The sequence below is a fragment of the Diadema antillarum genome, unplaced genomic scaffold (assembly GCF_040938485.1).
Source record: "Diadema antillarum isolate AM-2024a unplaced genomic scaffold, OU_Dant_1.0 scf00000113, whole genome shotgun sequence".
In the NCBI taxonomy this organism is placed as follows: domain Eukaryota; kingdom Metazoa; phylum Echinodermata; class Echinoidea; order Diadematoida; family Diadematidae; genus Diadema; species Diadema antillarum.
Genome location: NW_027271002.1, coordinates 681,495 through 753,583, shown reverse-complemented (window position 1 = coordinate 753,583; position 72,089 = coordinate 681,495). Strand labels below are relative to the sequence as shown.

General features: G+C 37.8%; 1 long non-coding RNA gene across 2 annotated transcripts; it reads right to left on the bottom strand.

The window, feature by feature from the left end:
* Positions 1-46,736: 46,736 nt before the first annotated feature.
* LOC139719699 (uncharacterized) lies at positions 46,737-52,715 on the bottom strand. Of its 2 annotated transcripts, XR_011710118.1 has the most exons (5): positions 52,613-52,715; positions 49,574-49,844; positions 48,971-49,115; positions 48,163-48,257; positions 46,737-47,498 (listed from the first exon to the last, which is right to left on the bottom strand). It is a non-coding gene; the product is annotated as an uncharacterized lncRNA (long non-coding RNA). The 2 variants fall into 2 exon arrangements; XR_011710117.1 differs by lacking the exon at positions 52,613-52,715 and having other exon boundaries at positions 49,574-50,503.
* Positions 52,716-72,089: the final 19,374 nt, after the last annotated feature.

Sequence of the window (72,089 nt, the reverse complement as noted above, 5' to 3'; positions counted from 1 at the left end):
TATGCTCTTACTATATACTTAAATGTTATTACTCTCATCGATTAACACGGCTTTTCTACACTAATTTATCACTAACTATTGCAGTCGTGTTTTTTGTGTTATTGTTTTTGTTCACATATATCCATGGAGAGGGAGCGGCATGCAGTTTGCCCTCTCATGACAGGTGTGTCTGTATGTGTGTGGTGTGTGTGCGTGTGTGTGTGAGTGTGTGTGCGTGTGCGTGTGTGTGTGAGTGTATCTATCTATATATATATGTATATGTATATATATATATATATATATATATATATATGTGTGTGTGTGTGTGTGTGTGTGTGTGTGTGTGTGTGTGTATTAAACGTGAACCAGCTTTTAGTAAATGTATATTTGCTTTCCTGAATAAATTTCGATGTATGCAAATGAGAACATGTAAAGAGGCCAATATTCAAAGTTTTTTTCTGCGCATGAGCACTCAAAAGTCAACTGAGAAAAACATACCATGTAGTCATGGACAGCGCCTAAAGTATTTCTCAATACTTTGCAATAAGAGAACATTGTAAACATTCGGGGGACATTGTCAACATAGAAGCAAGTTGTACGCGCAAGTGGGCGATACCTATAGCTTTATACGTTTTTGTTTGTTTCAGTGGTTTAAATTGGGAATTATTTGAACAATAAACTGCCATCTGCGAAGTGGTCTACATTGCATTCTTCCACAGTTTCTTATTCTATTATCCTTAAGGTATTATAGGCAAGAGCTCATGTTATAATCAAAAGTGAAATGGTTTATGTGAAATGAAAAGTGAAATGAAATTATATCAAACGACAGTTGATGTGCCCTATAGCAATAACATAAAGAATAACGCGAGGACAACTGTCATTTTTGATTGAAATATGAAATAAGAGGTTTTTTCACGCGCTGACTCTGAACAAAATATTAAAGTTACATGTACAATGAATCATTAGTTGTGCGTGTGATGATGATCTCAACACTGTCTTTATTTCAGTCAGAGTACACTTTGTCATGTTTAATGATAGCACAAGGTGATGTATGGAAGAGCTGAAATAAACGGAAGCGGAAGGTTTGTGTCCATAATATTTCACATGGTATAAAGTCTGTATATCCTGGGCGATGTTGGTGCAATGCCGATGTTCAGGTCCCTGCAATTTCGGAAGGCTGGTTCGGACAAAGGTTATTGAACGTGGCGTCTTAAGAGTTTGTAGATTTAGTCACAAAACAGAACAAAGGATTGTGTGCTTTTTTTTTATTAAACTTGATGGGATAAAATGATTTTCATATCTCGTGGGGACAACAGTCAGATAGTAGAGGTGTCTGGTTTTGCTTATCATGGGGCACGGTCGGTGTTGATGGCGCTCAGCGAGAGAGCGAAGCGTCCCCGGTGGATCAGCCAAGGTGGAGTTAAACGGGGGTAAATTCGAGACCAGTGGTGAATCCAGGGGGATAGGGGAAGCGCACCGGGCGCGCGCCTCTTTATTTTATTTACTTAAAAAAAAATGGGGGAGGGGTACGTACGCCCCTTTAATGTTGTAAAGGCACCCCTTCTTTACGAAATTCCTGGATCCGCCCCTGAAGACTTTACTTGCGACGCGACGGAATGGTGGAAAACATGCTTGCTTCCGTTTCCTGTTGAAGGGGAAGTCATTATTGCTATGAAATATAAGAATGATATAAGTTTCATGCCGAATCAAGAATTATAGATGGAATTCCATGATGAAACAAAAGGTAAGGAAAAAAAGTGTGCCGTCGTCACCACAAGGAAGGTGTTTTTTTTTCCGTGCCAGACAAATCTCTTATCGAGAACTTCATTGGTAGTTCACCACATGCAGAACGGCTCCAGGTATTAATTGTTTTGTTAGTAGCTCACTGTAGTGTCGGAAATTTGATGGGGAAAACAGAAAAATGAATTGTTTGGTTTATTTTCAACGTACATAAATTGCAACGATCCTCCTGATCGTGTCATTTCGTGAAATATCACAGCTCCATAATCACCAAGCATCTCCTTACTATCGAGAAAGCTATCCTCAGAACAAAGGTACGTGCTTATGATGGGGACGGTTGATACCTAAAATTGATAAGTATTGTTGTAACCTTTGCAACATTCGATAGCATACTTCTTGAGATTGACTATTCAGTAGTTTAGATATAAATTAATACATATTGCACAGATACTTCAAAAATGCATAAACCCATCATTCTGCGAAACGAAATATAGACAGATTATGTGCAGAAACCTTTCCGGTAATATATAGTACTTGGTAAACTCGATTCCATTTCCATAGTTATATTGAGACTGCTGTTACTGTGCCAAAGTCAGAAAATCATTCATCTTAATTCAACACTATTTCTTTCGATTTTTGTTTGGTCGTAATGAACTGTTTTCATGAGCACGTTCTATCCTTAACATAACACGTTATCCGCTTTATCCATTTAGCCCTGTATTAAAAACAAGATGTTTCTTATTAGTAGATATTCACTCAAAGACTGGTTTCTTTTGCCTAAATTAGAATCGAACATGTGACTCTTGACTAAATGACGTACAGCTAGCGTCGCACAGATGCAAAGAGACGCCTGTGAACGTCGCTCAAATAAATTTGTTAAGAAGTAATGTAACAATTAAGGATTCAATCTCCGGCTGTCTTGTGTTTTCTAGTCAAACGATTCAAATGATACGGTGTTGCTAAACATATATGTTTTAACTACATTGATATGTGAGTTTAATGAGTAAGATACATAATATGTTCATATTCGTTCCTTCAGATGAAGCTGTACGCCATGTCATTTCCTGCCCTCCTGTGTCTTTGTGTCCTCCACGCCGTAACGCTGGTTGAGGGTAAGTCGCTGTCAACTTTATTTGCAAACTTTCATGATTTCACATTAGTCATATGTATTTTGTTCTAACCATCTGATAACATCCGTGAGATTTAGTCGTCATATATTTTTGAGCCCTTGCCTGTGGCTTTTGCATAGTATATACTTTCCCTTGTCTTGAGAGCACATTTAATATTTTCTCTTTGAAAATATGATCGAAGTAAAATAATTATAAAAAACAACAACCATGACAACGATCGCCTAGGAATGGAAATTTAAGAATGATGACAGCAAGAGGGTAATTCGGAAAAATGTACCCTTGAAATATGGAATCTGCGCGTTATGGCTAAAAGTAAACACAAAAAACATAATCTACGGTATAATGCATTGCGATGAAAATGAATGTAATAATATTATTAGACTTTGATCTGTCTTATATCCCAGGAAGGAGCAGTAGACTCGCAGACCATTTCCGGCTCCTGATTGAGTGGCGAAGTAACTGGGATGGAAGTATCTCGGATAGCATCTCGTCTGAGGAAACACGCCCTCTACCGCCCTGTCATGTGGTTACTACTGCATCAACTACAACAACACGTCAATCCACTGTCACCACCCCATCTACTATGGCTACCACCATGGAACCAACAAGAGATACCACCACGAATCCTACATCAGTTACGATCTACAACCCTACAACAGAGACCACCATTGAACCTACTACAGCTACCGTCAACAATCCTACCACGTATACCACCACCAATCCAACAACTACAACCACCATCAACCCTACAACAGATACCACCAACGAACCTGCTACAGCTACCATTACCAATCCTGCAACATATACCGCCTTCAGTCCTACAACAGATACCGTCATGGAAGCTACTCTAGCTACCACCATTTATCCAGCAATAGCAACAACACAGGAACCCAGGACAGAAGGCACCACTCAGCAAGCCACTATGACGGAGCCGACTACCCCGGCAGTCTAGCAGTGTAGAAGGGGCCCGAATGTAGTGTCGGTAAAAATAATAACATCGCCATGTACATGATCTAGTGGTCGAATTTCCACACAGTACTAATTTGGGTCTTGAACTTGTCCCGTGTGTTTAATGCGCAGAGCATGGCCAGAATAGCACTAACACTAATCACTGAAATTTAACCTTATATAACAATGTGGTCACGAAATAGGTCTATGCTTCTTCCGTTAAGATGGAAATTTGAATTAACTAACGGTTTTTATAAAATAAACGTTTCTCCTTCAAGTGCTTGTTATTGTTTTCTTTTCTCGTTCTTTCACTTCTGACTGTCTCGTGAGCTGCGAGACGTGAGAGAGATGGCTATGGTTGTTTTTGGCAGTGAATTGATTTATTAATACACTGTGACTTTTAAGTGTGCCGTTGACAATCCTTTTTCTCGTAACTGATACTACCTGACCTACGAAAAAGCATGGAGCTACTCTAACTCCACGAAATAAGCATGCAAAACACCTCCCCCGCACCCCAACCCAAACACACACAAATCGACTTTACATTTGACAATCATCACCCGATCAGCATTGGCATAGAGCGCTGATTCATCACTTACTTTGTGACTATTCTGTCTGACAAGATATCTGATTGGACGTCGCCATGTAGGAAGTGAGAAGAATGCCCAAGGCTATTGTTCACTATAGATCGCCTGTCCCATAAACTGGGGAACATGAATCCAAATTAATCGTGTTAGAAATAATATATCACATATGCACCCAATGGTACAAGGCAATGACTATATGGAAGAATAAAGTGATAATACCACATGTGTGTGTGTGTGTGTGTGTGTGTGTGTGCCATTAATTCATGTACTTCAGGAAAATTCTAATAGTAGGCCTAGTGATGTCGCAACTGAATGACATATTGCCCTTCATCGACGTAAATAAGCATTGATTGATGAGTGTTTTATAGTTGAAGCATGTTAAAAAAGAAATCATGGGCATACATACACACAAAATAAAAAAGATTACCCTTTAGGAGACAACGTATTCAGGCATCGCAAAGCATGACCCTGCTCGAAATATATGACAAGTCCGCATCAAGATATTTATAGCATCTCCACACTCAAAGCTTCACAAACTTTAGTTAGGAGAGGTCATCCCACGAGACCGACACCCATGAGTCATACGGTCCACGAGAACGACATCAATAATAGGTCAGAGTCATACAGCCCATGAGTTCGACAGTACGCACAAAAGGCTCACGAGACCGACACTAAGTAAAGAACGCCCACAAGACCGACACTACACAATAAAGGCTCACAAGACCGACAGTACGCAAAAGAGACTCACGAGACCGACACTAGGCAAAGAAGGCTCATGAGACCGACATTAGGCAAAGAAAGCCCACGAGACCGACATTAGGCAAAGAAGGCTCACGAGACCGACACTAGGCAAAGAAAGCCCACGAGGCCGACACTAGCAAAGAAAGCCTACGAGACCGACACTAGGCGAAGAAAGCCTACGAGACCGACACTAGGCAAAGAAGGCTCACGAGACCGACACAAGGTATATATATATTATATATATATATATATATATATATATATATATATAGTCTGAGCGAGCTCTTCTTGTGAACGTTTGTCAGGACTATATATATATATATATATATATATATATATATATATATATGTATATATATATATATATATATATATGTATATATATATATATATATATATATATATATAGAGTAAGTTAACGAATCAGTAGAAGAAGAACGCCGTAAAAAAATAATAAATCCTAGATCTTGAAGATCTTAAAAACGGAGCATAGCTCTCAAATACTGAAAGGCAAGGTCACACTCTTCATCAGTGCCCATGGTGTGACAAAAGATCTTAATCAAACCCGTTTCTGAAACAGACATGAAAACACGTCTGATCATGGGCAGACGGATTTTGAAACTCACCTTTCAAAGAAGTCACCGCGCTAAACAGATGGAAGTAGCGCACAGTGTCCATAGTGACGCATCCAATGACGCGTAGTCATGACTGCAAGATGACATGGCAAATCTCCGGCTCCAAAACAGTGAATCTGAAAAGGGCCTCATCGCCAACAGTCGGAAGAGTAGCAGAAAATGTACACAGTACAGAAACGTAATAAGAAAATTGGTCTGCTCGGCATCTTGATTATAAAAAGTTAACGAGTCAGTAGAAGAAGAACGCCGTAAAAAAATAATAAATCCTAGATCTTGAAGATCTTGATCTAGATCTTATATATATATATATTTGCCTGAAGCCCACAATAGGGAGACAAATGGGGGTTATAATGTGGATATTAAGGAGACAATTTCTCAAAGGAGACAATTTGATGTCTCCGTAATTATTTTACACCTTGTACCATCTTGCTGTAAGGATGTTGGCGTCTTTTGCACTCTTTTTCGTTTAGAGGGAACCAACCTAAGTCTGCAATACCACTCGGTCTTGTATTATGATTTAAAGGTGGAAGACGGGATAGGTTAGTTGTTCTCATCGTGTATATCTGTAGGGGTTATAAAGCGACATAAAGGAGACTTTTAGTTTTTGGCCTATTGTGGGAAGAGGAAACTGTATATCTTTATTACAAAGGTGGCAGCAACAAATATATCTTTTCTATACATTCTGGTACTGGTATCATCAAATATACATCCGAGTTGTTCATTAAACATGCACTTAACTGAAAAACGGCCCCCGAAATTGCACGTTTTGACCCTTACGCACTGTTCGCTTTCGATCGGCTTTTCGTCCGCTTGCGCGCTACGTACGCCTCCCCCGCGCGCGCCGTTGCATGATAATGTCGCGGCAGTACCAAAACACTTGCACCCAGAACGTGTGAAGAAGAAAAGAAAGAAAGAAAAGGAAACACCTAAAATATTGACAGTTACTAACGTTATTCTGTACATTGTACCAACGGCGTAAATCTGTACTGACGAGTGGGGGGGGGGGGGGGGGGGGGGGAGGGAATCGATGATCGGCGATAGTCACCATCACCACGATTGCAAGCCCGTAACCGGACCGGCGCAGCCTTGGTGGTGGGGGGGGGGGGGGGGGGGGGGGAGGGGAGAGAGAAAGAGAGAGAGAGAGAGAGAGAGAGAGAGAAGCTTGGTGCCCCCTCCCCCCCCCCCCCCCACACACACTTTACAGGGATTGAATGTCCCACTCTTTTGTATGAAATAAAAAGTGGGAGGAAAGTGGCAGCAAAAATATGAATACTTTTGTTGTTGTTGTTGTTGTTGGGTTTTTTTTTTTTGCTTGTCAGATGACTTTCGGCGGAAAATCAGACCTTAAAAGTATGAAGACCTTTTCTGTGTTTGAAATATCTGTGCGAGGAAGAGGAGCGACCAAGCGGGAGGAGGGTGTGGGAGGGGGTATCCCACAAGAGGAACCTTTGCATTTTCAGACCCGAATTCCAGCGATATGGTGCACACTTTTGGTGAAATTGTGCATTTTTCTGTCAAAAAAAAATACAAAAAAGAAAAGAAAATGAATATAACTGAATGACTAAATCGGGGGTATTTCAGCTCTTGCTCCGCCTGTGCGACATAACTGTGAAGGCCTATCACCGGCGTAGCCGGGGGATGCGAGGGAGCGAAGCGAGCGAGGGGGGAGGGTGTAGGGAGGCCTTCCGCTTCCCACGGTGAGAACTTTTTGCATTTTCAATCTGTAAATGGTGCAATTTGATGCAATTTTTGCGTGTTTTATCGATTTGAAACAGTCCCACATCATTAAGGTAGCACTTAATTGTGATTTAGATTATTATTGAAAGTTTTTGCCTATAAAATATTATGATTTATAAACATCTTGTACTGATTATTACACTGAATATCATGAACACGACCGAGCCCGAGCGAGCGAAGGGAGCGGGGGGGGGGGGGGGGGGGGGGGTGAGGGGTCCCCTCCCACGATGAAAACTTTTTGCATTATGATGTTGTGCATGGTGCAATTTGAGGCATTTTTGTTTAAGGTAGCAGTACATTTTGATGTAGATTATCATTGAACAACTTTAACTACAAAATTGTATCATTTGAATAAACTTCTTGTACATTTGTATTAATCATCACCGTGGGAGGGGCTAACTCCCCTCCCATGGTGAGAAGTTTTTGCATTTTGATTTTGAACATGGTGCAATTTGATGCATGTTTTTGCGTGTTTTATCGACTTCAAATAGTCCCAATTGTTTAAGGTGACAATGAATTTTGATGTAGTATTATTGAACAATTAACCTTTAATAGCATCATTTAAATAAACTTCTTGTATTAATTCTTCAATTGAATATCATGAACGCAACCGAGCCCGAGCGAGCGGAAGCGAGCGAAGGTGGGTGGGGTGAGGGGGGGGGGGGGGGGTGGGGAGGGCGTTACACTGAATATCATGAACACGAGCGAGCGGAGGGAGCGAGGGGGCGGGGGCGGTGGTGGGTGGGAGGGAGAGGGGTGTCCTCCTCCCACGGTGAAAACTTTTTGCATTTTGATGTTGTAAGTTGTGCAATTTTATGCATATTTGCGTGTTTTATCGACTTGAAAAAGTCCAAGCACGCGAACGATTCGCGAAGGACAAGAATGGAAACATCCAATATTCGGAAAAGTTTTTCTCCGAGTGTGAAGCTGAAAACCATTCTTGCGCAATTTTATTTTGTGCGAAGTTCTCACGACGTACTATGTGCGAATGTCGTGTGTATCATTGCTATAAAGTACAGCATGTTACGTGCACGAAGAACGCACGAAGGAAATGCGAACAACCCCAATTTTTCAATAATCATGGGAGAATTTAATGTACCCAAGGGTTGGTGGGAGCTGTCTTGAGTTTTTTTTTTTTCTTTCCTGAAATTTTCTTTTCTTTTTCTCTTATTTCTCTATTGTGTGCTGGCCTAGAGTTTTTTCATGGGACCTATCTCCACTAGTAAACCATTTGATTTTTTTGGGGGGGGCAGTTTCTCCAACACATAATCTCTTGTTTCAGATGTAGTTTTGGCATACTTTAGATTCTGCGACTTTTTGTACATCAAACATTTCTTTCTCTTTGGTGGTCTTTAATTTCTTTTTTACTATAAAGTTGTTAATAGTTGTTCAGATATATGCTACAATTCTGATTTGTAGAAAAAGTAGGTCATCCAAACAAGCGCTAAACGTGCGTGAGAATGCCTCAGAAAGTACGCGAACAGTTTGCGGTTTGAAGTAAAAACTACATTCGCGAACGATTAACGACGCTTCCGAACCTTCACGCTCGTTTGGCGATCTACGGAAGCTTATAAGCGCCAACCAGATGACGAGATAAGAAGACGAGAAGACAAGTTAAATACCGAGAAGCCGAGTTATTGGAACTCGGCAAGTCGACTTGTTTGGATCAAGAGGACAAGAAGCCGAGTTGTTGAGTCGATTTGCTTGGGACGAATAGACGAGATGATGAGCTGTCGAAACTCGGCAAGTCGACTTGCTTTGGACAAAAATACAAGATGACGGGTTGTTGGAACTCGGCAAGTCGACTTGTTTGGGTCAAGAAGACAAGCAGCCGAGTTGTTGGAACTCGGCAAGTTGACTTGTTTGGGACAAGATTTCAAGATGACAAGTTGTTTGGGATAAGAGGCCGAGTTGAAAAAGATAACGAGTTGTTGAAACTCGGAAATTAACTTTTGGGGGATAAGAAGACAAGATGATGAGCTGTTGGAACTCTCCAAGTCGACATGTTTAGGACAAGAAAACAAGATGACAAGTTGTTTGGACAAGGGGACAAGGAGCCGTGTTGTTGAAACTCGGCAAGTCAATATACATATTTCTCTGCGACATTTGCAACCTCATTGCGTCGTGGATTTGCATACTGAGTTTCTCTTCCACACGACAGCAATATCTGGGAAAATTGACATTCTTCCTGATTTTTAAGCTATTTGCCATATTCCACAAATTGTTATCATGGAAAGAATAGTACTGGAATACGTATTTGACGGACGGAAGGCAGCAACTTGCTCTTTAAAACATCTGAAACTATCTGAAATTATATTAAACTATAGGAATAAATTGCGACAGTAAATAAGCCTCTTCATTTGATATTTTGAAATTTTGTGGAAAAACTGAAAATAAATTATGCAATTAATTGGGATTAAAACCAAATCAAAGACATGGACTATTGAGCCATTCACTCTGGAATTTAAAATAGAATCATTAAATAAGCGTTGACAATTGACACACGTATTATCATAAGCATTTCTCAACAAAATGTGATATCAACACATAGCATTGATTTACCAAGGGCGGAATGGGGAGAGGGCATAGATTTTATCTACGGCCACTAGCACTAACTTTTTTGACAAGCTGCAAGAACTAGAAAAAAAAAATGATACAAGAGTCAAGCTTATAGATCGATTTACGGAGGTGGGGGGGGGGGGGAGAAGGCAGCTCAGTTCATAAACCTGTCATTTATGTATATTATGGTCGTTCCTTTACTTCTACAGCAATATCATATTTCGCAAACATATTGTTCCCATCTCCCAGAGCACCCCTCTCCACCAAGCAGGGGCGTAGATAGCAGGGGGGGGGGGGGTGGTATGCACAATCATTCCCTGCAGGTTTCAGAGATACTTTAGTAAAATATACGTGTTCCTAATAAATCGCCTGATTTTTCCTCGTGAAGGGTGGGGGCAGTTGGCAATGAAAATATTGGGGGGGGGGGGGAATATTGTCCCCGGCCCCCATAGTCAGGTCGCTTAATGTCAAAATTTGGGCTTACCGTTACAGGGCGGATACAATCACCAAATTTGGAGAGGTGATCCCCTAGGACCTACTCATTGATATTAGAGCAGGAGCCCTCTGGATTTTTTGTTTGTTTGTTTTTTAGGGTGAAAATGCTGAATTTCAATATTTCTCTATTTATGATAGATATATACCGTATTTGCGTAATATATAGGGGAATATGGTGACATATAGGTTCAGATCTGTTGTGAATTGATTTATGTTTTCATGGATTGAAAATATCTAACGTAAACTTGAAACCCTGATCAACATCAAACCATATGAAACATGGAGTTGGTGGAATTAATTACCGATCAAATATGATATACATATATTACATACCAATCAAATATATGTATACAGTTTAAAAAGAAAACAGTTTCTGACATAAGCGGTTTTCCTATACTCAATAGTGGATCCAGGTGGGGGCGCACCGGCCCCTCTTCTTTGTTGAAATAAAAGAAATAAATAGAAAAAAAAAAACATAGCGGGGGAGCACGTACCCCCCCCCCTTTTTTTTTTTGATTTTTGTAAAGGCGCCCCTCCCCCTCATGGAATTCCTGCATCTGTCCCTGCTTCTCCCATAATCTGAGACTTGTTTTACACTGAAATTATTGTGCAGTAAGATTTTGAAGTGTTTTCAGGTACAGTGCACCCTTGTAATAACGAACGTGGTAATAATTTTCGTCATTATAAACGTTTTCGTTTAAAGTTAAAAACCAGGTCCCAAAGCTATCATATATCCTTCAATTAATACTTTACTGTTCGGTTGTAACGAAATTTCGATATTACGGGAAGAAAACTGCTGGTCCCGACGACGTTTGTTATAATGGGGGTGCATTGTACTGCAGTCTTTAAATCTAGTAAATCAAGCTCTAAATTGCATGAAATTGAATGGTCATCGATTAACTAATTACTTAAACCACGAACAACTTCCTGTTGTGCTACGGAAGGTCATGCTGAGATAAGTTATTCATCTAGAAACAGCCAAAGATAGACATCTTAGAAACCACTGGTGAGGATGTTTGACTACATTCAGCTACTGCATTATTCTTCTTGTGCCACCGAAACGTGTCTCAGCAACCGAAAACTTCCCTTCTGAGATTATGGGTGAACTTTATCTTTTACCAAGAATTTCACTGAATCAGATAATCATACCAAATGAGGACAGAAAAATATACACGATGTCTTGTCATAGTTGTGTTGGCCATAATCTATATTTGTGTTTACAGATGTTTGAAGTTTTGTGGGATGAGGGAGGTTTGTTTTGCAGAATGTTTCATCAGACGAAAGAAACTAGCTGACTGGCATAGTCGCTTTGTCCTTTTTCCCCCCAGAGGATTACCTTTATCATGTACATGTGTTTTCTGCTGTAACAGCCCAAGGCATCATAAATGTACATACCTAGAGATCAATTTTCACCAGAAAATGTCTTTGCTGCCAAATACATGACAATATTACTCCAATCCACCTTAAGTGAAATGATTGAATGGAATTCAAAGGTTTATACGATAATTGGATTAAATTCCAATACTTTTGCTTTTCAGAATGTAATCCATCATGGTAATTAAGTGGGATCGTTGCGTGATTTGCCAGCAAGACACCGCTCAACCCTTAAAGTGTCTCTTGAAGAGTTCAAGGGCAAGTGGTGACAAGACAGATCCCTACAAGTCTTTCCTGTCGAATGTCGAACAGTTCCGAGTCATTAATGCTGTTCCAGTTTAACTCTGTTTTGGAACGAAGAAAGTGTTGAAAGCTTTCTTACAACTAAACTCTGCTCAATGGCACAGAGCTTACCATTTGCAATTCAATAAATCTAAAGTGGAGAAGCCAAAGAAAAGAGCGTTCACACCCCAAATAAAGACCAAAAAAGGCTCACCAAGCGCAGAGATGTTTAAAAATGTTTCTTCTGTGAGAAAGGAGCAGAGGGTGGAGGATGTCCTCCATGAAGTGTCAACATCCGACGCTGATAAGAATATCATTGACATGATCACAGAGCTCAATGACACCTTACTAATGGCCAGAATAGTCGTAGGAGATGTCATTACAATGGAAGCAAAATATCATTTGACCTGTCTCCTCAAGCTTAGAAATCAATATCGCAGTCACACTCGCAAGACAGGCCAGTCGCCAGAAACATATACAGTGAAACCCCGTTATAACGAGGTCCGTGGGACCGCCGAATTATAACTGGTTCCTCGTTATCAACGTACGCGCTAAAAACAAAGAAAAACATAAGCATGGAGTCGCATACCAAGGAATCAAACTTATGAGCAGTCTTTGTGTTGTTATTACACAATTAAATGTATCATTATTATTGAGAAAGAATAAAAAGGAATCATTTGTGAGTTGATACCGTAGCCAAAAGAATAAAAAAGAAGGGGTTGAAAACGTGTTCTTTGTTTTTCTTCCGAAAAATCTCTTCGCGTGTGTTGTGCATGCGTTCTTGAAAAGTGCACGGCAGGGTTGAACTCTTAATCCTTTCTACACCTATCTCTTCCTCGTGTTTTGAACCATTCTGAAAGAATAAAAATATCATTTGTAAAACACAGTATAAAATTTTAATAAGCAAAGTCATATTGTATTAAAAACGTTTGTTACTTTTTTTCTGAACATGGGTGCAAGCAGAGTAACATGCATTATTCAAAATCATTTTACGCTGTGTGCGCCCAGCGGGATCGCGATGATTACATTAATTATTTAGGCTGTATTCCAAGTCTGCACTTTGCGTTATTACATTACACAAGTAAATGTATCATTATTATTGAGAAAGAATAAGAAGGAATCATTCGTGAGTTGATACCAAAAGAATAAAAAAGAAGGGGTTGAAAACGCGTTCTTTGTTTTTCTTCCGAAAAATCTCTTCGCGTGTGTTGTGCATGCGTTCTAGAAAAGTGCACGGCAGGGTTGAACTCGTAATCCTTTCTACACTGACACCTATCTCTTCCTCTTGTTTTGAACCATTCTGAAAGAATAGAAATATCGTTTGTGAAACACAGTATAAAATTTTAACAAACAAAATCATATTGTATTAAAAACGTTTGTTACTTTTTTTCTGAACATGGGTGCAAGCAGAGTAACATGCATTATTCACAATTATTTTACGCTGTGTGCGCCCAGCGGGATCGCGATGATTACATTAAATATTTAGGCTGTATTCCATGTCTGCATCAGCAGGGGTTGAAAATGCGTTTTGTATTTTTCTCCCCAAAATCCTTCGCATTTTATACATGCGTTCTGGAAAGGTAGGCGACATGGTTGAATTCGTGATCCTTTTTACGCCTATCTCTTCCTCATTATAACGGACCATTCTGAAAGAATGAAATTATTCATTTGTAAAAATACAGTGTCAAATAATAATGGACATCACGATAATTTCATAAATTATTTCGGCTGTAATCTTTTACGTATAGTGTACACATCAATGTTTCCTAACCAGCAAAACAACTGGAAGTCGGAACTAATATGGAAAGGATTATGATAAGCTGCACATGCATTCCAAAAATATATCTCTCAATGTTCTGTCACCAGTTTGTTTTACTGGATGAAACAATTTTGAATGAGTTTTTTTTTTTTTTTTTTTTTTTGGTCACATGCAACAGGCTCAGGAAAGGGACACAGAGCGGGAGGGTTTAGGAGGGGTACGATCCCCCTCGTAAGCACAAGAGATTTTACATTGCATGCATTCTGGTGCATACTTTGGAAAAGATATTTAGACAAACGCAAGAAAATTTTCCTCATTTCGGGAATTATTTGGCGACAAAATGACATGTTTACCCCCACCCCCGTCGTCCAGAATCTACGTCCCTGCATACGAACTGGGCTTTTTCGTTCTTAGAATACAGATACAAATGAAAAAATTTCGATGGAAAATTTGGAAAGCTGTCAATCCCCAGAATGTACTATAAGGTTTTTAATGGGAAACAAAGCGGGGAAAAGGTGGATTCAAAGAAGATATCCCCTCCCACCGCGATGGATCTGTCGTGTTCTCTCTTGTAACTGAAGTGAGAGACCTGGTGCACTCTTAAGATAAAACTTTTGGGAATCTTGCAATCTAAAAAGAAAAAAAAGAAAAGGACCGAAAGGGGAGGGGGTATCCCCCTCCCACGCGAGATATTTTTTTTTCGCATTTTCAGAATTGAAATTCTGCAATGTGTTGCACACTTTGGATAAGATGTTTGGACAGTTTTCTATCCAAAAACGCAAGAAAAGTTTCCTCATTTCGGGAATCATTGGGGATCAAAATTATATGTTTGGTACCCCCTTGCATTTTTAGAATTCAGATGAAAATATGTCGCAAACACATTTATAAGGTAATCTGGGAAAATTTCAATCCCAGAAGTGTATACTTTTTTTTTGAGGGGGGGGGGGGGACCCTTCAAAAATTGAAAGCATCTAGATATCTCCTCCCACCCACTGAACTTTTGCATTTTCTTTTAATTGAAGTAACAGACCTGGTGCACACTTTAGATGAAACATTTTAAAATCTGTCAATCTGAAGTGTACGGGGAGGGTATGGGAGGGGGTAGGCCTAGGCCTATCCCCCTCTTACTCGAAGGAGATTTTGTATTTTCAGAATTGAAATTCCGCCATCTTTTGGTGAAATATTAAAACAGTTTTTTGTATTTAAAAAAAAAGGTAAGAACATTTCTACATCTCGGGAGTTACGAGGAGGAGCAAAATGATATGTTTGTCCACGATACTTTTATTGGGGAACCCCCCCCCCCCCCCACACCGACCCCTCTGCATATGAGGGAGCTTTTGTAAGTGAAAGATCTGCTGCACACTCTGTGATAAATTATTTGGAAATATACGTCAATCTCAAAAGTGTACAAAGTATATTGTAAGGGATCCAGTATATAGCGGAGCTTTTGCAGGTTTATGAGTGCAATTCAACGATCTGGGGCATAGCTCTGGCGGCATTTGGTCAATTTTCCATGAAGAAAGTTCGAGATTTGTCCTCATCTTGAAAATTCGTGGGGGACAAATGATTTGTCTGCCCAAACACTCCCATAGGGGCGGGGCAAATGCCCCTTTGCCTCCCCCCAGATAGATTCGACGCCCCTAATCATCCCTTAGTATACCCATAGATGTATCCTGACTGAGTCAGCAGAGTCATCATCGTTTCTCAGGAATGATTCAGGAATTAATGGAGAGGGTTCAATTATGGCGGTATAGTTTTTGTTATTGTTTGTTTGTTTTTCGTACATATTTTGCAGATGGTCCCGAGTTGCTCGCGTCATAGCATGTTTACATGTAGGTCTATATCTATTGACGTTGTTAACGTCTGGGCCATTCCTTACAGTGTATGTCGATTATTACTTTCTTCAGCGCTTGAGAAAAATATGTATTTACACAACATCCTACAAGATAGAATACTGTTCAGTTCTGTTACCTGTATTTCGGGGGGGGGGGGGGGGGGAGGGATTCATACCCCCATCCCCTAGTATTTACGCCCATGCCTTGTACTCGTGGTAGGGTCATTGTCATGCTACTTAAATTCTGAAACATTGAATCGTGAGATTTTGCAAATTGTATAAGCTTGCGTACTGATCATGGAAGAATAGTCAAAAAAATACTACAAATACAAATGTGCGAGCTTTTTTTTCTTACGATTGACACCCATGACACTATGTGACCGTGCACCACAAAACGAACAAAAAGTCGTACACACTGATTTTGTGTGAGGACTGAAAATAATTGAAATGGGCCAACTTAACCGATCTTGAGTTTTTCATATTTTCTGAAAGAGCAAGTCTTCTTCTACATTATGCTAAAATTTGGGATCATAAAACGGGTAGAAAAGTGTGTTTTTTAGCAGTTTATCTTGAACATGTTTTGGTAGAATAGTGTTATCAGGTATGTTTTTAGAGTCCCTTTTTCATTTCTTAAGAACCTTGTGCGTACTCTTCACTTTCAACTCTGATAACTTTTTAAAGGATGATGCTACTGCTTTGAAAGTTAGCATCATTTATGAACAAAATATGTTGATAAGGCACGCTCAATTTCAGTTTAATCTGATAATCTCTTCATCATTGTTACTTTTGTGGTTTACATCCTGTTTTTTGTCCCATTCATTGCACAGCCAGCGCGGCTTGGTAAAGATTTAGTTAGTGCTTGAATAGACACTGCACTTCAGAGCCTCTTTTCTCAGTTCACACTTTTCCTGAGTGTGTGTTTTCATTTCAATATTTAGATAAAAATATGTTAGGAGAGTCCATTTGATTTGAGTTATACATCATTTTAAAACTTAAAGTCTGCTATTTTAGATTATGCTCTTAACTAAAATTTCATGTCTGGCGACTTTCTGTGCGTTTTGTGATGCAGGGTCACCTATAGTCTGTGGCAACATCTGACAGATTTTAGGATTTATTAGGATTTAGCCCCCCCCCCCCCCCCCCCCCCCAAAAAAAAAAAAAAGCCCAAGCTATTTTGACCCTTCCCAAGCCCGGGGGGGGGGGGGGGCTAACTTTTTATTTCAATCATTTTATATATCACCGTCATATTTGGCACATGGATAGAGCAACTCACATGCTGCATGACCGTACATTTGAATTTTCTCATGGTCACCCATGGAGGGCGCTATTTACGAGAAACGATAAAGAAATACATAAGAAATATGCTAAAAACATGATTTTCCTGTGTAATATCTTCATCTCGGTATACATGTCTTATTATAGACCAATCATTCTCATATTTGCCACAAATGATAAGTAAGTAGAATCGCATTATTGGTTATGGTGGAAATTTCTCAAGATCATCACATGGAGCGCTATTCATATGACATAAAAAATACATTTTGAGACCTGTGACCTGGGATAGGTAGGCGTACGTGTATACTTATCACATTTCACATTTGCATGATATTGGAATTTTGAGTTTGTAGATAGATAATAATTGATTATGACAATGTAATGATATTACAGGCATAACTAGAGTGAAAGAATCAAAATGATACATTATAGAAGGGCAATCGTTGTAAAAAGCGGGTTTTTTTATTTTCGCTATCAACGTTTGATGCTTTTGTCACATACAAACAATGGACATGATAAGAAAAACATTTTTAGGACCATAATCACTTCACATGTCGCTTCTCCAGCAAATTTCAGTCCAGAAACGCCCATTCCATTCATTGTAATTTTGTTAATTGAAAGTGGAACAGAAAAAAAAAATGAATCTGACTGACATGGTTATCAGTTTATGGTTGCCATGGTAGCCAGCAATATCAAATAGAACTAAATGTATATCGAAATGTTTGCAATAAGATGTTAGGATAAGTCACTTAATCTGGTTGAAATTGGATAGAGGGCAAAGGAAAGGCAAATGAAAATCTGGTACGGGCTCAATGCCCCCCTCCCCTTAATGGGCTTTAAAGGATTAAGCTTACGGGGAAGGGTATGAAACTTTAAGTTACGAGTACTTAATCATTAAAACAACATAAGAATTGAATATTTCCTTGTGAACAAGAGCAATAGCATAGCAACAGAAATGCTATTAAAATAATAAGAAAAAGAAGGAAGAAAAAAATAATGTACGTATTGCTGTCAATATGTATATGAATACGTGTGTACTTAAACTCTGTCTCCCTAATAATTATGTGATACATAAAAATTAATATGAAATTTGATATTGGCACATTATGGAAAAAGGTCTCCCTAAGATACTTATTTTTCAAAGTGTCTCCCTAAGGTGGACTCTTGGGTTAGAAAACCTAAAGGAGACAAAACTTTTAGAATAAATATCTGAAATGAATTTTCTTGGCTCCAATTTATATTTCGGATTAAAAAGAGATCTTCATTTCCAATGTTTTAACGTAATATGCAAAAATAGAAACTATGACAAAATCACTCTTTTCAGAGTTTACCATATTGTCGCTGTAAGGTATGTATTTCACGAACGTCTCCCTAAGGTTTCTTCCAGGAGTATATATATATATATATATATATATATATATATATATATTAATTAAAAAAAAAATCACACCATCATACTCAGAACTTTTGCCATGAGCTAAACTACAAACAATATCATTTGGAAATGATGGGTTTGACAAATGCAGTTAAATAATTTTCTTTCATATGTGTTTTATGTTCATTTGTTCTTTCGACAAAACCATCCTCGTACTAATGAGACAGATTAACCGATATTTACACAAAAAGAGAAATTTAAAGAATCACGTATTTTTATTCATGAATTACCAATCGATTACTACATAAAAACATATCAAACAATGTCTATTTCAATGTCCAAGTATACTTTACTTTACACTTTACTTTTTAATATTACCTGCAGCATCTTCGAATTTTCTCACATAATAACTTTATCTTGACGCGTTTTACTTCACGCCTTACCATACTTCTACATGCTCACTCAGGCAGATTATACGGAAAATAGCGGTTTAGCATTAAATTGAGGCCTTATATGCGCCAGACATGAATTTTTAGTTAAGACCATATTCTGAAAGAGCAGACTTTAAGCTTTAAAATGATGTATAACTCAAATCAAATGGACTCTTCTAACCTATCTAAATATTGGAAAGAAAGCACAAACTCAGGAAAAGTGTGAACTGAGAAAAGAGGCTCTGAAGTACAGTGTCTATTCAAGCGCTTAATCTTTACCAAACCGTGCTGGCTGTGCGAGGAATGGGACAAAAAAACAGGAAGTAAACCACCAGAGTAACAACAATGAAGGGATTATCAGATTAAACTGAAATTAAACATGCCTCATTAACACATTATGTCAATAATTAATGCCAACTTTCAAAGCAGTAGCACTATCCTTTCAAAAGTTATTAGAGTTGGAAGTGAAGAGTGTGGACAAGGTTTTTCAGATATGAAAAAGGGATTCTAAAGACACACCTAATCACACTATTCTACCAAAAATGTTCGAGATAATCTGCTAAAAAAACACACTTTCCTGCCCGTAAACTATGTATCATACTACGTTTTTTTTTTTTTTTTTTTTTTTTTTTTTTAAATGCCTTCGCCACAAAGCGACGCCTGGATGGAAGCGGTTATGTTTTGGGGTTGTCTACCCGTCCATCTTTCCGTTCTTCCACCAGTCTGTCTGTTCGCCTGTCTGTTCATCTGTTCGTATCAAATATACATTACTAATTCAAGACTAGGCCCTATTATAACATTAATGTTGCTCACCTGCACATAACAAAATAAAGGGCAGTGAATCGAACGTTTACCAATATCACGATAATATTTTGTGTATTCTCCCGACAAGATAGACATTTAGGAGTAATTAACAAATAGAAAGAAAAAAAAAGAACACCCATGAATTCTAAAATGTTGATTGACATCTGATATACTAGTAATGGTCAAATTGTAAGAAAATCTAATATCCCAGACAAGAAAAAAGGGGGGGGGGGATTTGGGGCACAACTTTTGAGTTCAGGTCAGTACCACATCAATGGCGTGTACACACACACACACACACACACACACACACACACACACACACACACACACACACACACACACACACACACACACACACGATGCGCGCGCGCCCGCCCGCGCGCATCACATGAAAAACACATGAAAAAAAAAATGCCATTTTAGTCCACAACTCACACAGAAGTTCCCCCAGTCGTAAAGTACCTGCGAGCGGTTTACACCTTGGATTGTTACATGACAGTTGAAATCATAGTGGGAATTTTCCATTACGCTTGTTGGAAATAATTTTGGTAACTCTCGACAGCAAAACCAAACCTACTTCGTTTGCTCCGTTGGTGTGATACTTGCTTGATACACCTATTTTCTTTTCCTTGTACAATTCTATCAGAGTGTGAGAAAACAACTTCACTTTGCGTCAGATAAGTGGATTTTACCAGTAGCTATGACAGGAATTCTTTACAAACTCACAGTGATGCTCATTTTCTGCGGTAAGTTTGCTATTCAAAGCAACTTTTTTTTTCTTCAATGTAATCAAATCTGTTTTCATGATACTCAGAAAAATGATACCGACACTAAAGTAGGGACAGCAGGAATTCCGGAAAGAGGAGGCGCCTCTTTTTTTTTTTTTTTTTTGATTAAAGGGGGACGCATGCGCCCCCATTTTTTTTTTTGTTTTTATTTCTTTTGTTTTAATAAAAAAAAAACCCGGATCCGCCGCTGGACAGGGCCTCTGTGACTTAAATACATTTTGACTTGATACCCTAAACGTCACGTATGTGGCGAGAAGAATATCGTAGTATGTGCTATATATCATGTATATTGTATACTAATTTCCCGCTACATCTTCGGATTACTTGGAATGGATCACGAAAGAAGAGAAAAGAAAAGAAAATTCCAAAGGATTATTTTATCAATGACATAATGCAGGGTGTGACATCGAAGATAAAGTACAGTTTCTGTTGATAAGGGGCTTGGCTTTTCCAACGTTTTTTGTGATTTTTTTGGCAATGAGAAATCTCGTATGAAATTTGAAAATGCATATACAATTTTAAAAGGAATTCAAGGTTTATTTGATGTAAGCTGGTGTTGAAATGGCTGAGATGTGCAATATAAAGCGATCCTAATAAACGGTGGCACCCACGTTTTATTAGGATTGTTTTGTTTGATTTCTTTTTAGTTTATTTATTCATTTATTTATTAAAACATCTTTATTCAGGATTACATGGTCAGCAAATGTACTGATTTTCATCAAGGTCCTGAGATACAAATGTTATATAAAATCATTTACGATATATACAGATACATATCAGTTGTTTCACAGTTGTTTCACTGTTTCACTTTTCACTTTATATATCAGTTGTTTCACTGAATCCGATTTTCATCAAATAAACTTTTAAGTCCTCTTAGAATTGTATGCTTTTTTACATTTCATATAAAGTGGGGTCTAGGTAAGTCTATGTAAAGCTGAATTCTCATGTCAGCCAATACTATACTGTTCCTTTAAAGGTGGTGCGATGTTCCGAGGCTGCTACAGATTGGTGTTGGGTAAAACCATGAATACTTCATGTTCAAAACTTCATCATTTGTAAGAAAAAAAAATAGATTGGATTTCAGTTTAAGGTAGAGATATTAGAGGGCAATCTTTGGACTTCTCAAAAGGCCTAAGGATGCAAGAATACCGTCTTAACGGACATAGATGGACATTCAGATTTTTGTAGCCATCTTCAATATGTCAGAATCATAAAGTATCATATTCAAGTATGGTATCATCAAGATTCCGATTCAGCACCTTCGAAATGTAGCACGCCCGTAGTGGCCAAAAAGCGAGTAACACATACACACACACACACACACACACACACACACACGCAAATCTCTCGGCGGACGTTAAAGTAAGTACAAGCTCTAATAGGCGCAAGAGTTGGTCAGCTGGGGGATGTGGGTTGATGCGGTTGTCCAGGGCGCGTTTTGTTGCTAGGATACCCTCATAGTGAGGGATGTTGGTGTACAAACTACATACGTCGGCTGACACTAGAATGCTACGCAGTGAAAATGGGGCATGCTTGGTGTTTATTTCCTGTATGTTCTTAAGAAGTGTGTCGTGTCTTGACTGAAAGAGGGCAATTTTTGAACAAGCGGTCTTAGGTGTAAATCGACGAGTCTGAATATTTCTACATTTGGACATGCGCATCCGGATATCATCGGTCTCCCAGGGTTGTTCTCTTTGTGGATTTTGGGTAGGAAATAAATGTTAGGGCAGGTTGGGTGAGGTGGGGTCAGTACCCTCTTTACCTTGGGATCAATATCTAGTGGTTCAATGGCTTCCTTTACTTGTTCTAGATAAGTTTGTGTGGGGTCTTTGTCTAGTAGTGTGTAGGTGTTGGAATCTGATAGTTGTCGTTCGCCTTCAGCGATGTAGTCAGCGGTTGACATTAAAACAGTTGATGAGCCTTTGACCGCTGGTTTGATTACAATGTCCCTATTTTTGCATAGGCTTTGTAGTGCTTGTTTTTCTGGTTGGGAGGGATTGTCAGTGCGCTTATTGTATCTTTGCAACACGTTGTCGATGTCACACTAGACGTTTTCCAAAAAAGACCTCTAAATGTGCATTGTGAACAGGTGGGTTCCACTTGCTATTGGAGCGGAAGCGTCGTTGTGTCTTTAACACAATGGAATTGTCAGCATTTTCATTGGTGGCTGCTAATTAGGGCGTGGGTTCAAGAGGCGATTCATCTTGAGGTTGATCATTTTCACTGAAAAATACTTTCAATTTCAAAGTTAAGAATATCTGTGTGTACTTGCAAATGATCAATATTGGGAGGGGTTGGGCGGAAGGTAAGACCTTTTGAAAGGATACTGACCTCTGCAGGGCTTAGTACATGGTCAGAAAGATTGACAATTATTGGCACATTTCCCAATTCTTCTCCTTCTCTACTCGTTTCATTATTGTTGGAGTCAGTTGTATTGCTTAGATTACTGATTCTTCTTCTTTTCGTATATGATCTCTTATTGTATCGCCTATTTCTCTGTTTGTTCCGGGGTTGTGTTGGCTTAGAGGAGCTGGCAGGTAGACTGTCCAGTGGACCACAGTTCTGGTCGTGTTTGATTGACGCCTTGATTTCCTCACATAGTTTTTCATCCCGTTTCAGTTTACGTTCCTGCTGTTTCTTTTCTTCGTGGTTTTGCTTTGCTAATTTCCCATTGATTGTGTTAAGTGTTTCATGGCACACTCTCGGGGTTGTGTTTTGAAAGAGTTCAGCTCTGGCCGTTTCTATGTTCGATTGAGTGCTTGTTATTTTCCGCGTGATTTCTGAGGAGACGATGTCTAGAAGTTTGCGAGATGCAAGCCAAAGTGTAGTCCGCCATTCGCTGGTTGTGTCATCGTCGCAGTTGAGGGCTCACACGGGTAAATAAATCCCCATATAGAGACGTGTGTTAAAATTCAAAATTCGTAAAATAGCTGGGAGAAATGAGATGTTTCATTTTCACTAACCTGGATAAGTGAGCTATACCCTGTCATCCATGAAATTTTCAAGGCAGGTTCTTCGGCTCAAACTCTGTCCAAGGATCCGCAAAGCCAAACTACGAGTTCTTGTCACTCAAAAAATCACATATTTTCCGTACACGTACCCAATGAAATATAGTCCCTCCAAATTCCATGAGAAAAGCTTTCATCTTCAAACCAAAATGCAGTTTGTAGAGGAATTCATATATACTCAATATCTGCAACTATTCAGTTTTATGCAAAACTGCATTAATGACTTTTAATGAATTTTTTTCTTCATTTATTTTGGTATCTTTGGTACGAATTTGTGAAGGGGTCTGGGACATTCCATTTTATTAACAGGTGTGAGCCCTTGAGCGCGTATGATTTCCTCAGGTTAGGGATGATGTCTCTTTCTTTACATTCAAGTAGGTAATCTTGTTGTGCGCATAAATGGTTGAGAAATTTCTCCTTATTGTGTTGTAGTGAGCCATTGTCGTATCCTTTTGTCGTGACCTAGATGTTCTGGTTCCGGACGTTGCACTGCCATCCTCACTGGACTGGATCCACTGGAGTGTGACTCCCGGAAACAGGCCGATGACCGTTTATATTTATGTATTTATATATATATATACACACACACACACACACACACATATATATATATATATATATATATATATATATATATATATAAATCATTGCTAAAGGATGATTAGCAAAGGCATAAAAGAACAGAGTATGGTATTATTGAAGTTGATGTGGTTGGCCATGAAAATGTAATTTCCCTATCAATCGTGCTGATAATCTATTTGTTTTCTTTGTTAGTTTTTTTTTTCCGAGTATTTGTGTCTCCAAAATTATAACGAGCTCTCGCTCTCACAAGGCAATTTCAATTTGGTGTATTGCTAGAATTGTTAACAGTCATAAAGGTAAGTGCCTTGATCACTTGCGCATCAGCGGGTAATTTCAATAAATCGTCTGGTCGATGTATGGCTGGCCGGGGGGGGGGGGGGGGGGGGTGGGACGGCAATGTGCAATGTGCTGTGGCAAGAACATAAAAAACAACCGTATCACTCTTCACTCCCTCGCCACACGCATTAATGATGATGATGATGATGATGATGATGATGATGATGAAACAGCATTTATATAGCGCCATTTATCTGCAGAAACATTCAAAGGTGCCATGCTCCCAAAATATGTCACACATCATTCACAAAGTTGCTGGAAAATATAAGTCTTCAGTTCAGACTTGAAGGTATTGAGGCTGTTGCAATTCCGAAGCTGGACTGGTAGAGAGTTCCACAGACGTGGTGCAACAGAAGAGAAGGCTCTACCCCCTTACATTTTTAGGCGAGTATTGTTGGTCGCCGCTGTCGTACACTGATAAGTGCAGACACGTAGCCGGGAGACAAGTTATGGAGAACCTTATAAGTAAGCAGTAAGATCTTATAATGCACTCTGCTTTGCACAGGCAGCCAATTAAAGGGAGGCAGTCCTGAGGATTTTCACTGTATGATAATTAAGAAGAGTAAAAGATATAACCTTTCACCAATTTATACACGCGGAAAGCAAACACTGTCTCTGTACGCAATTTAAGAAAAATAATTCCTGCAAGCGATCGTGTAAGAGCCTGCACAAAGGTGCAACGTCATTGATTCCCAACTCACTAAGTTGACAGCCGTGCCTCAGAAAACCAATTTAAGTGTTCAAAATGATCATATCTGATTTTGTCATAAAATGTGACAATATGTGGTTTTGTTATTTCAAACAAGATATTTCAAGCTTATTTATATATGTAATTGATATAAAAATAAATAGTAAACATGTATCTATAAATAATTAGGGAGCGTACGTATGACGAGCAGAACACGGCTGGGAAGAGTTGTGCCTCGGTGACGTCTGACTCTCCGCCAAGACTTGCTCATTAGCATATTCACCATGCAGATTCACACTTTTTCAATCAAAATTCACGAGCTTATTTGATGATTTGAAAGTTTGTTTTTGGTGAAAGTAGTTCATTGGAGGTACCAATAACAACATTTTTTTTTTTTGAAAATTCGTGAGGACTGTCTCACTTTAAGCTCACAAAGTATTGGAGAGATATATGTTATTATGATTATTATTCATAATGACAAAGAGAGGGAGAGAGAGAGAGAGAGAGAGAGAGATACAGACCGACAAACATACAGACGGGGATGGGGTGGAAGCATAATGAGATGATAACCATTTCCGTTCCTGTCTGGTCTATTAACTTGGAGAGTTGAAATGAACGACATTATTGCCTCTCATTTAGCAATATCACCGTTAAAAATCATTTTACAGGCCCAATGGAGCCGGTAGAGTGCGGGAAGTACAGCTGTAGCAACCAAAATTATATGTGCACATGCAATATACTATAATTAGCTATCTATATAAATATGTGTAATAAAATGATTTGTGTAATATACTATATAGCTATTTATATTCCACATACTAAGAATCTTGCTATAGGATTGGTCAAGAGCTGATCACGTGATAAAGCGTAGTTTTGTCCATCACATCACCTGAGAAGAACTAGGTCACTTGATAGCACACAGTGCAACGCACTTTCCCTTCAGTCTTCAGTGTCGCGCGATGCGTGCAGCAAATTCATTGTTTTGTCATCTACAGACCGATTCGGGTTCGTTGAGGGCAGCCGACAATTTGTGGCAGAGCGGGTTGATAGATAGAGTTGCGACACTGGGGTACAAAGGTCACGAAAAATAGTTTCCCCTGGTAGTCGATGTCGACGAATTATTTCTACAGGGTTTTCACATAAGCGCGCAGTACCATACGGACCCAGCGGCAGTGTGAGATACCATTGTTGCTTGCGACGGGAGTGTGACTTGTCGAGAAAAATGTCCTGTTTTTACGGCAATCATGTAAACTTAATGAAGTAGAGAAAGGAGTACTTACTGTCGAAGTCAAGGAAACGGATGCAAACAACCGGAAAGGATGAAATATTTTCAGAGTTGTTTTAACGCTCCTGGATGATGTTAATGTGCGAACGTCAAAATGGAAGGACGAAATTATTATGTAGTCCCACTCCTTTACATTTGTTGTTGCAATTCAAAGTCCCAGGCTATCGGTCTTTATTGTTGTTATGACGACCAGGGGGAACTTTCGCGTAGAACCCATGCGCGGAGCGCGTAACTCTACTTTGCGCGATCCACGGAGCAAAATAACAATAAGTGCATTGTTTGCGTCATAATGGGGGTATGCGGTTTTCCAAGGTCTTATCGACATCAACGATCGCGGGGAACTATTTTGAGGGATTGACCAATCAGCGCGAACTTCCGGTGTCGCAACTCTATCTATCAACCCGCTCTGATTTGTGGCACTGGGCGCAGCCATGAGCTCATTTTGAGGTGTCGTAGCCGACCCCCCTCCTCTCCCCCACCCCTGGGCAACATGTTTATCACGCACTTGTAACAAAGGTTCGCGCACTAAGCAAGCATTCGCGCACTCAGTACGAGACGCCTATTGGCTAAAACGATCATGCATCAGTTTTTCATTCCGCGCGCGGAAGGGGGGTGGGTGCGAGAGAGAGAGAGAGAGGGGGGGGGGGGGGGTGGGTCGGCTAAGACACCGCGTCAATGGCGCTGCCCATGCCAAAAATACACATAGCGCGTCACAGAATCGGTCTATAAAGACAGCTGTTTGTTTTGCTGATCTCTGGCAGTCCATACAGTCTTAACGCGAGATGAGAGTACGCGCGAAATAAAAGTGCGTTGCACTGTGGACTATCATTTGACTAGGTCACTTGATAGGGTAAGCACTATTTGGGCACCCGTCCCGCTTCATCATGAATATTCATCATCTAAAGGTAGCCGTAATACCGTGGAAATACATATTTTTTTTAGTTTCTCGGCAGCGTTTTTAAGTTTCTCGGCAAAACTGAACATTTTTCCATCTTCCGGCGAGACGTTTTTACATTCATATAGCACATATCCAGCGTTCTGCCATTTACTAGTACAGTATCTTACTGCCTGATGAATGTTCATGATGAAGCGGGACGGGTGCCCAAATAGTGCTTACCACTTGATAGTACACAGTGCAACGCACTTTCACTTCAATGCCGCGCGGTGCGCGCAGCAAATTCATTGTTTTGTCATCTATGCGCACACATAGCCTAAGCCCTAAGGATACCTAAACACAGCTAAAACGGTTTCAGATGTGGAATAAAATGGGAATTTCTAGGACCCTAGATGTGGAATATAAAGCAAATAATCAACTTTTAGTTTCAGGCAATGAGACAAACTATCACTTCCTCGGCGATCTGAATGTGTACGCTATCTTTCCTCAGCTGCGCTTCGGAAAGATAGCTACATCCAGATCGCCTCGGAAGTGATAGTTTGTCCCATCACCTTCACCAACGTTGATTATTTGCTTAGTATATAAAAACATGTGTTGTAAAATCATTAGTATGTGTTTCCCTCTGGTGGCTGTTGTTTAATACACCCCTAAGATGTAAAAATTTTCAATTCAATTCAATTCAATTCAAAATGATTTTATTTCCAAAACAAAATAATACAAAGTAATATACATAACGCTTACATGAGTACATAATATTTAAAGGAACTTTGAATCACGTAAGTTTCAACAGAACATGAATACATTTATTATGATGATATTAGCTCTGGTTTGGATAAATAAAAGTATGTCATTTACGCTTATCAATTTATGGAAAAAATGCATTCTAGTGTCCTTCGTTAATAATATATGCCAGTATCATACCAGTAAAGGACATATGATGTCCTCGACAGAATCTTGGATTGGAGAAATATGTTTTTTTTTCACATATGTGATACACCAGGATAATACAAGTCAACAGACGCCAAAACGAGTCATTTACATTTGCATTTACATTGCATTGCATAAGGCTTTTACCTTTTCGGTGGCGAGGAGTCAAATAATGTGCACAAATTTTACACACGTAACTAAGAACAGAGAATCAATTTGGCACGCAAAAGGTAGAAGTCGAAATGTCTTTACAATAGAGAGATATCCTAGCTGGTGACAGGGGGTATGTTCTCTTCCTAGGGCAAAATCTTTGGCGACACTTGCGTATCATGATCGAATTTTCGTGCACTAATTTTGTTTTTAAAATCGCAGTTAAATAAACAATCATTCTTACTTTTATCCTCCAGAACATTTCTATCAAAAACAGACAAATAATATAAAAGGCACGTGTTATTAGGTATATAGGATGAAGACGAAAATGGTCAAGGTGAAACTTAGACTCTGTGAAAATATTATAGCTGTAACAAAGTAGGACTAAGTACGAATTTCTCCACACAATCAAAAGCTGAAAATTCTATTCTATTCCGAAAGTTGAAAGTCTATCAGGTGAGTGTCAGACATATCGTGCGTGATCCTCATCAGACGATCTTGCCTCATTACTCGCACCCGCCCGACATGTCTGACACTGACCTGATTATATAGTTGACCAACACTAGTCGAATTCATTGCACTGCGATCCGATGTACTTCGTGGGTGGCCGGCTTTGCTTCCGATGAGTGACCGACGAGAGAATATCTCAGGAATGGGGGTACATGATTGTATTAGGTTATCATTTTGATATTATAATATTGCATACAATTATGACCAGTGTTCTATGTCCAATTTTGCGGCTTTCCCGTCGTAACCCCTCATGAGCCATTAGATGTTACTTGTCACCTTTTGTCTCCAACGCATCTTAATCATGATAATAACTTTCCATTAACTTTGGGGTATTGTTTTTTTCTCTCTTATGATAGACGTGGCCATGGCCCTCCTGCAGCAAGAAAATGAACAGGAAACCTGCCCACCTGCGTTTGGAATGATTTGCGGCACCCGGACAGTGACATTGGGCAACGGAGAAACGGTTGCCATGGTACCCAAACTAATGACGGAGGATGAAATAGCACGAGCGGGAAATCATCCGATGCTGAAAGGGAAGACAAGGTTTACCTGTAGGAATCCAGGTGTGTATACTGACAACTCAATTCCAATTAACGTAATGATCTTGCGTTTGTGATAATTCTTTATTTTTCGGTTTTTTTTTTTAAGTATAATACCAGATGCATATCAGTACTGGGTTAAAAAAGAAATAGTGCTTTAAGGGGAAAAATTCTATATTTTATTCTTTAGTGCTGTTTTGGGGTATGCTGATATAAAATATTCTTATATTGCAAGAAAACTTAGAAGAAAAGGAAAAATGAAATGGTATTTTATATATAAAGGTATATGTTTCAGGGGGCACACTCGTCAAAAGAAGCGAAGCTACCATCTATACACTAAATTTACTTGTAAGTGTATAGTTGCCCCGGTAGGGGCGAAAATTTCGCATTTGTCAGTCATGAAATTGACGATTTTTAAACAAGAAAAATGCCTTTATTGTTCAGTTTGGTCTTTAAATCATTGATTATTATTTATTAAAGGGGCACATTCGGGGAGGGGGAAACCAGTTTCCCCCCCCCCCTGAAAAAAAAATGTGTGTGGGGGGGGGGGGGGGGGGGGGGGAGAGGGTGGCAAGTGCCCCCTCTTCCCTCTGCCAGCACGATCTGTATAACAGTGTTACCATGGAAACATAACAGTATAGGATCCGGCTATCCCGAAGCTGCATAATCACGGTAATGGGTTATTGTCATTGCTTTTCGTCGGCACGGGTCGTTTATTTCTTCTTTCAGTAATGAAATGACATGGTGACAGGACAAAAATAGCATATCCTTATCTTCTTTTTTTATTGCTGCCCTTTCACAGTTTTGAATTCTAATGTACAACGCTTTCACTGATGACCCTGAGACTTCAGAATGATCATTCAAGTCATGAATAACTCATAATAAGGCTGGAAAACGCTGTGTTTCACACCGCCCATGTAATGTTTTATACAGTAGAAACGTTTTCATATGCTAAACAAGCAATGAGTAAAGTTGTTGAGAGAAATTTATGCTAATGTACAAGGCTTTTATTGATGACCCTGAGACTTCAAGTGATCATACAACTTACAAGTCATGAATAATTCAATAAGACTGGAAAACGCTGTGTTTCACACAGCCCATGCAATGTGTTATAGAAACGTTTTCCCACATGCTGTGATGTAAATTCTATGGCCAATCTACGATTATTACATTTTCTTCTTGACGCTTAATGGCCAGTTGCTATACGTTATTTTCAAGGCCTGGGAGGCATCTCCTTTGCAGACACAACCACGACAGAGAATTTGAATTTACTCGGAAAAAAACCCCTACGGAAAGCTACTATTCAATCATCTGCCAACGCAAGTTATCTGTTTGAAGAAACGGAATCAGGAGTGAAGATCTCATTGTGCGGTGGTATTTTTTTTTAGGGTGGGGGGTGGGGTGGGGTGCGCCTTTGAGCATAATATGCAAACCTAGTTCAGGCAATAGATTATTGTCATTTCATCAACGAACCAAATGTTCATTTCGTTTCGAAGTGACTGTATTTCGCTACGAAATTAACATTTCGTCAACGGAATGATTTCATAACGAAATGAACATTCGTCGATCCCCGTAATAGATTGGGTGGGGCATGCAAAAGTGGCACATAATGAGGTAATGACATTACCATCATGAATTTTGCGATTATCAATTAATTAAGAAAAAAATTCTTCTGTGTCCACCGGCAATTATTCCATTCAGATTCGTTGCTTTTTCAAACGCTGTTTCTTACTGATATTTTTTTCTTTTTTTTGTTATGCAAACTCTATTTCCACGATGATAATACAAAAGCAAATCACATTTCTGCTATACTTTCCATTAAGTAATAATAGGCGTTATAATGTTATAAACTAGAAATGGATAGGGTGTGTTTCCCTTGAGGACCTTCTTCCCTGTTCGATTTTGATGAGACATGAGCTCAAGTTATTCACTGCAACTGGTTTTTATAGACCAGTTCGTTATTCCACTTTGCACATTAGCAGAAAAAGGTCATCTGTAATAACATGCATCTTGGTTTGTTAATTCACTGAGATAAGGTATTAAGCATCTACGATGGGATGATTATTCATGTGATCCTTATCTAAATGGTGCTTGCCAGCACATCCACATGGCAGCAAGTCTGGTATTTGGTAATATCAATAGAACAGGGTTGTTATTGCATTCAATACAAAACAATGAAATGGACACCTGTTACAATGTTAACTGATGGACTATTCTTGTCAACTTGTCTTAACGCTAGTTCATTCATAGTTTGAACGCAAATTCCACAAATTACTACGTCGGGCAAGCTTATGCAATATGCAGCTTTGAAAAAGAGTGAAAAAGAAGGTAATTCATAATAATGTGTACATGAGCTAATTACGAACTTGCGTCATTATCCACCCAAACTCGGGTTTGGGTAGAACTAAAGTTGCACTACTTTATGTCATTTCAACGGTACAAACTCCAATAATGTAGCATAACATTCTACTTACAACTCGTATTCAATATTCGTCAAAAAGAAAACTCAAGATGACTTTCCACGTATCATGAGATGAAAACACAACCACAACATAATCAAGCACACATGCGCTTGATATTTTCCTCAAACTATAGTTACAGGACTAGGTTTATATACAATGTAATAGATAATGTTTCTTCTCCCATCTTGTGGTTTTGTTAAAGAAACAAAAAAGGTTTAACCGGGAAAGCATCAATGTAATCACGACGGTTCCATGACATTATTTTGCTCCAGGGACAATTTATTGTTCCCATGAAATATCTGTATGTTAAAGCCAAACATAGATTCCACCCACAAACATAACCATTACCCTTATCTTAATTCTCACATCAAAGTTAACCTAGAACCCTAGCACAACCCTGACCCTTACCCTAAATCCTTTGAGAAAATAAGACCGAAACAATTGTCACAGGAGCAAATGTCATGTCACCAATCACAAAAGGCTTTCTTGGACTTGACTTTACAGTAAAACTTCCAGTAGACCTGAAATTTAAAAAAAAAAAATAAAAATCAGCCGAAATAGATTTACTGGGATCAACTCGTTGAGAGTGACATGCAAATGCACCTATTTTTTTTTTTTTTTTATATAGGTTGAGGCCAGCGTAACTAAATAAAACGTTTGAGGTATCCTAATGAAACTTTGTATGTAGGGATGAGTGGGCGCTGTGGCACAGTGGATAGGACTCCCGACAACCACTCGGACTGGACACTGGGACCCGGGTTCGATTCCCGCCTAGTGCTTATATATGGATAAGATGTTTTTACCCACCAAGTCACCTCTATAGGCCGAGGTGTAAAAATGGGTACCTGGGTAATGATAATGTCAGGATCCTCTGGTAGAGCAGTGACAACACTCGAGAGGCTACCCTGGATAAAGAAGTCGTTATTATTATTATTACAGTATTATTATTATCATTATTATTATTATTATTATTATTATTATTACTATTACTACTACTATTACTATCATATTTTTGTATAATCATTGTGGGCCACTTTTTTTTTTCAACGGGTAACATTATAGACCAATTTTCACGTCATTGTCTTGTACTCGCGCTTTTAAATCTAAAAATAAAAAATTCAAAGTCCCTATAATGATTACAACATAGGCATCAAATTATATCTAGAAATAGTTCAGACAGGACATGTTCGTTTCACAGATTGTGCTTCTTCACCATGTGACAATGGAGGAATCTGTACCATGTTACCATGGAAACATAACAGTATAGGATCCGGCTATCCCGAAGCTGCATAATCACGGTAATGGGTTATTGTCATTGCTTTTCGTCGGCACGGGTCGTTTATTTCTTCTTTCAGTAATGAAATGACATGGTGACAGGACAAAAATAGCATATCCTTATCTTCTTTTTTTTATTGCTGCCCTTTCACAGTTTTGAATTCTAATGTACAACGCTTTCACTGATGACCCTGAGACTTCAGAATGATCATTCAAGTCATGAATAAATCATAATAAGGCTGGAAAACGCTGTGTTTCACACCGCCCATGTAATGTTTTATACACTAGAAACGTTTTCCCATATGCTAAACAAGCAATGAGTAAAGTTGTTGAGAGAAATTTATGCTAATGTACAAGGCTTTTATTGATGACCCTGAGACTTCAAGTGATCATACAACTTACAAGTCATGAATAATTCAATAAGACTGGAAAACGCTGTGTTTCACACAGCCCATGCAATGTGTTATAGAAACGTTTTCCCACATGCTGTGATGTAAATTCTGTGGCCAATCTACGATTATTACATTTTCTTCTTGACGCTTAATGGCCAGTTGCTATACGTTATTTTCAAGGCCTGGGAGGCATCTCCTTTGCAGACACAACCACGACAGAGAATTTGAATTTACTCGGAAAAAAACCCCTACGGAAAGCTACTATTCAATCATCTGCCAACGCAAGTTATCTGTTTGAAGAAACGGAATCAGGAGTGAAGATCTCATTGTGCGGTGGTATTTTTTTTTTAGGGGGGGGGGGTGGGGTGGGGTGCGCCTTTGAGCATAATATGCAAACCTAGTTCAGGCAATAGATTATTGTCATTTCATCAACGAACCAAATGTTCATTTCGTTTCGAAGTGACTGTATTTCGCTACGAAATTAACATTTCGTCAACGGAATGATTTCATAACGAAATGAACATTCGTCGATCCCCGTAATAGATTGGGTGGGGCATGCAAAAGTGGCACATAATGAGGTAATGACATTACCATCATGAATTATGCGATTATCAATTAATTAAGAAAAAAATTCTTCTGTGTCCACCGTTATTCCATTCAGATTCGTTGCTTTTTCAAACGCTGTTTCTTACTGATATTTTTTTCTTTTTTTGTTATGCAAACTCTATTTCCACGATGATAATACAAAAGCAAATCACATTACTGCTACTCCTTTCCATTAAGTAATAATAGGCGTTATAATGTTATAAACTAGAAATGGATAGGGTGTGTTTCCCTTGAGGACCTTCTTCCCTGTTCGCTTTTGATGAGACATGAGCTCAAGTTATTCACTGCAACTGGTTTTTATAGACCAGTTCGTTATTCCACTTTGCACATTAGCAGAAAAAGGTCATCTGTAATAACATGCATCTTGGTTTGTTAATTCACTGAGATAAGGTATTAAGCATCTACGATGGGATGATTATTCATGTGATCCTTATCTAAATGGTGCTTGCCAGCACATCCACATGGCAGCAAGTCTGGTATTTGGTAATATCAATAGAACAGGGTTGTTATTGCATTCAATACAAAACAATGAAATGGACACCTGTTACAATGTTAACTGATGGACTATTCTTGTCAACTTGTCTTAACGCTAGTTCATTCATAGTTTGAACGCAAATTCCACAAATTACTACGTCGGGCAAGCTTATGCAATATGCAGCTTTGAAAAAGAGTGAAAAAGAAGGTAATTCATAATAATGTGTACATGAGCTAATTACGAACTTGCGTCATTATCCACCCAAACTCGGGTTTGGGTAGAACTAAAGTTGCACTACTTTATGTCATTTCAACGGTACAAACTCCAATAATGTAGCATAACATTCTACTTACAACTCGTATTCAATATTCGTCAAAAAGAAAACTCAAGATGACTTTCCACGTATCATGAGATGAAAACACAACCACAACATAATCAAGCACACATGCGCTTGATATTTTCCTCAAACTATAGTTACAGGACAAGGTTTATATACAATGTAATAGATAATGTTTCTTCTCCCACCTTGTGGTTTTGTTAAAGAAACAAAAAAGGTTTAACCGGGAAAGCATCAATGTAATCACGACGGTTCCATGACATTATTTTGCTCCAGGGACAATTTATTGTTCCCATGAAATATCTGTATGTTAAAGCCAAACATAGATTCCACCCACAAACATAACCATTACCCTTATCTTAATCCTCACATCAAAGTTAACCTAAAACCCTAGCACAATCCTGACCCATACGCTAAATTCTTTGAGAAAATAAGACCGAAACAATTTTATTGTCACAGGAGCAAATGTCGTGTCACCAATCACAAAAGGCTTTCTTGGACTTGACTTTACAGTAAAATTTCCCGTAGCCCTGAAAGAAAAAAAAAAGTCAGCCGAGATAGATTTATTGGGATAGACTCGCTGAGAGTGAAATGCAAATGTACCCATTTTTTTTTTTTATTTGTATTTCTTATTTAGGTAAAACAAAACCATAGTACATGCACATAATCATGAGTAGGCCCATTATAAGTCTAGAGTGCGTATATATAAAAAAAAGTAATCCAACTTTAGAGGGCTACTTTTCGATGATGTCAACTATGGAGAGCGCAATGCTGGTTGTGAGAAAAGGGACACTCTTGATTTTTCCATTGATACCTATCGGTAAAAGATCCACATGACTGAGCACATTATCAATGACAACATTAACAATGACAAGTTTTTTTTTTTTTCAAAGTTTAAGCACTATCATGATGGAACATGTGTCTCTATAAAATTGATGAGATTTGTAATTCTTTTTTATGCCTCCTCCACGAAGTTTCGCATTATGGTTTCGAGATGTCCGTCCGTCCGTAATCAACTTTGTGGCCAGCGTAACTAAATAAAACGTTTGAGGTATCCTAATGAAACTTGGCATGTAGAGATGAGTGGGCGCTATGGCATAGTGGATAGGACTCCCGACAACCAATCGGACTGGACACTGGGACTCGGGTTCGATTCCCGCCTAGTGCTTACGTCCTTTGATGAGATGTTTTTACCTACCACGTTACCTCTAGACCAAGGTGTATAAATGGGTACCTGGCAACGCTATAGGGTAATGATAATGTCAGGACCTTCATAGAGCAGTGGCAACACTTAAGAGGCTATACCCTAGATAAAGAAGTCGTTAATTATTATCATTATTATTATCATTATTATTATTCCTACTACTATTACTATCATCATTTTGTATAATCATTGTGGACCACATTTTGTTTTTCAGCAGGTAACATTTAGACCAATTTTCACGTCATTTTCTTCTACTTGCGCTTTTAAATCTAAAAATTAAAAATTCAAAGTCCCTAATGATTACAACACAGGCATTAGATTGTTTCTAGAAATAGCTCAGACAGGACATGTTCGTTTTACAGATTGTGCTTCTTCACCATGTGACAATGGAGGAATCTGTACGGAGACATACACAGGATACAAGTGCTCCTGCGGTGAAGAATTTTTTGGCCCAACCTGTTGTAAGTAATAAATCTGAACCATTTCAAGCATAATTATGTGTGTTTGTGCTCATCTGAAACAGACCAGTTGTCATGGCTAGACCGGCAACTTGTAGTTCTATACATTATTTCAATTGTTATCAAAAATATGCTTCCAATACACATTCACCATCTGGAGAAATTGTTTGAATCATACAAAATGCATCAAAAAGCCCTCCCCCCCAAAAAAAATAGGAAAAAGCGAAGAAGACATAATTTCTTTTCCTATAAATAGGGAATCTCATAGATAATGAAACAAAAATGTCTTCACCTCGGTAGGATACCGAGGTTTGATCGTGCATCAGTAGCATGAACTGTTAAGGTCCACTTAAAACAATCGTTTTCATCCTTTTCCACTTTTTCAAATGTATTCCGAAAGAAAAAAAAATCATTTTCCCATACGTGGCAAGTTTGAAAGTGGGGTTAAAGGAGAAGATGTTCTGAGGTAGTAATTTCGGAAACTGAATACTGTACATGCTGTATGATGTCTTGAAAATGTGTGTTATGAAAAATTTCAGTGTTAAAGACGTTCAATTAAACATTCTTACAATTTATCTCTTATCTACTCACAAGCAAATAATTATACACGAACGCAATATCAAATATTTCGTTCATAGCCGTTTTTTAAAGAATGTTAGTTTTCTAAGCGTAAACTTTTTTTTTACTCTTGCTGTGTATGTGACTGTGCATCACAAGACTAACAAAAAGTCGCGCACACTGCTTTTGGGTGAGGAATCTAAAATAGGTGAAATGGGTAAACCTATAGTCATCTTGAGTTTTGATATCTTCCAAAAAGGCAAGTCTTTTTCTACATTATGGTAATGTTTGGGGTTCTTTTGGCAATATTCTATAACACTTTTGTTTTTGTACAATAATGTGATTAGGTGTATCTTAAGGGCTTTTTACACTTGTAAATTTTTGCTTAGCCCCGGACCAACGGTGGGGCTAAGGGGGGGGGGGGGGCCTTAGCCCCACCGTTGGTACGGGACTATCCTTAGCCCACTTTCTGTTTACACTCGTTTTTGCCAAAGTGGGCTAGCCCCACCGATAGTACGGTACTATCTGGCCCTGCAAAATAGCAGGGGTTAGCACCGCAATTGCGGTGCCAAGCAAGTGAGTGTAAACAGAACGAAAAAATAATCCTGGGCTAAGCGACGGAGACGAAGTCCGACCCTCACTGACCAATCAGAAACGAGGTAATCAAGTGCTGCCGGTGCGTGCGTGTACGTGTACAGTACACAGCGTAATTGTGAATATTCATGTGGTTTGGAAAGTCCGGGGCTAAGAAATACGAGTGTAAAATGGTCAGTTTTCTCCTTAGCCCCGGACAAGAGATAGTACGGGACTAATTGGCGAGTGTAAAAAGCTGAAAAAATTGGTACGGGACTAACGATAGTCCTGGGTCAGAGAAAGTCCGGGGTTAAGAAACACGAGTGTAAAAAGCCCTATAGAGTCCTCTTTTCATTTCTTATAGCTCCTTTACATACTCTTTACTTTCAACTGTAATAACTTTTGAAAAGATGATGCCATACTGCTTTGAAAATTGTTCTTAATCTTAACGGATAGAATGCGGTGATAGAACGTGATGAATTTCGCCGTAATCTGATAATCCCTTCATTCTTATCGCTATGGTGTTTACATCCTTGCTTTTATTTTTGTCCGTATCAATTGCACAGATAGCACAGCTGGTAAGAGAAAGGGCTTGAATAGAATTTTCCAGAGTATGCGTTTTCCTTTTAATGTTAAGATATTAAGTCCGTTTGAATTGAGTTATTGCTCCTTCAGAATGTGTCCTTAACTAAATCCGACTTTTTGTTCGTTTTGTGGTACAAGGTTATATAGATATGCTATGACTACATGTGCACATGATATATCTATATTACGTGCATATTCGTAATGAATATGAATACATGAAGAAATACATATGTATATATATATAAATATAAATGTGTGTATATATATATATATATATATATGAATAAATCTATATGAATTATCTGTCAATGCAAATGTCTGTTTTGGTCCATTATAGAGAATTCTAATCTTTTACTTGGTTTTGACCTAGACAGTCACAGTATGAAATTATGTCCTTTACCAGACGGATGTACGGTCTCGGAAGGAATTGTCTTAATGAAAAGGCCCGTTTGTTTGTTTGTTTGTTTGTTTTTAAATTTGGACCCTCCCCTCCCCCTGCAAAAAAAAGAGATAAAAACAAAAAAAGAAATGCAAAACGAAATAACATCCCTACAAGTATACGTAACGAGCCTGCCTCCCCAACACAGCACCCTTACACTTACGCATACAACAGACATTCAGGCCAAATTGCTCAAGAGTCAGTCAGTTTCGTATTTCTTAAGGCCTTTCAATATAATGTGAAGTTAATGTGCACTATGATTTTATTCGATTCAGATTTTGCCCTCGCATGAATCTTAAATAACATCTAATGCACTCTTTCTCTGTAGCGGGAAACCATTTAACTGTCATGAAATGTACATTAACTATACCGGGTGTCCCCAAAAAAGCGGAACGGTGGATTTTCAGTACCTTGCGCTCTAAAAGTGATATTTTTTTGACATCATTAGAAAGAGCATCTTCCGCAAAAGACAATGATACCAAAGTCATTAAATTTGGTTCAGCACTGTTTATTCACGCCAATTTCTATAAATGCAGTCATTTTCAAATTTCGACGGATTTTTGCGACGTATGAGATAATAATTTGGGTGTGACACGCGTTCCATACGGTGAATATTGTGCAAGCTCGTTGATCCATGTCAACAAAAGATACAGCTTTCACATTGGGCGCGCGCACACACACACACACACACACTGTTTTTTTTTTCCTGGCCCGCGCCCAATGATGAAGGCCTGGTGACTGGCCGAAAGCTCGACTGATTAAAAGGGAGACTCAAGATCGAGAGCAACGTCCGCTTCAGTCTAATTTCTTTCAGTATGCTACCCACAATGAGGCACCGCGTACGTTTGGGAAGGGAACTATTATATATATATAATATATATATATATATATATATATATATATATATATATATACATACACATATACAAATATTACACATGCAATACTACATAAGCAGTTAACATGCATTTTTTTCTTAAAGCATGCAACGTAATCCACACACCAAACAGCGGCCGCAAGTTAGTCTTCAACTTTTATGGGCTGAACCTAACAACGGATATGACGTCACTGGATTTTGAAGTCAGTACTGACAAGGCCCCTCACATTGCCCTGACAATGAACCCTTCCCAGACGAATATCCACGAATATGTGATCGGTGAGTGTCCTTCCTGTCGAAAGAAATGTTCTTAACGTATGATTCTCAAGGATTTAAAATTGTACTTGATTTCATTTTGTTTTATCTATATGTCTATCCTACATTTGCTTAATTACACAAAAACTTGGATGTACAGGTATGCATTTATGATTACTGTTTAGAATATGTTCATATGTATATGTGTTTGTATATATGATATACGTGTATACATTATATATATATATATATATATATATATATATATCATTTCATTTTCATTTCATTTCATTTATTTCCACTTTCATAATTGGTTTACAAACTTTGCATTAAAGACAAACAGACAGACAAACAAACAAACAAAAATACATGGTGTCAAATATGATAGTGGCGGAATCATGAGAAGCACAAAGTAGGCTTATTGAAAATGATCCCTTAAGAAATATTATGATGTAAATACATGTAATCTTTTAAAATCATTGGTTTGTAACTGAATTGAAACAAACATGAATACAAAATACGATAAGATTTACAACTTGAATCAATAAAAAACCGGATACGTTTAGATATGAAAGTAGAGAAGAAAAGAAGAAAACTCCATATTCAACTATTCGTCAACTTGTAACTTAATTGCATCAAAAAGATGTTGTTTATATAATCTTTTAAATTGTCTTACGGTCTTACTGATCCTGAAAACTATATTCAAATTATTCCACAAAATAGTACCTTTGTAAAATATTGATGACTGCGTACAAGATGTGCGATTTAATGGGGGATGAATACTCTGAGCATTTCTGGTATTATAATCATGAATTGAACTACTGAGGGTAAAATAATCAGAGAATACATCAGGGAGAAAACTATTATAAAGTTAAAACATGAATATTGCAGACTCTAATGAAATTAAAATAAGTAATATTTGAGTTTTCGAAAACAGAGGTAAACTGGGGGAAGCATATGTTGAATTGGTTATTAAAAGCACTCCCCGTTTTTGTAATTTATGTATTCGATCAATATTTTTATTAAAAGTGAATCCCCATACAATATTGCAGTAATTAATTTGTAGTGAAATCAAAGCATGGTATAACATTTTAAGGACATTCCTAAGAAGATACTGTAATTTACACAAAACCCCTATGTTTCTTTATATAATACTGGCTATGTAATCAATATGATAATTCCAAGATAATCTTTCATCTATAATTACTCCTAAGAATTTTGTGCTTACAACTCTATCTATTTTCATATTCTTAAAATACAACTGCAAATTGTGGTCTGTTATGATTCGCATACCAAATAAAATATAATGATTTTTATCTATATTCAAAATGAACTTATTGGCTTCCATCCAATCACTAATATTGCGCAATTGTCTATTAACAATATCAAATAGTTTACATGGATCTGAGCCTTTACAAAATACACTGGTATTTTCAATTTTTTTTTCAATTCAATTTATTCATTTCATAAAATCACATATAAAATATTTACATAGATGTGTGAGTCAAAGGAGGAAATCACGCAAAAGCCTAGGGCTTGGAAATGGAGATTTCCTTTACAATATAGTTTAAAATCACAGTTTTGAATGAAACATATATATATCAAAACAGAACTTAAATTAGAGGCCGTTACAAAATCAACAATACATTATGATAGAGACAGGAAACAGGAAACAAAACAACAACTGAACTAATACAATATAATACTATACAATAAAAAACAAACAAACAAACAAACATGCAGGGTAATTGTCAAAGGTTTGTATGGGAATTGCACAATTATTCATCATTCATTCATAAACATTAATCAATACAGATTGAGAAGAAGCTGCTTATATTGAGTCATAAAAAGATTCAATGTGTTAACAGATTTCAGTTTCATGCTTAACAAATTCCACAATTTAGCCCCTTTGTACTTTATAGAGTTGGACTGACTGATTTTCAGACGATAAAATGGTAAAATATAACATTGTTTATTTCTAGTATTGAAAGAATGTTTCTTGGCATGAGAAGAAAAATAATCATTGAATATATCTGGCAAGACGGAGCGAACATATTTATACATAAAAATACCAAGTTTAAATGAAATTCTGTCTCGAAAATTTAACGTTTGCAAGTCCTTAAATAATGGAGGGGTGTGGGCAAGTTTGAGGGAATTTGTACAAAGGCGAATGGCTTTCTTTTGGAGGACCGTTAGCCGATCTAATTGTCGCTGGCTAGTCCCTGACCAGACGAGATTACAATAGTCTAAGTACGGCAAGATAAAGGCATTGTAAAGCATGAACAGTGTATTTTTCGGGATTAACGAACGAAGCTTGAACATCATACCAAGTGCAACACTTATCTTTCCATGAACATAATTGACATGGTCATTCCAGGACAACTTTTCGTCAATATATACCCCTAAAAAGTTTATTGTGGCAACCTTTTCAATTTCGTTATTATTAATTTTTATAGAAAAGTTTGGACAAAATTGTATCTGTTTTCTGGAAGATTGGAAAATCATGTATTTCGTTTTACTAATATTCATTTGTAGTTTGTTTGCCTTGAACCAGTTGCATAAGGATTGCACTTCTTCATTAACAATTTGGTTAAGGATTTTCTGATCAGAATGTGAATATATAATATTGATATCATCAGCATACATTACAAAACGAAAAACTTTCGATGAATTGATAACATCATTGACATAAATCAAAAAGAGAAGAGGGCCAAGGATACTACCTTGGGGCACGCCATGAGATACGGGCATGAGGTCCGACTTAGCACCGTTGAAGCTGGTGTATTGTTGTCGTCCACTCAAATAATCAACAAACCAAGAATGAGGCACACCACGAATACCATAGTGTTCTAGCTTGTGCAAGAGTATGTTATGGTCCAGTGAATCAAACGCTTTACTCAGGTCAATGTACATAGCCAAGGGAATTTCTTTCTTTTCAAGGGATAAAATGACTTGTTCCAAGGTGTGTAACAATGCTGTTTCGGTCGAAAAGGAGGGCCGAAAACCAAATTGTTCTTTTATGAGAAGGTCATTTTCGGACAAATACTTGTACAAACGTTTATATACTATGCGTTCAATTATTTTGGAGAAAGTTGGAAGAAGAGAAATTGGTCTATAATTTTCTATCAAAAATTTATTATTCTTCTTATAAACAGGAATTACCTTTGCAAGTTTGAGGGAGTCTGGGACCTTACCTGAGCATAGCGATTGATTGAATATAAGAGCCAGGGGACGAGCAATATAATGGATAATTTGTTTTACAAATTTAGAACTAAAACCATCATGACCACATGAAATCTTACAATTCATGTCTTTCACGATTTCAGCTATTTCCGACTCATTGGTAGGACAGAAGAAAATGGAAACTGATGGTTTCGAGCTCAAATAATCTGTAAAATGCTTTGGACAACTTTGAATGTTTTCTGAGATTGAGACTCCTATATTCGCAAAATACTGGTTGAAAACATTTGCTATTTCTTTATGATTTTCAATTTTTTGACCACAAAGTTCGATAAAAGGTGGCAATTCAGATTTGCTACTTCTCCCCAAAATCTCATTTACAATTTTCCATGTTTTACAAAGGTTTGATCTATTTCTTTCAATCAAGTTTGCAAAATAAAGTCGTTTTGATTCGCGTAGAATCACATTCAATTTGTTTCTATATCGTTTATACACAACTTCATTCTTACGTGAGGGAACATGAATATGTTTGTAATATAACCTTTGCCTTCTATTGATTGACTTTAATATTCCTTTTGTTACCCACGGCTTTCTTATAGTATATTTTTTGGTCTTCTTGAGTGATGCACGCTGGATAACATGTTTATCACAAATCTTGGTGAAAGTCTCAAGAAAATTATCATACGAGGAGTTAACATCACTCCCATTTTCAATAAATGACCAATTGACTGAGCATACACACACAACCTAAATTGGTAGGCAGGACTAATAAGAAGCTAGTCCAGATGGTGTCACCCTGGACTAGTGTTATTCTAGTAATGCTAGCTTGACTTGCTTATTGGACTACCGTGAAGTTAGTAATGACTACTGGACTTGGTAAGCCAAGGCAAGTAATGACTTCTGGACTTGCATAATGCTAGTCATGATGTTAGTTAACACTGCTGGACTAGGGAAATCAAGCTAGTAATGAGCATAAAACTACTCATCATGTTAGTAGTGATTGCTGGACTAGTTAGGCAAAAGATAGTCAAAGAGTGCTGGACTAGCACAAAGCTAGTCATGTCTGCTGAACTAAGTTACTAGCTTTGGATTTCCATGCTAGTCATGACTGCTGGACTAGCATGAGACTTGTAATGGATGCTGGACTATGCTGAGTAAGGCTAGTCATTGCTGCTTGACTAGAAAACGACTAGCTTTAAACTAGTGTAGATGGTGTCAAGTTACACTAACATAGAGCTAGTACAAACAGCTAGACTAGCTTATTGCTGGTCTGGCCCTTTTGACTAGCTTTCACCGAACCTAGTGCAGCATGCGTGACAAGCGAAAGCTAGTCAAGGTCTCGGAGATGAATCTGAAATGAAATTACATGTATGCAGATAATGTAACTGTGACGAAAATACATTAAAACAAAAGCAATAATATCAGGTTAAAAATCTCAAATTTTATTCATCCAACGAATGCAGCAAATTAATGTAGGCATCATGAATATCACAAATGAATCTTACATAATTGAAAAGAAATTGAATTGCAGCATTGAATAAACATATGAATATACAGGGTTACATAAAAACACTCAATGCACAATGGGAAGCATGAAATAAATCAAGAGTCGAGCTCTACAACTGCATATCTCCTTATATACAACATTTATATAAAATTGAACCCGTAAATGGCCATGTGTTGTGAACTTGCAACCCAAAAGGGTGGACCAAAAAAAAAAAATTATGTTATGATTCATTGTTATATGAGCTCATTAAGCACATGAAATTGTGACACGGCAAGTGATAGAATAAAAAAAAAAAACGATGAAGGTGCGGGGGAGGTGAGGGGGAGAGGGGAGAGAAACGGTACACATAAAGTCTATGGGAGCGATTTTTTTAATTATGTGAATAACTTTGCTATACTAGGAACTAGGCAGTTGATTTTGGTTTTTTCTTACAGCTAGGACAGGTATAATAATCCAACTCCAAATGCATTATAAATTTCTCAATGATAATTATCTCAAATCAAGTCACAAAAGCTTTAATCATATGACCAAGTCAACTTAACACTATGAGAGCAAATTTATTATAATTCATAATTTTGGTATAATATGGGCTACAAACTTGATTTGAGTCTTTCTCATCCTTCTCATTATTTCAGCTTCATAACGCATGTTTTATTGTACAGTGTATTAAGAACTATAAATCATATGTGGCTATACAACTCGAAATCTGTGTCAAGGAGTAGCCGCAAGGCAAAGTCTGAAACTAAAGCAGAAATTCATTCCCAAGGATTGTGTACTAAATGTACAGTACATGTATTTTGGAATTTAATTAGAGAAATCTGACTCTGGTTGCTTTCTTACAAATGATTATAACATAGGCATATAGTAATAACTCATTGAGATAATGTGTGTGGTTCCTATACAATTTCGTTATTACAGAGTATATTTCATAAACTTTCACACACAAACACATTACTGTCCATAAGAATAAGATGTAATGAGGCTTGCAGTGATGTAACATCCAATACAAATGTAGGTACATGTAATGTATTAATCTGATCTAAAAATACAACAAATGGAACAAATTCTCTAAAAATTTCAGATTTTGACTTTCTTTTTATATCATGCCATTTTGTACAGAAAGGATGCATTTCTGAAGGTGGTATCAAGGTATGAAATCAGACTAGTACAAGACCGATGTTAGTACACAAAACAGTCTGTCCAAAGGGGTTTTCCGAGGTATTGTCATGAACAACATTTCATGAATATTCTTTATCTTTAAGGTATCTACTTAAAACGTATCTTGACTGTAATGCTTTCGGGTCTGGAGAGCAAGATTTTTTTTTTCCTCTCTTGGGGGCCCTATCCTCTGCCCCCCCCCCCCCCCGAGCTCCAAGGAGGTTATCATAGGTATTGAGGCATTGTCATGAACGTATATTCTTCACCTATAAAGATATCCACATACACCATATCTTGCCTATAATGCTTTTGGATCTGGAGCACAAAAGTTTCTCCCATCTTCCCTTGCCCCCCCCCCCCCCCCCCGACCACATGCTCAACATGAACAACCTTGGGACCCTACCCACTAAGGATGATCCCAACCAAGTTTGACTGAAATCTGGACTCCGGTTTGAAGAAGATGGACATGTGTTTTTTTCCCCTTGGCCCCCACCACCAAAACTTGGGTCTTTCCATGAACAAACTATATTCTTTATAGGTAAATGTATAGATCTACAAATAACATATTAACTACATTGTTTTGGGGTCTGGAGAAGAAGATTTTTAAAGATTACCCCCTTTTTCCCCTTGGGGCTGTCCCCCTGGGCCACATGCTCCACATGAACAACTTTTGGTCCCTACCCCCTAAGAATGATCCCCACCAAGTTTGGTTGATATCCGCCCACCAGTTCTTGAGAAGAAGATGAAAATGTAAAAGTCTATGCACGACGCATGACGAACAAAAAGCGATCGATCGCAATAGCTCACTCAAGCCTTTGGCTCAGTTGAGTTTAAAATAGACACAATGAACATTACCCACTTCACTAGCAGTTGTTAAGACCACATTTTGAAAACAGTACATGGATCGACCAGTCTCTGTCCTAAAAATAGATCAATTTTTTTTTTTTTTCACCAGAAAGCCAGTTTCTGACTAAAGGCAGTTTATTGTGTTACTGATATTTGATCATCTAATATTCAAATTAAATATCAACTAGCACTAATTGACAAAATTTGAAACAGTTAACCAAAATAAACTAACAATTATACCTCAAATGACCTTGTTTTTTGACTTTTGAGGCTTTGACCCTGTCATGTGACTTCAAAGTGTGTCATAAGGGGAAAGTTACCATAGTGCACCTATTATCCAAGTTTGGTTACGATTGAAGTTCAAAAAAGTTACTGAAACTGTAACAGATGGACACATGGAAGGAAGCATGGATGAACATACAGAATTTGGATCGTTTTGTGTCATCACAATATTTGGTGAATACTGCCAGTTGTTTGGGAAAATAAAATCTTCCCTATAATAAGGTTGTTTTCAGGGCAGCTTGAAGTTTCAAAACAAACTCTTTTCATCGACGAGCCCTGTTCTACTTTTAGTGTTGAAGTGCTGCAGTACGTCCTGGTAACAGCTTCATGTTCAACTACAGATGAGCCTGATGAGGCTGACTCTTCAACAAGAATGTAAGTTCCAACTTCAGAGGAGCATTTAATGTATCTCAAAAGAGGAAAAAGCAAGGATATGTACGTAGGCCTATACACCGATGGTAGCTGTCTCTTCTCGTTGGGCTTCTAATCTAACGTTGGAATTGTGTTCAGTCAGGGGCTTGGTGGGAGCTGCAACTACTCTCTCTCTGCCTGAGTTGATGAGTGGTGTCATAGCTCCTCAAGGTCTCCAAACGATACTCAATGAATCCCGAGATCCTTGTCATACAGGTACTCCTGAAATATAAGAATGCATTGTAGGTCAAAGCTTTTTCTCGAGTCTCAACAAATTTCACTTTGGCACAGAGTTGACTATAACTGATGAAGATCTGATAGCAGTAGAAATACATGTAGTGGCATTCTTATGGAAGAAAACGAGAATAGGTTTATAATAAATGAACGGCGCAACTGGCATGTTGGAGCTTACGTTACATTACGTTACGTTGGAGTTTATGTACATCCAACCTAAGTCATGGAATCAGACCAATCTGCACACAAAATTTATTAGACATCTATGAACATGTACATCAAAGATTATCAAAAGCCCCCACATTGCCTGTATATTTGCCCAATGATTTAATTAAGACATAGATGCAATTAATTTCCCTGTAAAGGCCATTTTTTTTTTTTTTTTTTTTTTATTTATTTTTTTTTTTTTTTTGGGGGGGGGGGGGGGGGCTCATGACCATATCCTGAACAACTTTGGGTCCTTGCCCCCTAACTAAACAAGGATGATCAACTCCTAGTATGGTTGAATTCTGTCCACTATCTCTGGAGAAAAGTTGAAAATGTTCAAGTTTTTGCAAGCTAGATGAATAAGATACCATGTATGTCACTTAAGCTTTCTGCTAAAGAGGGCTAAAAAGTTGTAGATCACATAAACTTATGAGTATAAACTTACATATCCTTGTGCACCTTGTGTGGTGTCTCACAAAGTGGGGTACTGCATCGCAACTGCCTTGGCTTCAACGCGTCTTTTGCTCACTACTTGGGTATCTGAATTTAAAAAGGAAGCAAGAAGAATGTTAATCATATTCTACGAAGCAAATATATAACATCAAAAAATTGACCCTCATTTCAATCTTTTAAGGGGCTGAACTATTTTCATGTTATTTTTTCTTGGCATTAATTTCTATTGCTATTCAGTACCGCTGTTTCAAGTACATTTATTCATGTGCTTCTTACACCAAATATCAGTTAATACAAATGAAAATTTCATGCAGATGGGTTAAGTGTGGATGTGCACAGTTAGTAGAAAAATACAAGATGTGATTATCCATCGAACTTTATGGCAAATCAATTTCCATTTTTTTTTAATTCATCATTATTATAATTATATCATAAGTATTAGGACTATTATCATTTACATGTGGCCCAATGGGGCTACCAAGAAAATAAGTCAGCGCGGAGTCTTGTAGGTACACTCTGTTTACATGTTTCATACAAGTATATCAGTCTTTATTTTTAAATCTATAACCATCACTTCATTTACAACGTTATACTTACCGGTCCCTTCATTTTTTTTTTTTTTTTTTTTTTTTTTTTGGGGGGGGGGGCACATTTTAGACTGTTATTCTCTATATTTGAGAAGACAAAAACAAAAGTGAACAGGCAAATAAGATGGTGCTATATTGCATGGAAATGTATAGTACAAGACATGACAATGGGAAACTGGTTTTCCAGACCAGTATTCAAACAATTGAACTTACGCTGTACAGTTTTCTGCTTCCATTATCAACAAGAAATATGCTACGATGATCTGGATAAGCAGGTGTCTCCTTGGAGCAGTCAGAACTCCTTCCATCAGCTATTGAAGTATCTCCTCCCCCTTGGAGTGATGTGTGTGTTGAATTCCTGGGCAAATAAGTAAAATTTAAAGGTTTTACAAATCATACAAATTATGGCATGAGGATAATAGGTCCCTCCAGTTTACATTATAAACTTGAAGTGCAAATCATTTAATATACATATTTGCCATAAGCAACGTTCAGCTCTACTTACACAACTCAAGACTGACCATAACATGGTTTTCACTTCTGTCGATACAGCAAGTACACATTTTTCTTAAATACGAGTACTAACCTCTCAAGGCTTTCATTTTCAGAGAGAAGGACAGCTCCAAAACTGCTCCATGAAGAATAATTAATACTTGAAAATCATTTCTTCAAACAAAACAAAACCAACAAAGCTTTCAGTCTCTTAATGTAGCCTCTTATGTAATTACTGAGACTCTAGAATGTAAAATAAATGTGAATCAATTTCAAACTAGTCTCCCTTCATTAATCATCGTGGAAAACAACAGAATAGCTTACAGCAGGGTTAGTGCAATGGAAGTCCATATCTCAGAGGCTCCTTCGCTGATGTTGGCCCGGTGTTTCCAGCATTCGTCAACCCTGCATTCAATGGCTAGTCGTTGGCCACATCTGTTACATGTACTTCTTCAATCTGGTGATCTGCACCCTCGTGGTGTGACAGAGACTGTACAGCTATCAATCTGTCTTCGTTCTCCAAATGATGACCCCTATACCGAGTTCCTTTAAATCACCATCACTCCCGAAGAACTGTCATGTTACGTCTTTTTATCTGGAGGAAAGCATGAAAACACAATGTTCAGAAATGGATTTAGAACTCATCTCCACAAGACAATATGCAGTTCCGTTTTGTCCGACACAAATACTAAGTGTGCATCAATAGAAAAGCTAGAAATTACTTTTTAGCTACATCGATCAGCATATTTAGAAAGACCCAAAGATGATCTCTGCCAAATTTCAATGCCTAAGGTCACCTGTAACTTTCATAAAAAACAATGTTCAAATATAGTACCCGTTGTCGTCTGCTAAAAGGGGGATCGATCTCCATGATGTGTGAGCACGTTGATCTTCAGCTAGAAGTGTGATGTCACAGTGGACTAACACTTAACAGTGCATGCATCGTATTTCTTACTTAGATGATTGCCACACATGACGTGGGAGTGCAATAGCACTATGGTATTCTCCCAGCTGTGTGGATGCTCGAATGTGGTGGCAAATAAAAGTCCTTTTTACTACATAGGTCATCACAATTATATAAATCACCAAATTTCACCATTTTTTTTTTTATTACCGTATCAATCGAGATCACCTTCTGGCAACACAGTGTCAGTGATTCGGCTGTCGACTCAATAGCAATGTAGAGTTTCTAGACGCTTCTAGTCTATTGCATTAACCCTATTTCAACTGGGCTATTGGAGACCAAGTTTTTACGGGGGGGGGGGGGGGGGTCAATTTGACCCCCCCTTCAGATCTCGGCCGCCGATCGCGCGATCGCCGCAAAATTTTGCCTGAAAATAGAGCCGGATGTCAACTACAAGATTACACGGTCATACAATAGAAAAAATGTTGATTTTATATTTTTGAATAAATTAATTATGCAAATTTATGCATGAAATTATATTTTTACATATAACTCCAACAAAAAGACTGAAGGATTGCTAAATTTTTGTGTCAGAGTTCCTCAAGACACATCAAACAATTTTCTTTTTAAAAAATAGCGCAGTCAAAATCAGTTTCTTTTGTTTTTTTATTGTTTTGTTAATTTTTCATGTATTTTACTGTTTTTTCGATCTTTTGTTTTCCATTGTTTGTTTGTTTTTTTTTCCAAAATTTGTTGCAGGCACTTTTTCAAGCTTATCTACATTAGAATTGATTAATTTCAATGGTTAAAAGTTGAAATATCTAATTTATATCAATTAAACAAAAAAAAAAAAAAACAAACCACAATTTGCATAGGATTTGCACAGAAATCATGAATTTGAGCTGTTTTCAGGTTGACATGCATATATGCAAAACATTGCGTAACTTCAAAACGGTGTACCCGGACGTCGCAAATTTGGTCTCAAAATATGCGGGAGACTTCAATGAAAAAAAGTCATGAAATGACGCGGCAAAATCTTTGCGCGTTGCGGAATCATGGGGGTGAAATGTCGAGAAGGGGGTCAATTTGACCCCCCCCCCCCCCCCCAGTTAAAATAGGGTTAATTATAGCACAGCTTTATATACGTCGATCTCTAACCGTGGTCTAAACTCGACCAGACGTCTCCCTCTACATACTTTACAGTGATCATCTCTGTGTGCATGATGCTATGCTTGTAAGTTGTAGTCCATGTAGAGTTCATACCACTGCACTGTAGGCCTAACGTTAGGTCTATAATACCGCAATGAGAACCGGACCTAGGCCCTAGGATATAGCTTATCCTGGAAAACCGTTCAATGTAGGCCCTAGATGTTTAACAGTGGTCTAGGTTCTGCTTCTACTACGTTCTAGGGGTAAATCGTGATATCGGTCCCCTCTCATTCTGCGTGTGTCTCCACTAATGCGCAAAGTTTATGGAGGTTGAAAGAAGTCCCCAGCTATAGCGGTGAAGGGTGAGTGGGGACCTAACCGGAGTTCTAGACTACCTACTAATACTAGTTGGGCCTAACCCGTTAGTAATAGTAGGCCTATTTCGTGTTAATGCTGTTCTAGTTGGAATAGAATAAATGAGTAGGGCCTACATAACGCCAACGGTTGTGAGACTTGTTTAGACTATTAAAACGGTTAGACTTTTACAGTTAGACTTAGAGTAAGCCCTACCTCGGTAGAACCCCAACTTAAGTACATGTAGACTAGACCGTGTCTAGTTCTATTATTAGTTTCTCTAAGATCTAACATTACACTGTTACGTGTTAGTAGTTAACGTTAGGCCTACGACTAACGTTCTGGAGAATTTAGACTGAGAGTTTAGTGTGTCCCAATATTTTCTGAAACGCATAATGTTAACGTTAGAACTTTTAGAACTCTATTAGAACTGAATAGCTCCTGATGATCGATGTATCATGAGAGGCATTTTTTCAACTTCGCTCTATAGGTGCCTACAAAAGTACAAGTAGCCCCCTCACACAGTTACAATGTCAGATGTACAATGTCAATGACGGTTACATTCGTCACTCATTTTTGTTAATTTTGGAAATCATAACCTGGTCTAGACTCTATTTTGTTTGAAAAATGCGTTTCTAACGTTAAAAAGTTAAAGACTTTATAGTCCGCGAATAGGCCGAGCCCCATCCCAACATGCACAAAGACTCAAAGTACGTAGTATTAGATCCTAACACCTAACAGTTGAGTTTCGGCCTCGGATTCTAGCTGTTAGGTGTTTATGGTAAGGTAACTGCGACCAGCCCCATAGCTAACTGTGTACACTAACGTTACAAGGAGCGTCCCGGGCCCGGGGTTATTCGTAAGGTAACTTAGATGGTCGTTTACGGAGAGGTAGTAGCCCATAATACTGGAAAAACTCAACAAGTTATAATTAGATCGATCTATGGTTTGCTTACCTTCAAAAATGTGAATAATATCTCCGCCCCACTCCATTTGAAGACAGAAATTTTCTCACGTCCATTACATCCAGGCTCTGATTCTCACGATTGCACACGCACGTAAATCCTATGCATATAAGTACACGCACAGCACATCGTATACACATGCACACAGTACGTCCACGCACAGGCGACAGACGCGTCGCTCAGGTAAACCTTCCCGCGCCCAAACCAGGGGAAATTGCGGCTGGTGATTGGCTTAAAGTAAACACATGACAGGGGAATTCTCAATTTCTATTGGCCTAACCAAATGCATTCAAATATGTATTCACTGGAATTCACCCTAGTTCTGCCAGCTTGACTTACTAGTTCACGGTAGTTCCTTCAGTTTTACTAACATGCGCTGTTTTCGTAAGATCAACGAGTTTATGATAGTTTCTCCACTTCGACTAGCTTTACACTAGTTCCTCCACTTTGACTAATTCTTGGCGTATACACTGCAAACTAGTACAGCATACAATTTTATGCTAGTCAGACTTGATTGACTAGCTTTGGGTTAGTAAACCGTGGCCTGATTTAATCCAGTAGAGCATTACTAGCTGCATTGCCGCATTTTACTATCATCATGTTCGTATAGCAATTTTTACTAACCGTGCTCGACTAGTTTAATGCTAGTCAGGCCAGGAATTGACCCATTTAGGTTGTGTGTGTAATTCCCGAGAGAGCTCTTTCATATCAAAATTTTCATAAAGTGGCTTTTGATCGTGACTTTCGAGCCTGTACTGTTGTTGGTGCTGTTTGTCAAATTTTGTAAATTGAAAAATTGGTAAGTGGTCAGAAACATCAGAAAAAAGGATTCCTGGAGTCGCTGGTTTATCAACAACGTTGGTAAATACGTTGTCAATACAAGTGTATGATCTCGCTGTTAACCGGGTAGGTTTGGTGATAAGTGGGTACAAACCGTGCGAATACATTACGCTCATGAATTCGCTTGTACATGAACTCACAGAGTATTTAAGTATGTCGAAGTTAAAGTCCCCAACAATGTAACATAATTTGTTTTCCATGGCAATAGCTTTCAAAGACTTTTCTAGCATACCATTGAAATCACTAGGGTTTGAATTTGGAGCTCTGTACACCACACCAATTATAACATTCTTTGCGTGCTTCATATCAATTTCAATAAATAAAGTATCTGTATATTCGTTGCAAAACACCAAATCATCTCTTTCCTTAAACACGTATTTAGATTCCACATAGAAACAAACCCCTCCTCCTCTTCTTCCTTCACGTGATCTATGTAACAAAGAATAACCTGGCATATTGTAAAGGGAGGACACATTCGAGTTAAACCAAGTCTCAGTGAAAGCATAAATTGAAAATTTATGGCAAAGGCTACTCAGATAGTCGGTTAAGCATTCGTACTTTGCAGACAAACTCTGAGCATTCAAATGAAATAGGGAGAACACAGCCTCGTTTTGACATTTCAGAAATTTGTGATTGAAAGTGTCATTAAAATAATAATTGCATGGACTTTCTAGATTATTGATGGAAACATTATCATCACTATTCATGCCAAACACATCAAAAACGTGGGAGTCAAGACCTGATTCAAATGAGATATCACTGCTAGAGTAGTGAAAAAAAGAGAATAATTCTCTGTGAAAATCATCATCTTCAAGTATGTGGTTAAATGGCAATTCGTTTGAGATACACGAAGGACAAATATAACATTTTGGATTTAAGTGCAGCGAACAGCTTGACATGTAGCATGTCTCATGACATTGCTTTTCGCACAATTCACATACACATATCTTGTGATTCGATCTTACGGTGTTCGAACAAAAAGTACACTTCATACGGACATAACACTTATATAGTTACATAACACATAACAAGTTGCTGGGAAGGTTGGAAAATCATGTATTTCGTTTTACTAATATTCATTTGTAGTTTGTTTGCCTTGAACCAGTTGCATAAGGATTGCACTTCTTCATTAACAATTTGGTATCATCAGCAAATAAAACATAACTTAAATGTTGAGTTTATAATGGTAAATCATTTATATATATAAGAAAAAGAAGAGGGCCTGAAATCGATCCTTGTGGAACACCACAATTAATTGTTCTGATATCAGATTCAATTTCATTAACTACAGTTAACTCTTGACGATCTTTAAGATAACTAATTAAAAGTTTAAATGGGGGGCCACGTATACCATAATATAATTTTTGTAATAAAACAAAATTATCTATAACATAAAAAGCCTTAGTAAGGTCAATAAATATTGTTACAGCATATTCTTTATTATCAGTAGCATCATTTATTTTTTTTTCACAAGATCTAGTATTGCTGTGGCTGTTGTATGACCCCTTCTAAATCCAAACTGACTTTTTATCAAAATACTTTGTTTATCTATAAACTCAATTAATCTATTGAATATACATTTCTCTAATATCTTTGAAAATATAGTTAACACCGATATTGGTCTGTAATTATTAATGTCATTACGGTTACCCTTTGTATGAATAGGTGTTACACGTGCAATTTTCATTTTTGATGGAAAAAACCAACAGACATACAGTCATTGAAAAAAAAAAACTTAATGGTTCACATATAACAGAAATTACAAGCTTTATTACTTTTATATCTATACCATCTACACCTGAACTTACATTACTTTTTATTTCCTCTACAATCGTTATTATTTCTTTTTTTGATATTGGCTTACAAAATATGCTATTTTTATTAGGAAATTTCAAATATTTATCATATGAATTTTCATTTCTCTTATCATTACAGATCTGCAGTTTCTCCCCAATACTAACAAAAAAAATCATTAAAACAATCAGCTATATCTTTATTATTTGTTATTTTTTCATTCCCAATCTCAGCACTTTCTATTAAACTACTTTGGGTATTTCTTGTACCCTTTAAAAGATTATTGATGATTTTCCATGTTGATTTAATATCATTTTTCACTTGATAAAATTTTTCATTAAGATATTTCTTTTTTGGTTGCCTTAATCGAAGTGTAACATAATTTCGAAATTTATTATACACCTCTTTTCTATAAGGGGTTGGTTTCTTAACATATTTTTTATACATACTTGATTTTTTACGACAAAGCTTAATCAAATCCTTAGTCAACCATGGATTCTTATTCTTCTTCTTAAAATCATATGATTTATAAGGAAAACATTCTTCATAAATATCTTTAAATACTTGCAAAAAACTATTATACTTGAAATCAACACTTCCTACATCAATGTAATTTTCCCATTCAACATTTTTCAATGTGTTAAAAAAAGCAATCATATTTGACTGAGTAATATTACGCTTTACATAAATGAGAGGTGATTTGTTTGTACAATGGGCAATGGATGAAGACATACAAAAAATTGGCAGGTGATCACTTACATCACTAATCAAAATTCCTGAGTGAGTACAAATATTAACATTTGTAAATATATTGTCCAACAAAGTGGCAGAGGTTGCAGTTATCCGAATGGGACTGCTAATCAAAGGTTCCAAATAAAATCCATACAAAATATCCATAAATAAATCAATTTTGGAATTTAAACCTATTTTCACTAAATCTAAATTGAAGTCACCCATTATGAAACAATTACATACACGCGGATTTACCTTATGTAAAAAATTTACAAATTCATTCAAAACATATAAATATTACAATTCGGGGGACGATCTACCACACCAACAATTGTTTTTTTTTTTTTTTTTTTACATTTGGTGTTGTTATTTGCTAACTCAACAAAAATACTTTCAAACGACTCAGATATAACTGTCAACTCTTGTCTAATAAATACATGTAAGGAATTATGAACATATACACCTGTTCCACCACCTCGTTTGTTAATTCTATTATTACAAAATAAATTATATTCATCGAAATTATAAGCTTCAACTGAAGAAGATTCATTTAACCAAGTTTCAGTAAGTCCTATTACCTTAAAATTATGATCAATGCTGCTTATATACATATTCAAATTATCGAAATTTTTCGAAAAACTTATACGATTGAAATGAACTAACGAAAATGAATCAGAAAACTTGGCATCTTTATATTTTGAGTTAAAGGCGGGCACATCAAAATAAGATTCAGGTAAGTTTTGTTCGTCATGGATCGTATCATACATATACATATTTTTCATATAAGAATATACAACGGAAAGACAAAATATTCACATTATTGAACACAAGCAATTTGACATAGCTGTTGGAGTTTCGTGAAGCAGGAATAGAACAGAAGATATCGGAGACAAGGTAATGTATATATATATGTATATATATACGCATAATGTTTTCCCGGTCAATTTCATACTTTTGTCATTCAAGTTCCTATTCCGAGCATTCGATTTCACGCATTCCACGCTCGCAGCACTAAATCAGTAATCAAATTCAAAATCCGGTCATTCGAATTCACTATCCGAGCATTCAAATTTACTGTCGGAGCATTCTAATTCACTATCGGAACATTCAAATTCACTATCGGAGCATTCAAATTTAAGAGAGGAGCACGCATTTCACCAATGAGCATTCAAATTCATGTCAAGCTGGCGACGGAATCTCGTCGGTCATTCAAATTCGTGAATAGGCAACCATGTTCCAAATAACTGCATTCAATTTAAAAGAAGTCCTGAATTTAGTTAGTTTGGGCCGTGTATGCATGTGTTTCTCATTTGGATTTGAATATATTGGGATTTATGATAATTATTTAATTTGCAGTAGAGGTCCACCTGTTCATTGACTATTTTGAACTCGCGCCAAGCAAAAAGGAATATACAGGCACATGTCCCTCGGATTGGACATGAAATGGAGGTCCCATGTGTGAGAGAGTCACAACTCATGTACGTAAAAGATCCCACTTCATTTATTCATCGCAGAGAGCAGAACATCCAACTGGACCCCATTTTAAGACCAACTATTGCAGTTGAATATGATGATGATTATGATGATGATGATGATGAAGTCTTGTATAGCGCCGGTATCCGCCAAGTCAGGCGCTCATGGCGCTTGCTCCAAAATAAATACATAATTCAGCTTAAATTTCATGGGTGCACCGCTTGTGATATGACAGTTAAAACAAAAAGAAATAGTTCCAGGAAGTCATTGTCTCCAAATGTGTAAACATACATTCTTACACATTGGCTAGTTTTTCAATTTGAAGAGATGGGTCTTGAGGGTTGTTTTAAAAGATTCTGTGGTAAGAGCTCTGCGGATTGACTGTGGAAGGCCATTCCATATCTTTGCAGCAGCCACGCGGAATGAACGAGCTCCCCAAGAGTTGTGTGCTCTGTGTTCCACCAGCAGGTACTTGTCTGCAGAACGTAGATTTTCTCTTGCTGGGACATATGGCTCTAGTAGATCACATATATATGATGGAGAACTGCCATTCAGTGCCTTGTACACAACCAAACTAATCTTATACTCAATCCTCTGTTCAACACATAGCCAATGTAGCTTTTTCAGAAGAGAGTTGATGCTTGTACTCTTCCTGGAAATGGTGACAACTCTAGCTGCGCTATTCTGCAGGCGCTGAAGTCTGTGTATTTGTGACTTATTCAGATAATACAATACTGAATTTCCCATGTCAAGCCTCGATGTGATGTATGCATGCACCAGAAGTTCTGCAACATGGTTATTGATGTACTTGCGGATCAAGCCAATGTTTCTGAGAGCTAAGAAAGCTGCTCTGGATACAGCCAAGATGTGGCTTTTCATGGAAAGATTAGAGTCAAAAATGATTCCAAGATTCCTGGCAGTATCTGAAGGAGGGATGTTATCTCCACCCACTCTGATCCCAGTGACGTTTACCTTTGGTCTTTGATGCTTAGACCCAATGATCATAAACTCCGTCTTCCCTTCATTAAGCTTCAGAAAGTTTGAAATCATCCACTTATGCAACTCATCAACACAAGTCTCAATACGCTGTATTGCTTGGATTACTTCAGAATGGACAGGATTCACTGATAAATATATCTGGATATCATCAGCGTAGCAATGATAACTAAGGCCATGACTCTTGATGATATCTCCAAGTGGCAAGCAGTACATGCAGAAGAGCACTGGGCCCAGGACAGATCCTTGAGGAAGTCCATATTGCAAAGGCAATCTGTCAGAGCTAGCACCATCCATGCTCACAAAGTGTTTTCTCTGAGTGAGATAAGAACGGAACCAGTGAAGCGCAATTTCAGTTACACCAAAGAGGCTTTCCAAGCGAGTAAGAAGAACTCCATAATCTACAGTATCAAAGGCTGCAGACAATGTCATGTCCAAAAGGACCAGGAGAGATATTTTCCCAACATTCATAGCTTGAAGGAGATCATTCTGAATTCTAAGTACAGCAGTCTCCACACTGTGGTGAGCACGATAAGCCGACTGGAAATCATCATATAAGCTGTTTTCTTGTAAGAATGTTGTGAGCTGCTTGGATACTACTCTCTTATCCAGCCATTTTTTTTTTTGATGGAAAATGAAACAAACAAACATTAGGCACTGTATAGACCTACAGACGAGCATAATACGGAGGGTTGGTTGACACTTTCGAAGGAAAAAAAAACAATTTCGACTATATTGACATTGAAACATGAACATTTTATACGTCTTGTTTGTTATGTATTGCTCTCTTATTGATTTACTTTTGCGGGACTATGTGAGATCATTGTGTGTCAGTTTGTCTTTGATGAATTGTCATTATAGGGTGGGTGTTGGGGCGATGTCAGCATGCAGTATCATCAAGAAATATGATTATAATTGCCTTTGTGTTGTTTGGATGCACTGCTGATTGGACAATACAATTTGAAATTTATAGAGATGAAAAACAAAGAGTACATGAAAAGAGAACAATGTAGAACCTGTAAACAATCATAATTACACTATATGCAAGCCTTCATTGGTTGTGTTGGCCCTTTTTCCTTTCTTAAAAGTCTACTCCATTTAACTCGTTAAATTGATTGCACGAAGTAGGAACTTGATCGCCTAAAAATGAATTTGAACGCTCCAAACAAGCTCATTGGGACTATCACGTGACTATCGCATGAATTTGAATGCCCGAGTAGGAAAGTCGGTCTCGCATTTTGAAATTGAATGCCCAATCGTGAATTTGATTTCCACGAAAACGAAACAGAACGCCCATAAATGAAATTGATCGCTCGGATTCTGAATTTGAATGCCCGAATATTTTCGCGTGCGTGCGCTGCGTGAATTTGAATGCACATTAATGAATTTGAGTGACAAAGGTATGAAATTGACCGGGAAAACCTATATTATATGAATTAAAAAGAGGGAAAACAAGATTCAACCCCCAATCCTTCAAAAGTACAAAGATAAATGACACTGTCGTCAGGAAATGATAGAGTATCCATTTGTCTTTTTTTTTGTGGTACATTGATGTTTTAGGTTGACGGTCAAGGATTTTAGTTTTCTTTTTTTAAAGTATATCAAAAATGTCTCCTCGTTAGTCTTAAGTTTTTGTAATTTGTTAGGTGTATTGATATTTACCGACGTTTGACAACCCAAACAATATATTCGCGTGAAAAAAACGAAACAAAACAAAAAACGAGAAAGAGTTCTCACCATTTTTTTTCTTGAGTACACAGCCTTCAATTTTACATCTGAAATGTCGTTCCACACCCCTTCTCTCTTGCTACACACATAAATCTGCGAATGTCACGGAAAGCGCTTATGGCACCTCCACTATCTGTTCCTTCCAAGGCAAGCAGATAAGCCATATGTTCCGTGGCGAAGTAAATGTGCCTTTTTAACTTCCATAAAAGTGTTTTAAGAATACGATACATTCGTTATTATGCTCTGACACTTCATCAAAAGGACTATGAAATACTATATAGCTCAACTGTAAGACATTCCCTAACATAATCAACTCACCATATAGAAAAACCAACAGCAACTTAATGTTATGTAAATTTCACGGAAAAGCGCAGGTGTGAAACGTAGGCCTGCGTTCCTAAAACAACGTTATCATATTCATTTGAAAAACTAACTCCTCGACAACATATTTCTCAGGATTCATCCATTCATTGGGACAATGCATTCATTTGAAGATTTTTTTTTCACTCAATAGTTCTGAAGAAAAGTAGGTACATGAGATTTGTCACGTAAATCTTCAAACACGTTATTTCATCATCCTTTGGTTATTAAGATCTAAAGAAAATACCAGGTAAGATTTTTTTTTTTTTTCGGGTGCATGTAATGAGTTCCACAACCACGAATCATACAGCCCACTATTCATACAGTCCATATGAGTCACTCAGTCCGCGAGTTGTACCGTATGTCCCCCAAAATTATAACAGGACCCTGACAAAAAATTGTGAATAAATCCAAATACATTTTCAGGGTGTGAAACTATAACTTATTACCCACATCTTACAGAAAACCCCATCCGATTTGCTTCAGTGGTCAAAGAGAAATGAAGAGTTTTGTAGAGCATGCCAGGAATCCCTTCCCTCCAAGTTCTGTTCATTGTCTTCACACATGATGCATTTCCAAGAGCACCCAAGTGCCCAACTAGGAAGAATCAGACCCATGACATGCGTTACAACTATCCACATTTTTCTGTGACGACTAAATCAAATTGAATGGGAATTTCGGCATAATATAGCTAAGATGTTATATTTTAAGACCCTGAAGTATCGCATTGACGCGGTTAAATCATATTGGTAGTTGTCGTCGCGAAATCCGATTGTAATTGTTTTGTTTTGTTTTTGTTTTCTTTCTTTCTTTTTTTTTTTTGGGGGGGGGGGGCATACTGTGCAGCCGAAGAGTCATAAAGCCCATGATTTCGATAGTAAGCAAATAAGGCCAATGAGCCAGACACTAGGGCAACTGACACATTAAGCCTCGTTATGTATTCTACGAGGGTTTTTTTTTCTCGAAAAATCCGTACGTTGCTTCACCCAGCTGTTACCTGGCAACAGGGTGAATGCACCTTCATTTCATAGTGTCGCATTTGTGCAGTGCATTGTTATTGTGTACAGTGAACGAGGAGTATTTCTATTTCTTTCTCTCCTGTTCTTTCTCACCATCTCCCATTATCGCTATTCCTTTCTTCTTCTTTTTTTTAATCATCACCTGTGTACATGACCATGTATGTTTTGACGTGTGAAATAGTTTGTTACTTGCCGAATCAGTAAGTCAGTATTGTAGTTTGTTAAAACTGTTTATTTATTTCTTTGTACATTTTATATGATGAGGCCACAATATAAAACTCGGCTTACTGGGATCCTTCTGTGTGATACTTTGATTTTTTTTCTTTTATTATATCTCTGTTCTCTGTCACAATGATTTGCTTACCTTCCATGTGCAAATCAGCCATGAATAATGATGAACGATGTGTATAATTATTTTTGAAAGTGATTTTGTTGATTTCTTGTACCATGCAGAAACAATCAATGAAATGAAAATGAAATCTGAATTGGCTAAACTTGACTTAATTGCATATGCATAATGAAATAAGCTGACCAAGTGCATATGGTGCTAGTAGTAAAAAGATAAATGTGTTTCAATTTTATGAAAAAATAGAGAAAATTCTCCATTACATGTAGAACTTCCTTGGTTACATGAAATGTCATGGTGTATGCACGATAGAGAATCATGTGTATAAGCATGAAAACATTGCTTGAAAAAAAAAGAGATGTTGATCATTTCTATAGATTCATTATGCTCTCAAACAGGTCTTGGTAGAGATGGTAACAAAAGGACAATAATTGACCGTCTCAATGTCCGGAAGATGGAGAAGCCCCTCTTCAGCGACAGCGTAGGTCGAATCTCTGGACCTCATGTCTACGATCGCTTCTGGCTGAACTTTGACTCGGGAAACTTTTCAGTAGGACGCTATGGCAACCCGGAGCCATTCTTTAATTGGTTGGATCCAAACCCCTTAGAGTTTAGGTCCATTGGGCTTATGACATGGTGGGGATCAACTGGTCGATGGAAGTTTCACTCGTTCTGTTAATGGAAGATACGTATACGATCGTTTTGGAGTCCGAAGGCCACTGACGCGACGCAAATTTAAAGAAACACGAGGTCAAAGGTCACGATACTCAATAGTTCTTTTTGTCTTGCTTTGTAAGAGCTGCTATTGACATTGCATGTATCAGTATGTGATGAGTCTATTTCAAAAACTGAGATGACTTGTGAACGTAATTCATCTTAATGCCGTTAAAACTGTCGACTCTCTGCATGTGGACAGTTTCAGAGGGGTGCTGTTCGTTATTCCGAAGGTTCGCTATTCCGAAGGTTCGTTATTCCGAAGGGTCGTTAATCCGAAACATGCAAATTCCCTATACCTAGAGGTTCGTTAATCCGAAAATGAAAAAGCGTTCGTTAATCCGAAAATTTGTGGAGTTATTCCGAAGGTTCATTATTCCGAAGATTGGTTAATCCGAAAATGAAATTCGGAACAATGAACCTTCGGAATAACGAACCTTATAACCGTTTCAGCATGCCCATATAATTATATCGTGACGTGTTTTATAAAATGAAGTGAATAGGGCAACGCATCTCAGACTCCTTGCAAAAGTTTTCTTGGTAGCACAATGAAATATTCGCCTTCCTTTCCATAAAGGACTTAACAACAACTTGCAATTTAAAAACATGCAGTTAGAGTAGGCAATGACTCATCAGATCGGAGTGTGGATGTAGTAGCTGCAATAATTTTGCTTACCACAATACCGATAATAGTATTACATGTTTAAATAAAAGGGGTCTTGTACCAGAAAGTACAAGTGTATTACCATTCACCATGCTGTGTGGAACGGGATTGGATTGTTTTTAATCCAAATATGCTGGAGAATGCTGTAAAGGATTCAATTAATGACAATGTCGATGTAGTTTAAACACGAATATTTTGGTGTTTTCCATCTCTTTGTAAACATCACCCTACACTCTTTGGTCGTATCTGTCTAGCATTGCATACTGCATGAGAATGAATGTTCGGTATTTTTTCCCCATTTTATTTCGTTTCATTTTATTTCTTCGTTTCTCTTTCACAAACACTGATTACTCGGGACTAACAGCCAAGCAACTTGCTTTCATGTAGGTCCCATCATACTTCTCTTTGTGCAACCCCATTTTGGTTTTGACCAGTTATCATTATATTTAATGTGTTATTATCATGTATGTATTTTTTTTGCAATTGTTGACAAGGTAAATGAACTTGTGCTGTTGTATGCTTTATGTGATATTGATATACGAGAAGTATGAAATAGATTGAAAATTGAATTGAATTTAGTTTCCAACATAATATTACAGTATTTTGAATTTGTAGTACTTTGTAGTACCACAACAATGTAATAAAAAGCAAACTGTAAACTGTAATACAATTTGTTAGTTTCATGACAGATACTAAAAAAAAGCACAGCTTGTAGTTTCTAGAACCTCTCATTTAAAAGAAAAATGATATATATATATATATATATATATATATACATATATATATATATATATATATATATATATACACATATACATATACATATATATCATACATATATCAAACTGATTAATCTAGGCGAAAATGTAAAGTAAGACAAAGACGAACTAAACACATGTACACAAAAACAAACTCGAGGCATTATGCCGCGCTCCCTTGTAGGAAGCTTTAGATTTTAGACGCGCGGGCGTTCAAAGGGGGAAAAAAAGTCTGAGCGTGCGCAGAAGCGCACGTCAAGTTGACTTGCGCTTCTGCGCACGCTCAGACCATGTTTTTTTCGCTTTGAACGTCCGCGCGTCTAAAATCTAAAGCTCCCTATTGAAAAAAAAGATAGGTAAGCGTGGAATGAGTGGAAGGAAGAGACTATCAACACAATGGACCAGGGAAAAGAGAGAAGGAAGAGGAGATTATGGGTGAATTCCAGGGCACGTCAGGCATGAGATACATAATAAAGATCGCCAAAATAGAAGGAATATAAGAGGATTTTTTTTTTAAAGGAAAAGATAAACGATTGTGGTAAAAATGAGACTTGAAGTCAAGGCTGGTAGAGGTATAACTGATTTTGAAATATAAATTTCTTTCATTTAAAAGTAAAAGTATTAAAACTTAAAGCTTCTTTCATATTACTATAGAGAGAATTCCAACATTTCCATGATTTCGGACAAGAAAAAAGGAATACGGATTCGGCAAAAATAGTCGTGCTTTAAGGCAAGTAAAATTCATTGGATTAACGGGTAGGATATGAATGGAGAGTTTCTTGTTTGATGAACATGGAATTGAATACAGGAGGGAGAGAATAAAAGTTTGTAGACATAAATTTCGCTATTGCCCTATGAAGCTCCCACAGTGTTAAAGTTTAAAACAGCTCTCAAGACATTTCTGTTTAAAAAGTATTATGAATGAGTTTGGTACATACGTATACATTGTACACTACATCTCCGCTTTCTACTTTCATCCCTCTCCCTTAAAGCGCATAGAGACACTACGGTAGTGATATGCGCTATAAGAACTGTGATATACATGTGCAAACGATACAAATCATTAATCTTTAAGATGTTGTTTTCCTGAAAAAAAAATGGCATCTCCATTGATCATTACACATGATATAGACAACTTCTTTTCTGTGATAATATATTTTTTATATATTTCCTAATCATCAGAAGAATGAAGAGGATTCAATTCAAGATATGGCTGAAGAGGTGAAGAAAAAATATATAGGGATAGTTCACAAAAGTCATGTCACTGAAAATATAGCAGAGCTAAAATTGATTGATATGGTATATGAATACTTTTTTCAGTATGTTTTTTGTTGTTATGTTCGTAAGTCATTATGACCTCATAAGTTGTCTGCCCATATGTTTTTATACATTAGCGCGTCAATACCAGAAACCATATTAATTTCTGTGCTTTTTCGTTCTATGTGCTTCAAATCTTGGCTATTTAATGTCAGCTATACTTAATTCGCTTCAGGTATATTCTCACAATTTTGCAAATTTTTTTTTAAAATTGCAGGATTCAAAACTGATTATTCGACTATGGGAAATATCTCCTGCTGTAATGAATTCGTATTTCTCTTACAACATGCACAAGTTGATAATTTCTGGGTGTTATTTCTGTGTAAATATCTTTCCGTCTGGTGGAAATTTGATGAATCAAGCAGTTGTATTTACTTATTCACAAATATCAGATATGTAGTGGTATGCAGAGATGCCAATACCATTACAAGATAAAGCCAACAGCGAAATTCCGCCAAAATTCTATAAAGGAAACGTCAGGATGATTATGCAAAATAAAACCACATGTTTAATCGCCAATGTGATTGGTTAATTAGTCTTTCAATATTCTCAAAATCTGTAAATATTGTTTACTTTTTTATCTTAGATTTGATTTCATTTTAGTCATTTCTCCATTTCTCACAAAGTTTATACAACATAACAATTTTCCACTACTATTCACATTATATCCAACATATACGTATATTGTCATTACATTATAATGTACAAATAGTGAAATATTGTATAGGTGAATTATAATCATACAAAAACAATTGAAAATCATTGATTATTCAATCTAATTAAAACATGCAAAATACAGGAGACCGTCATTTCAAGCTGAAGCTTGAGTTTGATGGCGGCCTCTTGAAAAGCATAATATGGCTTGAATTTCTTTACAAATCATTTATGACATATTGTGTAACCGAATAGCGTAGCTTCAAAATGCATCAGTGCAAAGGTGAGTTAGAGTGCGAGTGCGTGATGCATGTGCAGTTTTGTTGTTGTATAATTGTTAATGCTATTAAAAAAAAGGTCTGTGTAGATTAATTTTCATATAGAAAAAGATATACATAATATCTATGTATGCATATTATGTATGGACACGAGTCATGTAATATAACATTGTGTTGGAAAGAGTAAAGTATATCTTGGCAACTATAACTGTGTTCGCACACTGTGTATTATTAGACATGGGACCTTTCAGACGGTTGCGGATATCAGACCAGGACTAATTTATGAACGAATTTCAAATCAAAGTGATATAACGCATCAGAAAATAAAAACAGTCCAATAGAGAAAAGCAGGATACTGTCAAACTTGAATAACTGTCATGGAATAACAAAACGAATCGGCAATCACCCTACATTATACAACGATAATGAATGTCGTTTCATATTTACCTTGACTGAGAATTGACTAGAAGATATTTCTATACAATTAGGAAGACTATTCCACAAATCAGGCCCATAATGTCGTATAGTTTTATGTGCTATACTAACAATTTTGGATTTGTAAGATGAATATTTCTGGCATTACGAGTTGGATATGAATGAATACTGTTATCAAAAAGAAATAGTAAAAGATGAAGGAAATTCTTTATTAATATATTGTAACCAATGAAGAATTGGTAGATTAGTGTACTAGTAAGAAAACGGGTGAAAATTAGCCCGATATTGAAAGTTTCGTGGTCGAATATATAATCGATCGATTATTTTAGCAATCGATCATGAATCGATCAGTTACAAGGAAACTGACGATTACGGATTGTTTTGTTAGAAATTTTAGAGGGGTAATAATTGTTGGAGATGCGATTATGTTCAGTAATAATCTTTCATACAATTATTGCTTCGTTATCTAATCATTTCCGTATGATGAGGAAGGTTAATAAGCGTATGTGAGGAAAAGGTCAGTAAGTAAAATGCGTAACTGTTTCGGAAATATAGCGGTCGGAGAATAATAAGAGGTCGAATATGTATCGAAACAGCTGGGTGGGCCTAAATACAGGCCAAAGTGTGGATAAGCCAGCTGGGTGGGCCTGGATACAGGCCGATAGAGCTGGGTGGGCCTGGATACAGGCCAAGGTGTGGATGATTAGTGTTGTTGAGTGATAATAAAGCGTTGATTGTAATGGACACTACTGCCTGGACCGTTTCCTTTGAAGTCTGCTGCAGTATAACATAAGTATCGGTGAGTAGTGCAATGCAATTACGGAACTGATGAAATGATATGCGAGTGAACTGGTGGTATCTGATATTGGTATCTGCATTGGATGAGCTGCACTGGTATTGGTATCTGCGATTGGATGAGCTGCACTGGTACTGGTATCTTCGTTGGATGAATTGTGACTGGTAGTCTGGTAGTAAGCAAGTAATGGGAATAGACTGGTAGTAAGTAACCCAGCAATATGGTACATTTCAACGCCGTTCTCCACGCCTGGTTGTATATTTCAACCAAACGGACCCCAGCCTAGCTCGGACCATCCTGACCCTTCTCCAGCTAGTTGCCGGGGCCGGATGGCACACAGCGTATAACAACATATACACTAGCGACACAAGGAGAGAAGGCTACAATATATTTAAACATAAAAAGTGCCACTTGAAGAACATTAATATCAGCCACTTTTAGTGATTTTAACTCATAAAACAAGTGATCTGTAATATCAAAATAAGATGATCCTGTAAAATGCGGACTGCTCTTTTTTAATAATAAAATAGGATTATCTTTAGATTTACTACAATTAGCTCAAACAGTGTTGCAGTAAAATATATATGGTAATATACAGTATGTCCCAAAAAACAAAACAAAACGAGGCCCTCCGCAATGATATCTTTAAAAGTGGTGAATCAATCTAAATACAAATTCAGGGTATGAAACTATAACTCATTGCCCACATCTTACAGGAAACCCCATTCGATTTGCTTCAGTGGTCAAAGAGAAATGAGAAATTTTGTAGTCAAACGCATATTTCTCTGATTTGGAAGACAAGAGTAACAGGAATATTGTGTCATAAAGTGTAAATGATAAATAGTATATTTTGTATTAGTATTTTTTTTTTTTGGGGGGGGATTAAAACTGTTTTATTGAGAGACATGGAATGTGATAGTAATTTCGACTGCATATTATGTAACATCGAGAGAATGTTGATTCTTTTCTTCATCTGTGATCTTTAGTGTTTTATTTTATATTATGACGTATGTTTCATTACCCAGGTGAGCAAATGACATCCAGTAATGTATAGGTAATTGTTGTGTTCTTACTATGTGACAAACGACAATGGACACGGACACGTCCCGTTAGTAGCCATCATTTATTCGGAGCCCGTCGTCATAGCAACCACACTATGGCAAGCCAACAGTGCATGATCATACATAACAACTCTCCCCCCTGCCAATCCAAAAACGTATTTTGACATCCGGTGTGAGGGTTTCCATAATACAATGTTGTGTACATCTGCAGTACCATGTTATTAGAACATGACATCACAAAAAAGATTGTCTCTTACTTACAAATACAGCCCACAACTGTGTGATCATAATCAAATGTCACTTGATATTCAGCAACATTGTTCCTTTTCTGTTTTGTGGATGAAAAAGTGCAAAAAGTATCCTTTGCATAATAACAAAATTCTGCCTTTGGCTACTGTTCACAACTAACCGAAACAAGCTGTTTTCCAGCAATTGTATGCGTAAATTTCACATCATATATTCTGTAACATACAAAATAAAATACATGGACTTCAACTTCCACGTGTTGTCCGAGTTATTTTTCCACAGTATGTATAAAGATCCTGATTATCACAAAACTGTAAAACAACCAGTAAATAGCATTATTCGTTTCCTTAAGAATAATGTCACATCATTAGCTCAATGCTCAGTTTGCTATGTGAATTCGGAATAACTTCTACTGTATCAAACTTTGAGGTGAGTGGATATGCGATATGTAACCAGTTCAATATCTCCAGCAATAAATATACTGTATGGTCCATTCAACTGACACAGAATACTTGTTCAAAACATTTGTAATTCCGTTGTTACTTATTTTGCTTGTACACGAAACATCTGTAATCTGTTTTGTTGCTGATAATGTATGTACATAAACTACTAAACTTAACCAAAAACCTCGGGATATTACTTTATATCCAGCTAATATAACACATGTTTCTGTTAACATCGAAACAACAATCATCTGAGTAATTTAAACACCAAAAATTAACTCCTTAATCACTGAGTTGTGATTTAACATCCATCTTTGTGTCAACTCCTCTACACCTCTATTCAGAAAGAAAATCTATCTGGTGGTTTTCTCTTCCTCTGAGACCTCCTCAACACTTGTGTAGGAGACTGTTCTACTTCAGCTCCTTGTACATCAGGTTCACTCTGAGTATCTACGTTGTCTTGTTGACGTAAGGTTTCAGGTACTCGAACTGGTGTGTTTTGAGAACCCAATGGATGTTCTTCTACATACCTAGGCAAGACAAATGTGTCCCTTGGGACAGACCTGCTTGGTCTTGAACTGTCTGGGTCTCGTGTAGGATCAAACTCTTTGTTCCCTAACTGACTCTGATCTTGTGAGTCTTCTTCCGTTTCTAATCTAGAAAGCAACTGATCTACATGCCTTCTCCAAGATCCTGTTTGTACTTGTACTTTGTACATGAGCGGACCTTCTCTTTCTACAACCACTCCCGGGACCCATTTACGCTTTCCTATGTAGTCCCTAGCGAGTATGGATTGTCCTACTGCAAACTCGCGCATTTTGATTGCTTTGCTGCGCTTATCTCTGAGAGATGCTTGGTAATGCAGCTGTTCAGCATATCGACGTTCATTGTTAGGACGCAAGTTATCTAGTCTCATGCGCAACTGCCTTTTCATGAAGAGTGAAGCAGGTGATTCCCCCGTGACACTATGTGCTGCATTGCGGTAGGCCAGCAAGAATCTATCTAGCTTCGCTTGTGCAGATCCTCCATCAGATCTTGAGGCGCGCATGGACTGTTTGAGTGTCTGGACAAAACGCTCTGCTTGACCATTTGTACTCGGATGGTACGGTGCGCTGCGCTTGTGCTTTATGCCGTTCATGTGTACAAACTCTTGGAATTCAGCGGAGGTGAACTGACTTCCGTTGTCAGTTACGATGATTTGCGGTAGTCCATACCTAGCAAATACGCTTCGGAGAGTATCAATGGTGCGCTCTGATGTGATACTCGGCATGATGAATACCTCCGGCCATTTAGAGTATGCGTCTACTATGACCATGTAGGTGAGACCTTCGAATGGTCCGGCAAAATCCACATGGATTCTTTCCATCGGTTTGGACGCTGGAATCCATGGATGTAAGAGTGTTTGCGCTGGCTGATTTTGCACAACCTGACATGTTTCGCATCGCTTTGTGCATTCCTCGATCTGGGAATCGAGGTGCGGCCACCATACGTAGCTTCGTGCGATTGATTTCATTTTTACTACTCCGAGATGTCCTTGATGTAATTCCGCAAGGACTGCCTTCTGCATTTTGTGAGGGATGATGATTCGCATTCCCCACATGAGTATGCCTTGCTCGATTGTGATTTCTGTTCTACGCATGAAGAATGTCTTTAGCTCGCTTTCTTCTGTAGGTAGCTGCTTTGGCCATCCATCCAAAGTATATCTGAGCACTTTGGACAAGATCGGGTCTTTGCGCGTCGCATTACGCAATTCCTCGTGTGTTGTCGGTAGCATGTCCACATGACAAACCGAAACATTTCCTGGTTCACGACCTTCGCGTTTCTCGTTTGAGTCCGGAAGCCTTGAAAAGCAGTCTGCGTTTGCATTGGCCTTTGATGTGCGGTAGCGTATCTCGTAATCAAAACCTGCGAGGTACATAGCCCATCTTTGCATGCGTTCCGCTGCTAATGTAGGCAAACTCTTGTACGGGCCTAGCAGTGCTGTGAGCGGCTTATTATCGGTAATAAGCGTAAACCTGCGGCCATAGATGTACATGTAGAACTTGCGAAGCGCGAATATGATTGCTAACGCTTCTCGCTCGATCTGAGGATATTTTCTTTCCGTTTTCGTGAGCGACCTGGACGCAAACTGTATCGGTCTCTCAGTTCCGTCTGGTAGTACGTGCGACAATACTGCGCCTATGCCTATCGGACTCGCATCCGTTGCGATGGAGATCGGCAACTGTGGATCATAATGGATCAAACAATCTGACGCTTGCAGCAGTTCTTTCGAGCGTATGAATGCCGTTTCTGCTTCTTCGCTCCAAACGAACTTCCGATCAGATTTCAAAAGATCTGTGAGCGGGGCGATCACGTGCGCTAAATTTGGAACATACTTGCGATAGTAGTTCAACAACCCTAGGTACGATCGTAACTGCGACACATCAGTTGGTCTAGGGAGATTCACAATCTGCTTCACTTTCTCCTCAACAGTGTGCACACCTTGCGCATCTATACGATGTCCTAGAAACTCCACAGAGTTGCACTCGAACTCGCATTTCTCCTTTTTGAGCTTCAGACCGCGTTGCTCTAAGCGCGTGAGCACTGCGTCCAAATTTCTCATGTGCTCTTCTTGCGAACTACCCGTAACGAGAATATCGTCTAGGTACACCTGTACTCCCGGTAATCCTTGCAAAACCTGATCTATCGCGTTCTGCCAAATTGCCGGTGCTGTGGTAATCCCAAACACTAGTCTATTCTGCTTGAACAAACCCTTGTGTGTTGATAGTACTAAGTACTGTTTGGAGTTTTCATCTAGTTCCATTTGATTGTAGG